Consider the following 71,383-nt stretch of genomic DNA (forward strand, 5'->3'; position numbering starts at 1 on the left):
TCAAATTAATTGCCCACATTCCAGGGAACAAGGGAACTATTAGACTCACTGATAATCGGTTTCTAATAGGACTATATTTCTAATTGGGTTAACCATTTCCAACCAAACAAGTGCTTCTGGACAGGTACTGTAATTTGAATCTCTTGCTGGTACTGGAGAATACACAACTCCGGGCTGTGTGCTAAGGGAAATGGGGCAAATACCTCTCATCTCAATGTTAATGGGTAGGCGATGATGTATGCAAAATTCTCTGCACGTAAGGCACTCAATAAAAAGTAGCAATTATTAAACATTTCCTATTATTAGGCACATATTAACCACTGGTGACGTGTTCTTTATACAATGCACTGGGCCCTAGTTGTAAAATCACTCCTTGTAAACACAGGGCCCCGTCGAGATTAAGAGATCAATGGTTTTATGGGGGAATCCAGGAGACTTAAGCAATTGGAATTCGCACCGGCTGAACCAGTGGAATTTGACGAGGCAGTCCAAAGTTCACACGCATCACGGATCAGAAGGGACTGATTTTCAAGTCCCTTTATTGGATCACTCCTTGTCTCCCGTTCGCCCGACATCTTCATTTCAGGATCCCGAAGCTCCAGGCGCTCAAAGCCCGCTGTGGCACGCACCTGGCTCCGCCCTTCCCCTCGAACGCCCTCGTACGCACTCACCCGGGCCACAAGATTAAGCGAGCATCCCACACAATCACTCAGGGTTCCTATAGCAGAGACAAGAGCAAAGGCTGCTGGGAAGTTGACCTTTCACCCCTCCTCTTACTTCAGTTCACCTATTTTGACTCTGGCAAATGAAGCGACGAAGACAGTGGGGGGGCGGGACTTGGCGATGGCCATCCCGTGCCGATTGGATTGAGGCGGTGCTGGGGGCGGGCCGTGTAAGGGGCGATGTCCGTACCCGCGGGAGCTGCGGGGGCTGCGCTTGCGCATTGGGTGCGCTACGCGTGCGCGGTGGGCGGAGCGCGCCTCTACCTTCTTTACCAGCCCAGGCTTTCCTAGCTCTGCACAGCGCCGTGTGCTGCTCCTGTTTCATTGCCCTGTCGCGCAGTGTCGCTGCCGCTGCGGAGTGGGCGTTCAGTTTTCGGGTCGTCATGGCTGGCTACGAATACGTGAGCCCAGAGCAGCTGTCGGGCTTTGACAAGTACAAGGTAGAGAAGGCGAGCAGGCGGTCGCCCATCTCCCCCGCGCCCCGGCCGCGCCCTGGCCGGCGAGGGGCCGGCGCGGTCCGTGTCACCTTGCGCCTGCCGCGTGGCGCGCGGGCGGGCGTTGTTGAAGGGGATTCTGGGGGCGGGAGGTCGCGGTCAGGAAGCATGGGAGCATCCTAGGCCGGCCGCCCGGTCTTGGCACCCCGCGGGAGACTGCCTTTTCCTTAGAGAGTGGGGTGAAGAAATTCCTTTCTCTCCTTTTCCTTATTACTTGTCACTGCGGCGGGTTTTCAGCCTTTCCCAGAGAGGGTGTTGTTCTCTTCTTTTGGTCGGCGTTTGAATGAGCTTCCCACATGCCTCTCAGTGCTTACAACTTCAGAGATCTGGATGGTCTTTTAGCGGATGCTAAGGGAGGGAAGTGACTTCTTCAGGCCTTAATGCAGATGCACTCCACCCTACCCCTGGAAAAGGGCTTTCACTGAGGCTCGTAGCGCTGGCGCTGCAGGTTAAGACGTTGTGCACTAGAAGAAACTGTATAGTGCAAAGAGCGCGCGGGCTTTGGAGTACATAGAAACGCGATGCCAAAGTCAAGTTTCTTCTTTTGGCTTTGGACGAGTCGTTGAAACCCTACTCAGCCTCTCTTTTAGACTCTTTTCCTAAGTGTGAGTTTCTCTTGTGCTTAGTATATTGGAAAGGGTTAAAAAGAGTCTGGCACGGTATGAACCCCCAAGAAATGCTGGTGGTTTTCATCCAGATTTAGTAGTCCCACCAGGGAACTACTGGCCATCCAGGTGTCTTAATGTGAAATAATGAGGTTTGGTGTCTCATCTTTGGTAAGCCTTTCTTGAGGGCAATCTGTTCCTTTATGAAATTAGTGTGTGTGCCGAGTAGAATGTCCAAATGATGAGGCTGGTCCTGTGGGTAGTAGTCATCCAGGAAACATTTGTGCAATGAATTAATATTGGGAAAAAATCTTCATTTTGTTTAACTGAAATAGAAAAAACCCCAGGGGCTTTAGAAGGCCCTAGGATAGTCTTCTCTGAAGCAGTGTCGGACCATACTATTCTGAATTAAGGTGGTGACTTGTCTTAAAACTGTAACGGGGAAGGAAGAAATTGCAGAGCTTTCTTAGTGACTTGGGTCAGAAGGCTGTTAACCCAGATACCTCCTGTGTGTGTTTGCATCACCCTCTTGGTTATCCATGCTGCACTGCAAAGATTGGCAGCCAAAATATTTTCTTTGAACTCGAGTCTTGACTTTTAGAGCAAGTTTTTATAAAGTGGCAGCTTTAATCAGTGAGCCTAGTTTTCCTCACCGTCATCTCTAGGTTTATAGTTCCGGCTAGATAAGAGTCTTATTTTATCGGACATGTGGTTTTCTGTGGCTGTCCCTTCCTTATCTGACTCAGCTCCTGTGTTTGACAACAGGTTTCCTATCATTCTGGAAAACAAAGGTCAGTTTAGCAATCGTCCCAGCGGTCACTAAAATGTTGATGTTATTCTAGTTACAGTGAGGCTTTTTTGGAGGAGGAATGCAAAATCAATCACAAATGTATAACCTTACATTCTAGTAGAAGGCTTCCTGCTGGATGCCATACCACATTCATATTAAAAGAATGAAACAGAGGCATCCAAAGGGAAAGAAAAATCTGTGTGGTCAGTTTTGCTGGCACGTGAAATTGCACACAGAGATCCTTTCTTTCGCATTGCTTTCTCATTGTGTGGTCTTCAGAGAGTACAAGCTTTATAACGAATTAAGACACCGCCCCCAAGCATGCAATCAAAATCCTTAAAGAGGTTCTAATCGGGTGTGACCTTTTATAATAGAGCAAAAAGATACAGAGAAAAGAAATGACACTCCTATAGCAGCTGGTGGAAAAAAATTACTTTTGAACCAGTTTAATTTTTCTATCTTCCCTAGAGGTACATTTGAGAGCTACACATGGAAACCTGGCACTTGCATATAGTAGCTGCTGAGAGGGGTGCACACAGAGAGGTAATTAGGTTTCTGTAGTAAGAAAGAGGTGATTTCCAGTACAGAAGAAAGCCTGGGGTGGATTCAGTTTTATATACTCTCAATACATATGTCTTCTGGTGAAGTGCCTAACACAGTCCTATTCAGTAGTTAGTTTAATTATTACTGGTGTGTTAGGACAGGAGCTCTAGGTGGGCAGCTCTGATAGCTGTCTCGTTCAACATGACCAGTGACTCCACAGTATCCTGAGCTGAAGAGATGCCCGGAAAATACTGAAGGAATGAAGATGGAAAGGAATAGAAGGCATTTTAATTAAGTCTGGTAATAGAAGCTCTGTGCAGGGGTGCTGGAAGGCTTATTTTGAATTTTCACTTTGAATATGATGAGCTAATTTAGAAGTACAGTTGTTCTGCGCCATTGCTTAATAAGGAGCTCAGACAGTTATGTTGAAGTATTCCACCTTTGTAAGGTTCATCGTCCCTCGCTGTTTTCCATTTTCCTCTTGTTCCTAATGGACCAATACTTACTGCTGAAAGACTCCATGCTTTAATGGTTTAAACTGTTGTTGTGGTTTGGTTAGTCAAACGGAGGGTACAGTTTTAATTTACAGTGTTGCAGCTAGTGTCACATTGTATCCTTTTGCTTTAGAGGGGAAAGAGTTAAGTACTTTGTTTAGTTTCAAGAGTAGAATTTCAGGAACTGGTTTCTGCTGTTGGGTAGTTAATGAATGTGGCTGATGACAACAACCTGATACAGGGAGTGTAGCTATTGTGGACTTACTACTGTTCCAGTTGAGCTTTAAAGAGTGATTGTATTTGCATCTTGATAGCAATGCCAGAGGACCAGAATCCAAACTGGCCTTCGGTCTCACTGGGTCAAACTGTGTAATTTTATTTATTTAGCAAGCATTTATGGAAGATCTGCTTATCAGGCACAGCACTGGGGTTGCAAAATTAAGCTAAGGTGAAATTCCTGACTTCAAAGAGCTTAGTTTGGTGGCAGATAGGGATGGGTAAACAAACCTTTATAATTAGCGAGTACAGATTGAAGTTCTAGGTGCTGTGGAAAGGCAAGGAGGCAAAACACACTGATGGGGTGAGATCGGATGCTATACCTGAGGAAGACTTCCAAGGTGATGGAGGTAAAGGCAAGGCCAGGCCGGAAAGATGAAGACTGAGTAGAGAGGATGAAGAAGGGAAAGGCAGCCTGTCATGAGATACAGAGACAGGCCTGAGGGTTTCTGGGAACCATAAAATAAGGTGTTTGAGTATAATGGTGGCAGGGCAGATGAGACTGAAGAGGGAGGCAGGCTCCTAGCAGAGTGGGAGGCAGGCTCCTAGCAGAGTGGGAGTAATTTTGTTCTGTGAGTTAGTGTCTGTGGCCCACATTTATTGGCATCAGAATCATTTTGGGGTGTGTGCTGCAGGGTGGTTCCTCCCCACCAAGTGATTCTGATGCCAGTAAATCAGTCAGTCAACCAACCCAACCAACCAATCAATCTCTGCCCAGGAAATGTTGGAGACTTGAATATTATGGCAGTGGGGACAGAAAAGAGGGAATAGAGATTCTGAGTGTCTGTCTGTGTGTATCTGTGTCTGCTCCACTGTGCCTGAAGTTCATGATCTCTTGCTTCTGGATCCAGAGTGTTGAGGTGACAGGCCTGACACCACCATGTCCCCCAAGGGAGCAGAGATCCTCTTTCCTTCCCTTCCTCCTTTTTTCTCTTTGACAGTCTTAATCTGTAGTCCAGCTAAACTCCAACTTCTGATCTTCCTGCCTTGGTCTGCCTTGTTCTGGGGTTATAGACATGAGCCAGGACACCTAGCAAGGGAGAGGAGATTCTGAAAATAGAGGTCATAACTGGAAAACTCATATCCAGCAGATACATTTGAATTTTACCCTTACTTTGTTTAAAAATTAATCTTTCCCATAAAAGTCCATATTGCTGTATGCTCTTTCAGAAAATTGGGCAACACTGTCCTTGAACTTCCTCTTACAGTTTAGGGTTAGTAGTACTTAACTTCTTTTAAAAAGGTATATGGCAAGTATGATTGCACACATCTGTAATCCCAGCACCAGAGAAACAGAGACCGGTGGGTTTCTGTGACTTAGAGGCCAGCCTGATCTACATAGTGAGTTCCAGGATAATCAAGAATCTATAGTGAAACCATCTTTTTTTTTTAAAGGTGGGGGGCTGGAGAGGTGGCTCAGCAGTTAAGAGCGCTGACTGCTCTTCCGAAGGTCCCGAGTTCAAATCCCAGCAACCACATGGTGGTTCACATCCATCTGTAATGAGATCTGATACCCTCTTCTGGTGTGTCTGAAGACAGCTACAGTGTACTTACATATAATAAATAAATAAATCTTTTTAAAAATTAAAAAAAAAAAAAGGTAGTGGGTACAGAGGAGGCAGTTGCTTCTGTGACTCTGACATTTTTTGAGGTGGTGACAGGAAGATCAAGGGCAGCACGTTTCAGACCATCCTCAACACTGTGAGACTTGAGTCTCAAACAACAAGAACACAATGGAAAAACCTCTAAAAATCATACATAAATAGACACAGTAAGTGCTCTCTGGTCTGCCTTTCCCTCCTGTCCGTGTGTCTGTCTCATATGCCTTTCCCTCCTGTCTATGTGTCTGTCTCACATGTGTCTTGTTCATTCAGTCTTCTCCATCCCTCATTTAAGACTGACAGAACATGGTGACTGAGTAGCCACGGGTGGTATTGGGGGCAGGGTAGGGCATATAAAAGGCGTGGAAAAGCCCAGGGCTGACTGGGGATCTAGTAGGTAGGTGGACTAGGTAGAGGCAGTGAGCCGTCATGTGAGGCAGGATTTGTCAAGTGCCATGCTGTAATGCTTTAGAGTTCTTTTTTAAAAATTCCCCTTTTTATGTCTTGTTTGTCAGTCTGTCTCTGCGTGTTTGTGTGTGTGTCTGTGTGTAATGGGGTCTCTTGGAGACCAATCTAGTTTCAAAGTCTTAGGTAGCTGAGGATGCCCTGGAATACCTGGTCTTTCTGCCTGTCCCTCCCTAGTGCTCAGATGACAGGCCCAGTGACTTTATAGTAACTTTCTGGGTAGGCATTTCTTGTTGGATGGGGACACACGAAAGTATAGTTCCTGGTTTAGGATTAAAACAAAACTCCTTGTTCTAAAGAACTCTGAAGCTGGGCATTGTGACAAATGCCTAAAATCTCAGCACTCCAAAAGCAAAGACAAGATTAGCAAGAACTTGAGGCCAGCCTAGGCTACATGGCAAGACTTTGTCTCAAAAAAAACCAAGGGGGGGTGGGGGACCAAGGAAACAAAACAGCAACTATGGTTTGTGAGTGAGTTGTCCTCTGATAAAGGCAGTTTCTGTAATTTCAAAGACTGGGATGCTTCAGTAGAAATAGTATGAGAATATATATATATATATATATAGTTTTTTGTTTGTTTGTTTTATCGAGACAGGGTTTCTCTGTGTAGCCCTGGCTGTCCTGGAACTCACTCTGTAGACCAGGCTGGCCTCAGACTCAGAAATATTCCTGCCTCCGCCTCCCAAGTGCTGGGATTAAAGGTGTGTATCATCACTGCTCAGCAGTATGAGAAAGTATTGACTTTGATTCCGTTTATTGGGACTGCAGACTGGCTGCAGTGTAATCTTATGTGTAAATACAGCGATTCCTAGCTGTCAGCTGTTACTCAGGAAAACCCATCATCAGTGCTGACACCTTAGTTGCCTTGATGAGATTATTCCTGGTGAGTGCATTAATAAGCCTTGGAAATACTCTAGGGGTTTTTAGGTAAATGTGTACAGCTACCAAGTGTGATGAGGCATACAGGTGACTGCAGCACTCAGGAGACTGAGGCTAGGATTTAAAGCTACCGGAGCAACATAGCAAGGCCTTTTCCCTTCCTTTCTCTCTCCTTCCTCCTTTCCTTTCAAAGGTCTCTTGAATCATATCCTGAAGTTAGAAGAGAAAGAAGTCCTTCTAAAGAGACAAAAAGGAGGGTGGATGAGGAAGTTCTGTCGGGTGCAGGGGAGAGAAATTCAGTAGGAGAGGGAGAAAAGTTGCTTGTATTCAGGTGCTGTATGGAGGAAACACCCAGTCTACCACAGTAAGGGGCTGAGATTTGACAGCGGGCAGTTGGATTTGGAGTCTGTGTTCTTTGTGCTGTGCCATCTATTAAACCTAGGAATGAAGTGTACGCTGTTCTGCATTGGCACTGGTTGTTATGCACAAGATCAGTGAGACTGGAGTAACAGCCTTTAGTAAAGCACTTAATGGAGATGTATCTAATGGTTTGCAGATGAGAAGACGGACAGTGGGAACCAGCGTTGGCATAGGTGAGCTTATAGTTGAGTCTTGTAGTCCCTTATCTGCAGGAGATATATTTCAGAACAATCAGTGCATACCTGAGCCTTGAGGTAACACAGAACTTTGTATGTCATATAACTTTGCTACAGGTGCAAACAAGCCTATGATAAAGTTTAATTTGTAACTTAGGCACAGCAAGAGATTAATAACAGCAAGAGTCTAGTGTAATGAAGTTCCATTAACAGGGTCTCTCATGATCTTTGTCAGAATCCTCACTATAGTCTGCTCATGACCACATGACTTGGCTAGTGGTGAGCTGAGTGAGGTGAGCAGCATGGGCTCTGGGGAATGGGATTTGAATGGAAACACTGATTCCTGGGTCCTCCTTACTGAATGACTAATGGGTGGCAGTCTCTATGACATGGATGTGCTGGATAATGGGACAGTCACATCTCTTCCTCTCTGTACAGGGACAGGATTTCATTGATACTCTGAACAGCATTAAATTTTAAAACTTATGAATTGTTTATTTCTTGAGTTTTCCATTTAATACTTCCTATAGTTGACTGAAGACACAAAGTGAAACTGGATAAAAGGGACATTTGATTCACAGCTCTGAGAAGGAAAACATTTTTATTAAACAGTTTGGGGGTGATATTTAAGTAAAAAGTAGATACCGCCTGTTGTGTGTGGTCACTGTCAGGCAATCTGATCCCTAGCTTTTCTCATCTGTGAGTTTGCGAGCTCTTACTTCACAGGATCATTTTCAAAGTTGAACAAGTTAATATTTGCTAAGTGCTCAGTGTGTAGTGCTTAATGTTAAGTAAATGAAGAATAAAACCTTCTCATCCCACCCTGAGGTTACACCAAATAACATTTATGTTTTGTCATGCCTAGCTTTCTTACATGGGTGCTGGGAATCTAACTCAGGTCCTTGTGCATTTTAAACTGAAGTATACTTCCAGTTCCAGGACAATTATATTGAAGCATGGTAGCACATTCCTTTAATTTCAGCACTTGGTAGGCAGAGGCAGGAGGATCTCAGTAGGAGCCCAGCTTAGGGTATATGATACCAGTTTTAAAAACCCAGGGTCTCAGGGTCCCAAGCTACACACAAACCTCTTTGTGCTGGTTAGCTTTTGTCAACTTTACACAAAACTAGATTCCTCTAGGAAGAGGTAGTCTCAGTTGGGAAACTGTTTCCTCTGATTGGCCTGTAGGCAAAGATCTCTAGTGCGTTTTCTTGATTAATGATGGATGTGGAAGGGCTCCACCCATTTCCCAAGTGTTGGGACTATAGGCTTGGTTCTGCAGTCTTTCTCAAGTTTCTTCCTGCTTTTATAGACATAATACAACAGACAGGATTAAGTATTTTTTTTCTCAAATATGTCTCACCAATGTAAGAATCTTCCTGGGACCTTATGTGTTTATCACACACTTGATATCCAAATTCTTCAACAGGTAGCTCTGTTCCCTTACTGAGGTGGACCCACTTGTCAACATTGCTGTGCGTCCCTCCTGGCTGTGATTCTCCAGTCTGCTCTGACTTGTTAGCAGATATAAAATGGCTGTACTCACTGAAGTGAAATCTTTGAGTCACGTCTGTGGGTGGGGTTCTTAAAGCCTCATAGTCATAAAGAGAATGTAAGAAGCGTGTTTCTGTTTGGGTTAATAACCTTCCCTTCCCTTACAAGGCGTTTGAAGTTTAGGGTTAGTGGTTTTGGATCTTAGTTGTGGCATGAGGCTTTCTTTCTTGCATTTAGTAACCTTCTAATGGATACTTAATAATTTATTTTTAGAAACCTTATTGTACTTTGCCTTTTGCATAAAATGTAATGTTTGGAGTTATCCCTAGGAAGTGTCTGTGTTGGCCACTAAATTCCTGATAGTGGAAACCCTTGAGAAGGGTTTGCTAATGGGCAGAATCTGGCCATGTATACTGGTTACACCTTTATCTCTGGTCCCACTCCTGGGACCTTGATGCTGTAGATCTGATTGGGGCTAATAATATGTGTACAATTTGAGACCCACACTTTGAGAACTGCCCTGTGTCAAAAATACCCAATTATATTATAAGAAATGGATGTGAAAGAGAAGTTATCTTACTCTATCTAACATGCATACATTAGCTTTCAAACCTCAAATAACTGTAATTTTTCTCTTTTTTTTTCCTTTGTGGTGCTGAATGTCAAATCCAGAGACTTGTCCACACTAGCCAAGGCTCTGTGATATATCCCTAGCTCTGGTGTTTTTGTTTTTTGAAGGTTACAGACTGGCCTCTTACCAGAGCTCTTTCTACTTCTACCTCCCAAGTACTTAGAATGTACCTTCAGGTTTCCGAATATCTGTTCTCAAACTGGAAAAATAGTTCAGGAGATTCATGAAGACATAAGTTTAGATTCCCAGAACTCAATTAAGAAAACTAGGTATGGGGGCCGGAGAGATGGCTCTGTAGTTAAGAGACTGACTGCTCTTCCGAAGGTCCTCGGTTCAAATCCCAGCAACCACACATGGTGGCTCACAACTATCCATAATGAGATCTGATACCCTCTTCTGGAGTGTCTGAAGACAGCTACAGTGTACTTACATATAATAAATAAATAAATCTTTAAAAACAAAAACAAAATAAACCTAGGTGTGGCCGTACATGATTGTAACCCTGGTATTGAGGAGGCAGAGATAGATGGGTCCCTGGGACTCACTAGCCATCCATCTTAGCCTAGTCAATGAGCCAGGTTCCTATAGAGACTAAGTCAAAACAAAGGAGGATGGCTCCAGTGGCATAGCACTAGAGGTTGACCTTTGTCCTCTGGCCTTCACACTTGTGCTCTATGATACATCTTAGAAAAAAACTGTGGCATCCATCATCCTTGCTGTGTTCTGTTGGTTAGAAGCAGCCACAGTTTCTACCCTCGGGGAAGCAGAATGAACCATCAAGGAGATAGGAGGGGGTAACTCACTGGGAGTCACTTTGAGATGTATGTTCCACACTTTGGGAGAGAAAATTCTGTACCAGGAGAGCTTGCAGTTTTAGTGCACTGAATATAGGACAGTGGTTCTAAACTTCCCTAATGCTGTAACTCAATATAGTTTGTCACGTTGTACTGACTCCAACCATAAAATTAAATTTTTTCATTGCTACTTGATGACTATAATTTTGCTATTGTTATGAATTGTAGAGTAAATGTGTGGTATGCAGGATGTCTGATGTACAACCACTGTCAAAGTGTTGTTCACTCCCAAAGGGGTGGAAGCTCTAGGAGTTAATGGTTGTGTCCAGACAGTGTAGTCTGGCTTACAGGGAAGTGGCCAGTCTCACGAGAGCGTTCTAAGATGGCTTCGTCTTACTGGACTCATGATTTATAACTTAGACCCTCCCATTTGTTAGCTGTGCCAATTGGAATGCTATAGCCTCTTTATCTGTACACTTGAGTCAGATAATCCTTGCTTTAGTTTCTTTTCCTGTTGCTAGGATAAAGTACTCCTGACTAAAGCGACTGAAAGGAGAAAGAATGTATGTTCCATGGTGCAGTCCATGGCAGGGCAGGCAAGGCAGCAGGGGTTTGAAGCAGTTGCTCACCTCAGATCCATCCCCAGGGAAAGGAGAGGGATGAGTGCTCCCGAGGCTGGCTTTGCCCACTCTGTGTAGAGTCCAGGACTCCCTGTCCAGGAACAGCCCATTCTTAAGATGGCTTTCCCACCTTACCTAACATAATCCCCACATGTTTAGAGAGAGGCTCAGGTGATTCTAGAGTTCTGTCAAATGGCAAGTAACATTATTATATCTACTTTATAGTATTTGCTGACGGGCTAATGTGTTGATCTTTCAGTGACTACACAGTGTACACTTGATATATTTATTTACTTGTTCATATGTGCAGACTTTATATGTGTTTATTTATATGTGCCTACTGTATACTGGAAGAATAAAGGATCAAATTAAGAAACTTCTGTGCTTTCTACCTTTTTCTTTCTGTTCAGGCACTGAGTCCCAAATTTGTTATATGGAAAGGCAGCTCTTTGATTTTGTTGTTGTTGTTGTTTTGGTTTTTCGAGTCAGGGTTTCTCTGTGTAGCCCTGACTGTCCTGGAACTCACTTTGTAGACCAGGCTGGCCTTGAATTCAGAAATCCTCCTGCCTCTGCCTCCCAGGTGCTGGAATTAAAGGTGTGCACCACCACGCCTGGCTGATATATATATATATAATTTTTTTTTTAAAGAATAGTTTTTAACAATTGGGACCTTTTGTATTATATTCTGTGCTTAAGTGATGGAAGTAATAATTTTAATTTATACTGAAATCTCAGTATGAACTATTTGCTTTTTACCCCTTGGGCATGGTGGGGGACACCCTTAATCCCAGCTCTCAGGAGGCAGAGGCAGAGGCAGAGGCAGATGGGGAGAGAGAGAGAGAGAATGAGAATGTGAGAGAGAGAGAGAGAGAGAGAGAGAGAGAGAGAGAGAGAGAGAGAGAGAGAGAGAGAGAATGAATGAATGAATGAGAATGTGTGAGTGAGTTCCAGGACAGCCAGGGTGATGACACAGAAAAACCCTGTCTTGAAAAACCAAAGGGAAAAAAAAAAGGATCTTGGAAATGATGTTAGTTTGCTTACATCTGAAGTGGTAACAGCAGTAAGTGTAGTTCATGAACCACCACTAATTTTTATGTTAAGTCAAATTTTATGGCGTCCTGGCAGGGCTGCACTGTCTCTAAGAAATGCTAGGGGGATGTCCCTGTGCCTCAGTGTCTGGTGACTCTTTGTTCTTGTGTGGCAGGCAGCATTTCCAGGCTTGGCTTTACTCCATTTCTGTCTGTTTGCCCTGTTCTCTTCTTCTACAACGGGCAGTATGAATATTGCCGCTCCTGTAAAATAACTATAACAACTGGGGTACAGCAGCTGTACCCCAGTGCTGTAACATAGTCGATTGAGAGGGTGAGCCCGTGATGATCTTGGCAGTTTGCACTCTGGAGTGTATGACTGAAACAGCCGTCTTCGGATTAAGTCCATGCTTTGGTGTGATCTGACTATTTGCTCTGTTGCTCTTTCCTCCTGCCATAAAGTAATGGCTGATTGCTCAGCAGTCTTGCCCCATTACATTGCTACTCTAGTCTTGTTACCCAGAAGTGCGTAGCATAGAAATAGATGTGCTCTCCAGGGTTATTTTACAATTGTTTTCATTAAGAAATACCATTATATTTGTTAGAAATTAATGGTTAATTCTGGATTTTTTTTTCTTAACAGTACAGCGCTTTGGATACCAACCCACTCTCTCTGTATATCATGCATCCATTTTGGAACACTATAGTGAAGGTAAGATTGTTAATAGCATACATTTTTGTTTAAACAAGTGTTTAGTATTTTACCCCATCTTCCCGAGCCTTAGAGCTGCTGCTTGGTTTACTTTTTTGCTGTTCTAATTGTTGGACCTGGGGCGTCATGCATGCTGCCAGCTGATCCACACACAACTGTATCCTCAGCCTTCTTTTTACTGTTGAGCCTGCATCCATGTCTGTACCATGTCTGTGCGTAATGCCCTTGGAGGTCAGCAGAGGGTATCAGATGCACTAGAACTGGAGTTAGAGATGGTCATGAGCCCCACACTATGCAGTGTTGGGAGTTAGACTTGGTCCTTTGGAAGAACAAGTGCTCTTAACCATTGAGCCGACTCTCCAGCCTTTTTTTACTTTTTAAAACAGGCTCACTGAGTTGCTTTGGACTTGGATCCTCCTGCCTCATTGTCCTGAGTAACTGAGATTGCAGGCTTGTGCTTGCAGGCCAACAATGCTTTCATAAGCTATATTAGAGGTGCCAGCCTTCTCAATCCGCCCAGGTCAACTCTCTTTTTTTTTTGGTGTATCTGCCTTTTGAAATCTTAAATATATACACTGTAATGGGTCATTGTTATAAAAGGTTTTTTTGAAACCTTCCAAAATTAACTGCATGCTCTCATTACAAAGGTTTGTGTATTAAAGAATCATTTAAAGGCACCTAACAACTAGAGTCAGTGTTTGCATTTTAATACACATAATTCCTGCATATGATCTTTCAAACTGATAGCTTCTTATGACCTAAACTTGTATACTGTGATGTTTATTAAACAGAGCGTTCTTTAATTTACAACTATTTTGGAAAAAAAAACAGGTGTTTCCTACTTGGCTGGCTCCCAATCTTATAACCTTTTCTGGCTTTATGCTGCTTGTGTTCAATTTCCTACTCCTGACATACTTCGACCCTGACTTCTATGCTTCAGGTAAGAGTCTTATTATCTTAATACATAATTTAAAATGTTTTGAGTAGCAAAAGTAAGGTGTGCTTAGCTAGTTTCTGACTCTAATATGTTTATGATTCTGAAAGTTTTGGATGTTAAAATGTTATATATGATGTTGGAATTGTATATAAAACTAAGTTGTGTTTTTATAATGTTACGTATGTTTCCATTAAGTTATAGAAATACAGTAGCAACTTAACCTATTAAATTCAGATATGCTTTCTAAAAAGCTATGAGGCTTTGGCAAATAATGAGTAACTAGAAGCCAGGTATGGTGATGCATGCCTGTGATCCCAGCACTCTGTGTGTTGGAGGCAGGAGAGTTAAGATTTCAGGGCCAGCCTTAGCATATAGCAGTTCACAAGCATACAAAAAGAATGTTTACATGTAGATAGACATTTAGGATTTGAAACTATCTAAAAATTAGTACTGAGTAGGGCCCACCCTGCCTATATATGCCAGGAATGAGCCTCTCCCATTGTCAGTCATAGGAAAGAAAAGCTGCCTCTATTCTAAAGGGAGTGCAGGTTCTTCCTTCTGTTCATTTCTAGATGACTCTTGGTTTCCTTGCAAATGGTTCTTACTTGGGCCCTGCTTGCTTGTTTGTTTTATAGTGAGTGTAGTGATTAAACTCAGGACTTTACATGTTAGACATGCACTGTACCACTCAGCTAGAAACAGCCCACTCTTTACATTTTGAGGTGAGGTTTTACTAAGTTGCCCAGGTTGGCCACAAATGTAGAATCCGTCTGAGTAGCTGGAACTACAGGCCTGAGTGCTACGTCCTACATACACCTGGCCTTTCCTAAAATATTTTTGATATCTGTCTAGAAGATGGCTTATTAAAACTGAGTTGGGAGCCCATATGGGGTCCCATTCCTGAATGTAGGGGAGTCACAGAAAGTTTGTCAGCAGTAAAATGTTTGTGAGCACTCAACCCCTAAAAACAAATTCAAAGCCAGACAAGTAGTGAAGGACTCTGAGCTGCTGCAGCTGCACTCACGGGCGCTGTACCATGAGTTCACTGCAGCCTTGCCGAACCCGGACACTCAGCTCTGCGTCCAGACTGCTTCATGGTATGAAATGTAATCATTTTACTGAATGTATGAAATGTTCTGCTCTTAAATGTAATGGCTTTATAAATGAAAGGCAGAGATGTAACATTTTCTTATGTATCCGCATCACATAAGTATTAAATTAGAATGTCTTTGGATTGTATTGTGTTAGCATTTTTTATTTAAAATTGATGTTTAGGACTGGACATGGTGGTATGAGCTTTTAATCCTAATCCTTGGGAGGCAGAGGCAGGTGGACCTCTGAAACTCAAGACCAGCCAGAAGTACACAATGAGACCCTTCTTTTCTTAAAAGCTGTTAGGAACTGGGGATATAGCTGTTGATAGCGGCATGCCTGGCATGCCTAGCATGTACAAAGCCCTAGTTCGGTCCCCAGCACAGCACAGCATAAAGTGGGTGTGGTGGTGTATGACTGTAACCCCAGCTCTCACAAGGTGAAAGCAGAACGGTCAGAAGTCTACAGTCAGTTTTTGCAGTATACCGAGTCCAAGGCTACCCCAGACCCTTCATCAAGAAAATAAGAAGTAAAAAACTGCAAAGTCAAAAAGCTGGAGAGACGGCTCAGTGGCTAAGAGTATGTAGTTCCTGCTGAAGACTTGGGTTTGGTTTCAGCACCCAAGTTAGGCAGTCTCAGTGATCTGTATGCCTAGCTCCAGGGAAATCAGACCCCTCTGGTCTTAATGTGCATATATCCAGACATGCACGCATGCACACATACACACCTAAACAAAATAAATCTTTAAAAGTTGCTGTTTGAATTGCTGGCTTGAGTCTTATTTGAAAAAAAAAAAAAAAAGGAATTTTGCTTTGGGATTAGGGAAGAATTCCAACAATTTCTGAAATGGGCCTAACAGATTTCTGGTATTCTGGGTTTCCACATTTATGTGAAATAATGTTCTCAGCATTGACACTTACAAAATTAAAAATGAAATCAACTGTGAAGAATGTTGAAGATGCTCTATACCCTCTATAATATCAAATGCTTGACCATCTTCAATTTTTTTACATAAAATAAACAAGCATATCCATCTCATTAGTATGCAAATTTACTTTAGTCTTTAGTATCACTTATTTTTTATTTTATATGCATTGATATTTTGCCTGCATGTATGTCTGTGTGAGGCTGTTGGATCTCCTGAAATGAGAGCTGCCATGTGGGTGCTGCTCCTGAGCCCACCACGGACATTTGTCCAGGGTTACGTTAGTCTTTAATAAAAGCTAGAACCCTCTGTATACTAAATTTATTGTAAAATAAATTTCTTTATGATTTGTCAGTAAATCTTTGGTTTGCATACCTATTTTCTCTACACCTATATGCCCAAGTTTGCAAATGTGTTTTTGCATTTTGTACTTTAATGCTAAGAATACCCCAAACACATATTTTTATTTTTAATTATATGAGCTTTAAAAGCAACTTCAAAATAAATAAAAAAATCACACATCTAAATGAAACAGACCCAAAGTCTATACAACTCAGAGAATAGGAGTTTAGAGCAGAAGCTGTGGAGCATTGCATTCAGTTTTGCACTTTCAGTGTCAACTATATTTATGTACCCATTTGCCACCCAAGCCAGAACAACCCATGACAGAGCTAGAAAAACAATTAGATTTACAGCCTTTTTCAGAACTCATGCCTCATTGCCCACTATTTAGCCTTTCTTTTCCCTTTATGAATATTGTACTCACATGAACATTTGTTTACATGTATACACATATTACTGGTTAGATTGTATATAGGAGAGAGAACATTTCTTTTTTTTTTTTTTTTCCTTCTTGAGAATGTGTGACCTCGCTTAAATATCACACATTCTAAATCTATTCATTGGCTACAAATTTTTAAACTTCATTCATTTTCACAGCTGAGTAATATTATATATAAATTGCATATTTATAACATATACATCAAATTTTTATTATATATTAATTATTTTGTAACTAAGAATATATTTTCTCTGGTTACTCTTTTGTTTTTTTCCTGATCAAGGCCCAAAGTTTACTTTTTGATTCTGAACTTAAAAGGGGGGGGGGAAGCCCATCCCTCTCTGATTACTCTTAAGATTTAAGATGAGCTCTTGCTATGTAGCCCAGGCTGGCCTGGAACTCTGTAGTCTATCCTCTAACTCACCATCTTCTTCATCAGTCTCCCAGCAGATCATAGGTGTGTACCACCACATCTGTGAATTCGGTTTTTAAATCCCTCATATATTATTTTTTATTTTGATTCTATAAGTAAATTTTTGTTTTGTTTTGAGACAGAATCTTTCTAGCTTTGGCTGTCCTGGAACTTGATAAATAGGCCAAGCTGGCCTTGAACTTAGAGAGAACCACCTGTCCCTGCTTCTGGAGTGTTGGGAAGAAAGGGGTGTACCGGCACACCCAACCTTTTAGATAATTTTGAAGTGAAGATGAACACTCAAGTCTTGCACTATAATAATAAAAATACAATATGGATACTGTGTTAGGGTTTTACTGCTGTGAAGGGACACCATGCCAGGGCAACTCTTATAAAGGCAAACATTTAGTTGGGACTGGCTTACAGTTTCAGAGATTGAGTCATTATCACCATGGTGAGAAGCATGGCAATCATGCAGGCAGACTTGGTGCTGGAGGAGACTGTCTTCCGCAGGCAGCCAGGTGAGAGTCTGGATCTCACTGGCCAGACTTGAGGACATGTGTGAGACCTCAAAGCCCCACCTCCATGGTGCTAGCTTCCTCTAACAAGGCCACACCTGATAATAGTGCCACTTTCCGTGGGCCAAGCATATTCAGACCACCACAGATATTTACTGGTAATGAATTGCCAGGGAGTTACTTTGGTTTTGTTTTTTTCACACAGAGAAATTTATTACATATAAACTCCTAGAGTTACTTTGATTTTACTACTAAATTGTAATATTTTAGTTCTGCAGTCAGAATACATCATCAAATAACTCACCCTTTCATTAAAAGGCAGCGACACTTCTTGCCGGTAGCAGGTAGGGCGGTAAGGCTATTGTATTAGACTGTAGTAAAGTCTTGGTCACTTTCCTTTGCAGCACCTGGTCATAAGCATGTACCTGATTGGGTTTGGATTGTCGTGGGCATCCTCAACTTTGTTGCCTACACTCTAGGTAAGAAACTGGCAAACACTCACTTCATCAGTGACTGGCATATCAGCAAAACTAAACACTCGCTAAATTAACATTTTCTCCTATGCTTAATTCATTTTTAACTAGAGTCTATTAATGTCGGGTTCCAATTGATAGATTTAAATTTCTGAATCTGAAAAGTGCTGACACTGCTTGTAACTGAATCCAGGGAACTGTCTATTGTTGGAAGTAAGTTTTTCGTTAATGTTTTTTGGTGTGTGTGTTTGTTATTATTTAAGAAAATGTTAAGAATTCTTTAGTAATTTCATACAGATATATAATATGGCTAGATTGTAAACCCCCCCCTCCCCTGCACACACTCTCCAACTTTTTTGGACCCCCTTCCATGTCCTCTCCTCCACTTCGGGCCTCCTTTCTTTTCCTTTTTAACTTACTGTGTCCAGATAGCATGGGTGTGCATAGGGCCTCCGTCGGCATGGGCGGCATAAAGACAGCTGACTCTCCAGAAGCACAGCCTTCCTGAAGCATGGCCTGCTCCTTTCTCTATGTGCTGTCTATGGCTGCCTTCCTGCAGTCTGAATCCAGTTGAGAAGGGGAACAGAGCCTCACGAAGGACATGCCCCACAAAGCCTAAAGCATCTATTGGTTAGCCCTTACTGCAGGATTTCCCAGCTCTTGGAGTAAGACATTATTTTTGTTTTAAGTTGGACAAGGACTCCTAGCATAGAAAATGACTGTTGGGTGCTGAGAAGGCCGTGATAGATTGCAGTGAGGAACAGACAAGGAGGGGCTGCTCACACCCGGGAAAGAGGTCAGGGCCGTCTACATGAGGCTAGCGCTGCTCGTTCTGCCTGCAGGAATGCCGTACAGCAGGAACATCTGTGGGCCTCGTCCTGTCTCCTTCCTCCTCCCTCTCTGCTGGGCTAACCTGAAGTCCCTGAGAGTATTACTGCTCACTCCTGCACAAGTTTCTAGAACTTGGCCTGGTACACAGTAGCAGCTTAGCATTTGCTTTTCAAATGCATGTAAAATAGCAGACCTGACTTTCAAGCTGTTTCAGCATTTTCATATAAAAATGACTTGTTCTCACAGAACCAATGGTTTACTAGTGCATAAGCAGTTTGTTGCAGAGCTCTTCGTGAAACAACAAGGAGGAGTTTATAATATTCAAGGGTGAATATGCTAGTATTACAAAATATTACCTTACTTGGCACTATAGTAATTTCTGTAGGATTGAGCATGTCTTTCATAATAATGGAATATCCTATAAGTCACCATCCTAAGGGAAAAATTACATTCTGAAATATACTCAGATCCAGCCTAGGGAGCTGGAATGAAGTCACTGAAAAAAAAGTGAGCAAAAACTAATTAATGTGTATTTTGTGGATTTGATGGTTTAACCGTATAAGAGTTGCACAGAAAACAGAAAATTGGTATGCCAGTGAATAGGAGTAAGGTGTTTGTTGTTGTTTTTGTTTTTGTTTTGTTGTTTTGTTTTTGGAAATATTTCAGCTACATAGGATCAGGAAAACCTCTGAGCCCTGTCTTCCCACCACGTCTGCTGATCAGTTGACTTCCTCTTTATAAGGACACTCTGCTTCATTTCACCCAGGCTGGAATCTTGGGCAGTTGGCTTCTTTGGTCTTGCTTTCTTACATATTCTCTCATTTTTACGTGTTTGGGTTTTTTTGTTTTTGTTTTTGTTTTTTCTGAGTTTCACTTGTGGCTCAGTGTGGCCAGCAGCCTGGGCTCTTCCTGCCTCTGTCTCCTGCATGGAAGGCTGTACTACCACACCAACTTCTGGTCCTTCTTTGTCAGTGTTTTACTTGCCACCAGCATTTCATTCCTGTTATCCTCTGTCTAGGCTGACTGACTGGGGCCCCTGTCTCCAGCCTGCCATTCACATGGCTGTAGCAAACCTTCCAAAAGCGTGCCTTTTCTCTTATCTATTCATAATCTTTTAGTAGCTCCCTCCAGTCACTAAACTTTTGAGGTAGCTTGAATCTCTTTTAGAGTTTTTTTGTTGCTAACAGAGAGCCAAGTGTGGTGTTTTACTTTTTAAATGTATGAGTGTTTTACCTGCATGTATATATGTGCAATGTGTGCATGTCAAGTGTCCCGGGGGCCAGACAAAGGTGTCGTGAACTGCCATGTGGATGCTGGAAACTGAACCTGCGTTCTCTGCAGGAGCAGCTGAGTGCTAAGCCGTCTTTCCAGCCCCTCCTTCAGCCTTTTGACATTGCCTTCACATCCTGGCTGTAATGAACCTGGAGCTTACATTTTCTGAGCTTGACTCGGCTCTTTGACATCTCGAGGCTTCTGTCTGATATGCGCTGTGGTTCTCTGTCTCAGTGAACATTGCTGCTGGCTCATCTCTCCTTGAAATGGCACACTCCTGTATCTCTTACCTGCTGAAATCCAACTCAGTCCTTAAGTTCCCACTCACGTTTCATCTTGTTCTAAAGGCCAGTCCACATTATCTGAAGGGAACCCTGGCTTTTTAGACTCTTTCATAGTTTGTGATACCACCATGCTTTTAATGATTGTCTTATAATGTCCCTTTCTCACTTGTAAACACTGCAAGGGCACAAATTCAGTTAATTATAAGATTCTCGTACTATTTCTTTTTCTTTCTTTCTTTCTGCCTGTTTGCTTGGATGATTGTAATGAGCGTCTCTGAGAGCTTGAGAGTTGGTGCCCAACTTGGAGGAATTTGGGGTCAGCTAGGATGCTTCTTTCTGAGATCTAAAATGAGACCATCAGTGTAGTATGTCATGGAGTTTTAGATCCGACTTTAAGAAACTGCAGGGCTGGAGGAGATAAGGCTCAGTGGCTCAGAATGCTGTTGATCTTCCAACACCCATAGCAGGTGGCTCACAGCTGCTTGTCATCCCAGCTCCTAGGAATTCAATGCCCTCTTCTGGCCTTCATGGTCTTCTGCACATATATGGCAGACACTCTCTCTCTCTCTCTCTCTCTCTCTCTCTCTCTCTCTCTCTCTCTCTCTCTGTCTCTTTCTCTCTGTCTCTCTCAATCAGTCAATCAATGTAAAATAAATATTTTTAAAAAGACATTATATATTTTATTTCTGAAGTGTTTGAATTAGAATATCATAGAGTCCTTGCTGGTATCGACAGGACATTCCTATTACCCATTTTGCTCTTTCTGCCAGTTTCCTGAGGTTGTCTTTGTCCATGCTGTCAGATGTTGACTCTTCCTCTGGTGTGTGCTTTGTTGCAGATGGAGTGGATGGAAAGCAAGCACGGAGAACCAATTCCAGCACCCCGTTAGGGGAGCTGTTTGACCATGGCCTGGACAGTTGGTCGTGTGTTTACTTTGTTGTGACTGTGTACTCCATCTTTGGACGAGGACCGACTGGCGTCAGTGTTTTTGTTCTTTATCTCCTGCTATGGGTAGTTTTGTTTTCTTTTATCCTGTCTCACTGGGAGAAGTATAACACAGGCGTTCTTTTCCTGCCATGGGGATATGACATTAGCCAAGTGGTAAGTATATACAAGTGCCTTACATTGATTGTCCACAGGTTTTGGAGTCTGCTGTTGGGCATTTTTAACTTAGAGCTGATGTGTGGGGCTGGAGAGGCAGCTCAGTAGTCAAGAACACGGCTCTCTTGTTTTCAGAGTTGCCAGCTTCAGTTCTGAGCAGCCACCTGGCAGCTTACAACTGTCTAGAGCTTCAGTTCTAGGGGACCTGATGCCTTTTTCTGGCCTCCCTGGGCACCAGGCACTTGAGTGGTGCACAGATACACATGCAAACAAAAACACATTACAGCTGGGTTGTGGTGGCACAGGCCGTACGTCCCAGCAGCACTCTGGAGGCCAGGAGGCAGAAGCAAGCAGATCTCTTGAGTTTCAGGCCACACTGATCTATAGAGTGAGTTCTAGGACAGCCAGGCTTACACAGAGAAACCCTGTCTCAAAAAACCAAACCAAACCAAACAAACAAGAACCACAAACATTAAAAAGAAATTTTTTTAAATAAAAATTAAAAAAGGAGAATTGGTGTGTGCTTAAAAGTTTTCTTTTCCTGGAAGGAGGACTGGGATGGGGACGTCACGCAGTACTGGAGCACCTGCCTGGCATGTGCAGGGCCAGAGGCTCTTTCCCCAGCATCATTGACTCCAAACTACACGAAACTAAACATGACAAGAAACCCTCACTGTATTTAGCACTTAGCATTACCGGTTCTCAGCACATGGCCTCTAGCTTCATATATGTTGTCTGTTTTCTTAAGCCTTTTACTGGAAATGTGATTAAGTGCTTTGTCATGTATCTTTAAGTGATAAGAGCTTTAAGAGTATCATAATTACAATGCCATTATTACATTAAAATTCAGTAACTTAGTGCTATTCAACATGATTTATTTGGAGGAAGGTGAGCACATCTGATGAACTGTTGGCTTTTGTCCCCCTCGCCAGCCTCCGTGAGTAGAGAGAGCTGTCTCTTTGTCCAGCTCTGAGTTACCCTCCCAGCCCTTGGGTCTCAGCCTCTGGTGTGGTCATTTCTCCATTTGCCATGAGACTCCAATGAAGGACTCAGAGGCTGGAGTGTGTGTGCTAATGGAGGTTGGTTAGGTGAGCAAATCCAGTCATCCTATGACTTAACCAGTTTGTTGACTGCTGTTGAAAGGTTCCATATGCTAACTAGTTACCTTCAATGCCTTGTTGTAGCTATTTGATGGCAGTATTGGAGGGGAAAGTCTCTTACAGGCAGGAAGATTTGCCATATAGCAAATTTCAGCTCATTTTTAGTAATCACTTTGATGAGACTTAGTGATCATAGAACATCGCTGGCTCCCTGGATTTCAGCTGTTGATGCCTATGTTCTGTCTGTTTCCCTTCCAGACTATTTCTTTTGTCTACATAGTGACTGCGGTTGTGGGAGTTGAGGCCTGGTATGAACCTTTCCTGTTTAATTTCTTATATAGAGACCTATTCACTGCAATGATTATTGGTAAGAAGCCCCACGTGGAAGCCTGTTGTAACATCACTTTGTTCTAAAGCCAGTGTCTGACTGTAGCGAGTGCTAACACTCTTCCTTGTTCTCTAGCAAGCACCCTACGACCCTTACAGTGTCTACCAGAATGTGAGCAAAAAACCAAGGGGGCTTTTGTTGTTGCACACCAAGCCTTTTCTAATCAGAGAAGAAGGAATACCAGAATAGATCACCACACAAGTGTTGTTAGGGTGTTATCCGGTTCAGTCTAGCCTGTGTTGGAGAATCTACATTTAGTGGACATCTCATACCTACTTCAAGTTGAAAATTGTTGATTTGAAAGAATATGATAGATGAAATACGGAGACGTTATGACCTGTCTGGCTAAAAGAATAAGCCTCTCTTCCGCTGGGATTCCCTCCTTCTTATATCACTGAACGCTGAAGATTTTTGGTTGTGGTAACCATCTTTATGCCCTGTCTGTTGCTCTCTCAGAAGCCTTGTGTTAGCCTCCTGTTGCAGAGCCTCTTCCCACCATTACCTCAGCCTGGGTTATTTTTCCCCTTTTTTTGAGGCAGGATTTTATGTAATCAAGGCTGGCCTTGAATTCCTGATCCTCCTGCCCCCAACTCCCAAGTGCTGGGATTAAAGATGTATTGTCCTTATGACTAGCTTAAATATCCATTAAAGCACATGGTTTACATTTTTTAAAAAATCCCATACAGTAGATGTTTGAATATTTCTTCTGTAAACTCCATAGGACAAGCTGCCTGGTTGAGAGATTCACTAATGGTAGGAGAAGAAAGGTAAAATTTCCAAGGTTTAAAAAATCAACAACATAAAACAAAACTACTCCATACAAATAAACATTTGGTGGCTAAAACAGAGTGATTCCTAAGTGTGTGGCCCAGAACTATAGGAGGGTCTGCAGCACCTACAGTAGCCATCCGTTCCTAAGCCCTGCCTCGTCCACCCGTTAACAAGGTGCACCAGCAGGAGTAGTGAGGACTCTGTTTAGATGAAGCAACAGATCAACAGCCTGCAAATAGGCCTTTTATTCTACTTAGATCTTTAGTACTTGTTCTGGGACCCCTAAAAGATTAACCTGGAATCGTTTGCTTTTTCCTTTGCAGACTACTGGGGCTTTCCTGTACTGGTCAGCTGTCCTCCTTAATGGTAGACCTTAATGGTCTTTGTTTAACCCTTCATTTGGCAGACAGATAGGGGACTAAAGTTAGTCTCGTGATAAAAATAACACATAATTCAAAATGATGGTTCCAAATGGAATCTGATAATAAAGGTGCTGCTGTGTGTTGTGAGATAATTTTCAGAGATATACATTTATATTTTATTTCAACATACAAGCATTGGCTTTTCTTTTAATTTTTTTTCTTCCTAGTTATACAAAGTATTCATGATTACAAAGGGAAATTTATAAAGCAGTATATTCAAAGAAGTATAGTTTTTATTCTGATTCTTTTCCCTCAGCCATTTTTTGCTTATTATTTATTTGTGCGTGTGTCCATGCGTGCGTGTGTTTAGGTCAGTGGACAACTCTTCATGTGGGATCAGAGGATGGGGCTCTGAGCTTGGCTGATGGTAAAGTATCTTTATTCACTAAGCCATCTCTCCAACCCTATTCTTAGCTTATAATTTATGGCCTAGATTTTCATTATTTCCTGATTGTAAGTAAACACATGCTTCATTTTCTCATTTTCTTTGTAGTTGCCCCCCCCAACACACACATTTAATGGTGTGTCCATGATAGTATATAAGGGTTCCCCCCCCACACACACACACATTTAATGGTGTGTCCATGATAGTATATAAGGGTTCCCCACACACACACACACACACACACACACACACACATTTGATGGAGTATCCACAATAGTATATAAGGGTTTTCCATGTCTCTTCTTCCAGCTTCCCAATACTTCACTGTGTGGATGTGCCATAGTGGTTCAGCCAGTGTTTGGATTGTCTCCGTGCTTTCGCTGTTGCACACGGTGTTGTAGTGTAGTCTCTCTGTGTGTCTTTTTATATTTTTTCTCAGCTCACATGGAAGAGATTCCTAGAAATTGAGTAGTTAGTGAAGGACAGATTATGCTTGCGGTGTTGTTGTGTTGAACACTTCCATACTGTTGTTGATTTTGCATGCCTGTGAGCGATTATAAAAATGCTTATAGTCTTACCATCATAGTTTATTGTCACATTAGTTACCTGATGGGTAAGAAATGATAGACTTGTAAAGTTTCAGTCTGCCTTGCTCATGAATGAACTCACCCAGGCTTAGCAGCCGTTGTGTTTGTTTTTCTGTGTGGCTTACATACTCCAACCCGTTTTCCCCAATAGAATTATTGCTCACCTCCTTTATTCTTAGAGGCCTTGTGTGTTTGGTGCATTAATCCTCTGCTTTGACTAGTTGTCTCACTTGTCTTTTAAACTTCTAGATACTTTTTAACTTGGTGGAACTTTTTGTTATTTGTTTGTTTGTTTGTTTTTATTGGTGTTTTGTTTACGTATGTCTGTGTACCATGAAGGACAAAAGAGGTCACTGGATCCCTGGATCCAGAGTTACAGATAGTTGTGAGCCACCATGTGCGTGCTGGGAACTGAGCCTGGGTTTCCTGCAAGGGTAGATAGTTTTCTCTTAACTTGAGTCATCTCTCAGCCCCATGTTGATGGCTTATTTAGTGTCTTTAAATTCTATGCATGTGAATATTTTGCTTGCACATATATCTATATACCACAAAGGCCAAAAGATGATGTCAGGTCCCCTGGAACTGGAGTTAAAGAGGGTTATTAGCCACCATATGGGTGTGCTGGGAACTGAACGCGTGTTCAGTGCTCCCAAGAACCGAGCCATCGCTCCAGTCCTACATCTTGGTGACTTTTCTTACTTCACATGTCCCTATATGATCAGTTAGAAATGTGAGAAATAAGGTTTTTTGGGTTTGTTTGTTTTGTAGCCACATTATACTTAGGTTGTATTTCATTTCAGTTAATGCTTTAAAAAAAAATAAGTTCTTTGATTTTTTTTTTTTTTTCAGTAGCTATTTTACTCTCTGTACTTTAAAGTCTGGCCTTAAGTTATAGCACTGTGAAAAGCAGGTCTGCTTATATGGGTTCCATCACTGCTGTATCCGTGACAGAGTTATATAGCTAAGCCTTTAAACAGTTAAGTGTTCTTTCCAGAACATAGGCTGCCTCCCACTTGGAGAAGAAATGAACACAGTCTTATCCTTTGGTGACTTAAGAGAACACAGTGTCTGCATGCTTCCTGTGCTTAGTCTCTCCCACCCAGAGAATGTCTCACTGTGACTGATAGCAAATCGGTCTCGCCTTATTCCAGGGACTTGGAGCTACAGGTATCTGAGTGAAATAGCTTAGCATCGGCTCTGCAGTGAGCCCAGCTTACCAGTCAGTGTGGACTGACTGGGCTCTAAGAGCTCTGAGAAGTACAACCGACCCTCCTTTCCTCCCTGCCCTCTCACATAGGCTCATTTAGAAAACTTGATTTTAATTGGGTTTGGAAGTAGAATGATTAATGTAAAATTATTTATGTATTTATTTTTTGAGGCAGTTTACTTTTTAGCCCAGCCTGATCTGGAACTTTCTGTGTAGTGCAGGCTGGACAAAAAACTCATATTCTCCTCTGCCTCAGCCAGGAGTTTAGGAGTTCTGTGTACACTCATGCTTAACACATTTCTTTTGACATAAGATACTGGCAAGGCCATCTTTTAGTGTGTTTTTAGCCAACATTTTAGAAGTAGGTTTTTGTTTATTCATCCATTCATTTATTATTTGGAATTATTTCACAAGGATGTTTTCTAACTCTGACTCCTTATAAGATCACAAGTCTATGTAGGATACCAAAACCTGCAAGGCTTAGAGACTGAAAGAGAAGACGAGGACTTACACCCCTGGGGCTGTAAAGCATACTGGAGGGCCAGAGTGGGGGGTCAGGTGGAGGGGCACTTGCTCGTGTGTGCCGGGTGTTCCCTCCCCCAGGACTGCAAAACAAGAAGATAAAGACACTAGGGAAGTCATCCCACCCATTCCCATTGAGCTGGGCTCTGCAGCCTGGAGCTGCTGATTTGTTGAGGGGGATGTAGCTGCTCACCTTCCAGAAGCTGTGGTTGGCCTTAGAGGAAGATCCCTAGCTGAGGGTAGTAGAGCACCCTAGAATTCTAGTACAGGGGCCGATGAGCAGGTTATGAATATGAATTGATTTGCAGACAGACTGGAATGTCCTACTAGTGATACACAGGAGGAGGCACAGTCACTCAGGAGTGAACCAAGTCACCTTCAAGGTCAGAAGTGACACAGAACTTACCAGTGGGAATCTTGGTGGGTTTCAAGAGTATAGTTTCTGGGGACAGGATGAGCGGATGAATGTTAAGAACTGAAAGCACTAGAACGTAGCAAATGATGGAGTGTGACAGGGTAAGTTGGGCCACAGTGCCCCAGCAACAGAGGTAGGGTTCCTTAGAATGGCCACGCGTCACTATAGGTCTGTGGGAAAATAAACGTGGCATGGATAGGGAGGGGAGGAGAGAAACTGGAGAGTCTAGGAAGATTAAAAACAAACAGGAAGCAACAGATCCTGAGTGGTCTGCCCTTCCTGCTTTGGAGTTCACGTAGATCCCCAGTTACTCAGCCGGGTGCTGTTGCAGCCTCTTCCCGTCATGATCCATGCAGTTGGTACTACTATTTTACTATTGCTCTGCTGCAAAAATGAGGAAAATGAAGCACAGAGAGGTTGGGTTGCCCAAGGTTATGGCTTTTTGACTGGTTGATGATGAACCAAGATCAACTCCAAGCAGGTTCTGGTCTGTGCAGATTCACCCAGCCTTGGTTCGCTCTTCCCTTACAAATGCTATTTTCAAAAGTAGTTTTACTATAGAGATAAGCCTGAATCTAAAGGCCACTGGCTCTAAAACACCTGGGCATTTTGCATGGATGTGCTAACTTAAAATAGGTACTCTTGAATAATTCATAACAATTCAAATATTCTTCCTTTTAGGGTGTGCATTATGTGTGACTCTTCCAATGAGTTTATTAAACTTTTTTAGGTAAGTATTTTTTTATTTTTTGAGTTGTAGAGAAACAAAGGAAAGAAAAGAAAATCCTTAGCAGTTGTATAGTTAGCAGAATTTAAAGAACTGTTTACTTTTTGCAATATGGACATTTTGAAGTGGTTTAAAAACTTATATTTCAGACCTAGAACGATAATTGATATAATTGAGGTTACCTCTGTTGGCTAATGTCAATTTAATTATACTATAAAATGGTTAGTTCCTTTGTTAAGGTTAGCAGTCTTCAAGTTTGTCCCTTCTTTGAGTGAATCAATAGGTACTTTCATGTTAACACTGATTTGCTCAGATTCTTTTAATGAAGGGTTTAGTTTATGAGATCATAACCCTTCTGTGTAGGTTAGCCCCAAACTTTATGATGACCTACCGTCTCACATAAGAGGCTGTGTAGACGGATGGTCCTGCCTTTATGGGAATGGTCTCTGCACTAGGGTAGAGGTGGAGTTCCAGTTCTGACTTTTGCACACCCCATCTTTGCTGGCTACCCTCACTTGCTTTGTTTTGTCAAAATATATTTTGTTCTTTGACGTCTCAGTCGTGTGAACTCAGGATTGATCAGGTTCTGAACTTCAGTTTTAATCCTGGCCCTGGTAGCAATTATAAATTTAGAGCATTGCATTCTAACTTAACCTTCCTTTAAAGTGGAGTTAATGATACTGGCTCTCTGTGCAGTAGATAGGACTGTAAATATACAGTAAGAATGCATGCCGAACTAGTCTGGAGATGATAAGTGTTAGGCATATGTAGACCAAGCCAGCTTAGTCGGTCAACAGGTTCTTCAGGGAGAGAGCAAGGATGAAAAAGAAAAAGGCGACTAGACAACACTGTAGCACGACCCCAGTCAGTTCTAAGGCTGACGCAGGTTTATTTTTTCCCAGTCTGCTTTTATACCATTTTAAGTACTTTCAAGTAATATAGTCAATTCTAGATTAAGGAACAAACAAGGCAATAAACAAAGCCCTGTGGTCACTGTTTCTCAGGGCTTATCAGGATGACCAAGATATCTGAGCCTACTTCCCTGTCCTAGCCCAAAGTCAGATTCCCACCTGAGCGTACTAATGTGTCCTGGCCCAATGGCAAATTCCTGCCAAGTTTCTAGAAGTGACCCCAAAAGTTCTCCACAGTGTCTTTTTTTTTTTTTTTTTTTTTTTTTTGGTTTTTCGAGACAAGGTTTCTCTGTGTAGCCCTGGCTGTCCTGGAGCTCACTCTGTAGACCAGGCTGGCCTCGAACTCAGAAATCCGCCTGCCTCTGCCTCCCAAGTGCTGGGATTAAAGGCGTGCGCCACCACACCCGGCTCTCCACAGTGTCTTATGTGTAATGTTCTGTATTGACTTTTCAGAAGCTATAAAAGCAACACTCTGAAGCACAAGTCCGTCTATGAAGCCATGGTCCCCTTCTTCTCTCCGTGTTTGCTCTTCACTTTGTGTACAGTGTGGATCCTCTGGTCACCTTCAGATATTTTAGAAATACACCCTAGAATATTCTACTTCATGGTTGGAACAGCTTTTGCCAATATCACAGTAAGACTTTCTTTTTAAAAAAATTATATAAGCCAGATATGATAGCTTCCCCTATAATCCAGGGCTAGCTTAGGCTACATGAGACCCTCTCTCAGAAAACCAAGATAGCAAAACAAAACAGAATCCAAGCGACTTTGAAAGGTGTTTGTTGCTGGTTGGAGGTTGAAGATTGGAGGTTGTGTTTCTTCCTCACTCCCATGAAAAAAACTTGGTTATGTTGAGGCAAAACAGCTTAGAAGGCTGTTTGAAATTGTTCTTCACATAGCATAGAATTTTAAAATTGGAAGAGGCTCCTTTTTATCTGAGCTGTTTTTTATTTGTGCTGCGAAGAAACGGCTCCTATAGCTTCTGTATTAGTACTTTTCTATCTCCTGGCAAAGTACCTACAGAAGCAGCTTAAGGAAGAGTTCATTTTTGGCTTCTGCTTTAAGAAAGGAGACAGTTGACCACAGCAGGTCACATGGTTGGTCACATGGCATCTCCGGAGAGGAAGCAGCAAGGGGACTACTTGGCTCACTTCTCTCTCTTACTCAGTCCAGGACTCCAGCGCATGGTAGTGCACCCCTCATACAGAGTGGGTCTTTTAACCTTGTGGAAGCTCCTCCCCACACATGCCAGAGTGTGTGTCCAAGATGATTCTAAGTGTGGTCGGGTTGAGAGTGGAGACTAACCAGCAAACATCCTTACTGCACTGTCTTAGTCTCTTCTGGTCTGGTCCCAAGAGCTGTGCTGTAAGGATGGGGCCAGGGGCCAGTTAGGCCCCTGAGCAGTTGAAAGCTATTGAAAATTGATACATTCTTGAAAACTCTTTTAAGGAGGTGGCTAGCTTTAAACGTGCTTTGCTAATTAATACCCCCCCTTTTCTTCCCCTCTTCTTGCTTCTCCCAAGTGTCAACTAATTGTTTGCCAAATGAGCAGCACACGGTGCCCGACTTTGAACTGGTTACTGCTTCCTCTCCTCTTGGTTGTGGCAGCGGTGATCGTAGGTGCAGCCACCTCCCGCCTTGAGAGCACTCTCCTTTACATACTCACGGCTGCCTTCACTCTGGCTCACATCCACTATGGCATACAAGTGGTAAGTGATGGAGAGCAGAGCGAGCTGCTCTGGGGAATACAGAAGGCTGCAGGCCATGGTGGGGAGCTGCAGGAGGGTTGCTTAGTGCAGCTCTGGAAACATGGAGGGCGTGCCGGAGTTGCAGGTCACTGTGCTTACGTTACAGCAGCTGCGGATGGTTTAACTGAATGATCACAGGGAGTTCATTCGAACCCGAAATCATTGTAGAAGTGCTTTTCTGCTGCTTTTTTTTTTTTTTTTTTTTTTGAGAAAACACTGTTCTGTTCTTTTCTTTTTGTGGGTCCAGAAAATCCCATTAGTTTCTGTTTCTCTGCTTCTTTGATCCTAGGACATTTTTATAGCTTAAAGTTAATTTGGGGAAAACAAGTAACATTGGTTTATAGTACTGAGAAATCGACCCCTGAAACCACGTAAAGGTGGGGAGAACTAACTTCACAGACTGGTCCTCTGAGCTCCACACCCCCACATGTGTGACATAGCACACATGTACCATACATATACACAACAACAATACATAAAAATTAAGTTCTGGAGCCAGTGACATGGCTACTTGTTCCCAGTCGTGACTACCTGTCTTAGTCAGGGTTTCTATTCCTGCACAAACATCATGACCAAGAAGCAAGTTGGGGAGGAAAGGGTTTATTCCACTTACAATTCCATACTGCTGCTTATCACCAAGGAAGTCAGGACTGGAACTCAAGCAGGTCAGAAAGCAGGAGCTGATGCAGAGGCCATGGAGGGATGTTCTTTACTGGCTTGCTTCTCCTGGCTTGCTCAGCCTGCTTTCTTATAGAACCAAGACTCCCAGCCCATAGATGGCACCACCCACAAGGGGCCTTTCCCCCTTGATCACTAATTGAGAAAATGCCTTACAGCTGGATCTCACGGAGGCATCTCCCCATCTGAAGCTCCTTTCTCTGTAATAACTCCAGCTGTGTCAAGTTGACACAAAACTAGCCAGTACACTACCCAAGTTGAATCTCAGCACTCGGTGGAGTTCCTGCACTTTGTCCTCTGACCTCCACATCCGTGCCATGGCAGACGTGTGCCCTTCCCCCAAATACATGAATGGGGCGCAGGGCAGATGGCCAGTGGTTAGAGGTTCCCAGCACCCACATGAAGAAGGTCACCTCACCTGTAACTCCAGTCCCAGGGGGTCACGGGCCCTGAACACATGTGAACAGACATATCTGCAGGTAATGTCCATAGACATAAATAGTTAAAAAAAAAAAAAAAATTTTAAGAAATCTGGAAAATAGACATGCTAACAGAAAGAGCATCTTTTTTTGTCCGTCTTTGTGCCATTTGCTACTTCTAACTAGAAACCACACAAAATCTTGACTTGAACTACTAACATATAAGTGAAAAGTACCAAAGAATTGTCTCCAGCCAGGGATATAGTAGCCAGTGTGACCCTCAGATCCACAGGTTCCCTCCAGCTAGGAAGCATTGCCCAGCAGAGTTTAAGGAGGCTACATGGGGACTCTACGTTGCCAAGGTGGTCAGTAGTTTTCTCTTCTGGCTGGTGAAGGCCAAGCAGTCCTGTAGTTTTCAGTAGTTTCCAGTGTGTACTTTGTCTGCTCCGGAAGGCTCACAGAAGGACTAGAATTTGGTCCTGCAGAACTGTTCTAGTTTGTGGTAGTTTTTACTGTGTCAGTAAGTTATTGTCTGCAGAGGTGAGTTCGGTCCATGTTTGTCACTGTGTTCTGGTTTTCCTGTAGGTGAAGCAGCTGAGCCGACATTTTCAGATTTATCCTTTTTCATTGAGGAAACCAAACTCAGATTGACTAGGAATGGAAGAACAGAATATCGGCCTGTAATCTTGACAAAATACTGTAAATAGATGCGTGTAAATACTTCATCCATCACCAGTGAACTGAACGGATCTGCTCGGCAGACATGGGATCTCAGTGCGTGCTATGTGGACAGCAAGAATGAAACATGGGCTCAGCTTGTGGAATTGTGGACTTTCTAACTCCCAGCTTACTCTGTTTTATTTTATTTCTTATAGAGCCATGAGACGTTTGATTAAGCACAGTGTACATTAAACCAGCTAAATGTTCCTAGCTTCATGAGTCCATGGCGTTTTGACTCACAGAGTTAAAGATGATTTACTTTCATGTTTAAGGTCCCCAGGTTGATTCAGGAACACTAATGACATTCAGATAGTCACAGCATGTCTTAATATTTGATACGTTATGGTCAGTCTTTAGCTGTGGGAATGATAGACAGCCCAAATGTAATGCAGAAAAGCATCAAAAAAGTCTCTTCAGCCAGAGATGCCAGTGACTCCAGAACAGGGTACAGTTGCCAAATCCTGGTTGCTCTCCAGTTAACTGCCTTCCCCACCTGCTGTGGAGGCTGTCCAGTATCCCGGCTCTTACTATATCTGATAAATGGTTTCATTTTCTTTTAGAGTGAAGTGTTCTGCCGTTACTTAGTAGGGAATGGGTTGTAATTACGGCCGGCCGTTGTGGCATAGCTCATTGTCTAATTGTGGCTGTTCCCCTCTCAGCAGTGCATTGCTAGGATTGGGTGCCTGTGAGCTGTGATTTTAAGAATACATGTGACAGTCCCAAGCTTGTGGTACTTACTTGTGAGGATATAAAGTAGCTTGTGAGAGGAAATTTAAGCTGGAGTTAGGAGTCTCAGAGCTCCACATTGCCACAGTTAGCACCTGGCACTGTCTGCTTTCCTTCTCCCTGGGGGTGAGCTATTGTGGTTTTTATTCTCACACAGGATAACGAGATTGTCTCTCCCCTAACTTGCCCACCTCCCTATTTGGAGAAAACTTTTGATATATACGCCTTACTGAGTGTTTACTTCCCTTAACAGGACTCAAAATAATTTTTGAGGTTTACTGACAACATAAAATAATTCTTTTCGCTATATTGTGGTTATTTTATAAATCACTCCTTTTTATGAATGTGGAAATTTTTTTTCCCTTTGGACTTTGTCTTTATTTAGTTTTGTGGTGGTGAAATTTACTTGCTGATTTTATTTTCCACTGAGTGAGGTTTGTGCTTAAATGAAGAGTGTGTCTTAAACCCTTTTTTTTGGACAGGTTGCACTTGGATAAAATAGGCACCACTGTGTTGATATGTAATTAAATTCATAACTATTATTTATCTATGAATGTAACCTTTCTGAAATATTGTAGCTCATTCCTTTGTTGAATATCTGTCTGCTGCTTTGTAAAAACAAAAAACAAAAACAAAACCATTGGTATGTCAGGTAAACATTTTAAAATTCTAATCATTGTCGTCCAGGCTGTCGAAGATAAGCCCAGGGGCTTACGTGTATCTGGAGACATTCTCTGAGACAAAAAAATGAAAGCAAAAATTGGTGAGAAGTTGATGTGAAAATGGGTAGTGATTCTGTGCTTGTTAATAAATTGCCATCATGGAGGCTGGAAGGTGAGCCGGCTGTGTGAGGATAACTGTTCGTCCACCTTGTGCTCTGTGTGAGTTTGTTAGAAGGTCCTACTGTTTTCTTGACCTTGTACACAGTAATATTCATTTGTATAAAGGAAAATAACTGATAAATATTTATAAAATAATGAATTTGGACCACAGGCTTTCTTCACCTTGTACAGTAGACTGAAAAATCATGTCCTATAATTTTAGGGCTCTTTTTTTTTTTTTTTTTTTTTTTCTGTGTTTCAAAATGTATGTCCTCTTTATTGCATCAAGTAGATTTAAAAGAAACTGCTTTGTGCCTTTTGTTTGTTTGTTTTTAAACATGCCTCTGTGATAGTAAAGAATTGTGTTTCTAGTTCTGTTGTCACTGTTGAATGGCAGAGGACGCTGCGGGCAGGGGGAAGCGGAAGGGAGCACACACAGTCTCAGAATCTTGTGAACTCCCACAGAACTCAGAATCCCTCCCAGCCTGTTCATGCCCTCCGTCATGTTGGTGCATCTCGAGATGCCCATATGTTGTAGCAGTACAGCGGCGGATGCGGGGCTTGATTGTCAGGGCCTCTGTGTATCTCTGCCACACCCCTTCCTGTAACTTTCCCAAGTATAAATGGTACTGCAAGCTTATGCACAGTGTTTCCCAGGTGACGCGGAGTTGCTCTTTGGGGAGCAGCATCGCGGTGGGAGCGGACACGCATGCCTTCTTCTGTACTTGGCCCAGGCTGGGTGCTTGTACTGTTGTGCTGTGGACTCACCCACGTCACAGGCACGTCTGAAGTTTCTTTTCAGGCTGTGGAAAAGCCCTTTCAAGCTTGTCAGGAAATAATCTCCCTGTATTTGGGAGGGTGTAGGGTGCAAAAAACATTAACAGTGCTTGGATGGAGGCTGCCACCTGGTTTTTCAATGGTATTGATGACCTTACTGCAGTTCACTGTTTAAAATTGCCATCATCATTGTCTTGGCTTTCAAAAACACTAATAGAGTTTATAGGTTTTAGAGTGGTAGAGTGACTTTGAAGTAAAAATATGACCCTTCTTTCTTGGCATTTCAATTATTATGATTGAAATACTTCTAATTCCAATTTTGAAAAAATGTTGAGCATGTTTAGGGTGTTATAGTAGCACTGCTAATACGTCACTTGCCCACTCCTGAGGCATTGGGAGAGAGGTGTACATCTGGGCTTAGCATGTGCTAAATACAGTAAGGGAGTATGTTGCAGTCAGAGCAGGTATGAAAGGCACCTTGCTTCCTGAAGCCGACTTCAGCTCCATGATCTGTGGAGAATAAACCGGTCATTTGGAAGTTTTTAAGTCTAGGACGACTTCCTACCTTTAAAACGTAACTTGAAACCTACTTGTAACTCTTCCTTGTCAGCGAGCAAGCACTTAGGACAGGAACAGCTTTCTGCGTCCTGGCTGGCTCGCAGCCAGATTCACGTGGTGGGCGCCTTAAATCTCTTGGCTGGTGAAGGACTGGAAGCAACACTGAGAAGGTTAGGCCTGAGGTCTGCAGCTTTGACTCTGGGTCTCCAAATTAGCCAGAAACAGATGCAGAGATGGAGTTGGCTGTGGGGATGCTTGTGTTTGGGATGCTCTCATCATGACTTCTGGATTTGATCAAGCCCTCTTTAGGAACTCTGTGACGACAGACCAGAATCTTCTTTGTCCAATGAAATGTGATTTTAATGCAAAGTATGTTGAACACTCACTGGGTGAGTGATCTTACTATAGTTCGCTGCCCTATGCCAGCCTTCCAGGAAGAATGTTAAGCTAGCCACATTGAAGTACTGTGCATTTTGACAGCCTAACAGTCAAGTGGTGTTAATTAATCACTGCAAAACTTGATGTGAGGCTCTAGGAATTTTTAAAAGCCAGCGTAAGTTTCTGCTTTTCCTTTATTAATTATGTAAACTAGTGGCTTGTACATATGAAATGTTTTGTTTTTGTTTCTAAATCATCTACAAATGACTGACATCACAGCAGGCTGTGACCTCGGGGTGTGTGGTGACTCATGGTGGTCTACCTTTTCCAGAGAGAGAGAGAGAGAGAGAGAGAGAGATGTGTCTGTGATGAGCGTGGGAATTGGACTTGCTGGCTGATTTATTTCCACTGTTTTACAAACTAAATGTAACTTACTCTCTAACCTGCATGTTAGTAGTGCGCTTTGCTGAGAGACTACGCCAGCTGGTTACCGTCTGTCTGTATGATTTTTAAGCAAAAATATATTCTTTTTATAGCTATCTGTTGAGCTCACGTTTAGGGTAGCAGAAGGAATTTTGACATTTGCAGCCTTTCACGGGCAGCCTGAGCAAGGTTTGTTCATTCAGCGCGGAAGGCTGGGTTCCCCGGATGGAAAGAAAGCGCTACACAAGCATTTTAGAGTATTCAACAGGGCTTGTCTGTCGGTAGGAAGATACCTGTGGGTGGAACAGAAAGGAGACTCTGGGCTTTTAGATTATTGTGATTTCCCTTTCAGAAAGTCATTCTTAGAGAGCTGGATGGAGCCAGAGCCCAGCTGCTTTAATGGCAGTTGGACCATGGCCATTGAGAGTCTAAAACAGGACCAGAAGCCACTGCCCTTTCAGCAGCACTAAAACAGAAATCAGAGATGATAGTGAGGCCAAGGGATGGCCAGTGCTATGGGTCTTTTGTATCACGTTGGCTAAGATCTTTTAAGCAGTTTCTCTGGGTAACAGACTAAGAGTTGGATTGGGTTTTTTTTTTTTCTTTGTAAACAGAAGTAATCCTCTCTGAATTCTCGACTGTGATATCCCTGGTAAGCACGCAGGTTGTAGGGCTGGCCTGTGAGAAGATTGCTGTTTCTCAGCAGCAGGGAGCATCAGAGCTGCCTGCCATCTCGACTGTCGTGTTATCAGCTGGATATCCTCATCAGAGCAGCCATTCTAGAGACAAAGACTCAGTTGTGTATATGATTAGCTCATTCAGAATGTCCCAAGAAAGCAGAATTCAGCATTGAACTCATAATTTCAGTTAAAAAACAAAAAACAAAATCTCCCCCCTTTTGGGCAGAGTGGAAGACAATAATGGCCAAGGTACTCAGGAACCCACGTTTTCTCTCCCTTCCTGCCTAACGGTGGTAACTGAAGAAAAATGAAGTACTGCTTTTGTGAGTGAGACTTCATGTTCTATGCTGAGAACAGGCGACAGGGGCTGTGTGGCTAGGGGTTTAATTTGGTGCCTTTATGGGTAGACTTCTGAAGCAAGAGTATAATTTCTTCCCAGATACTTAAAAACCACCACTAGAACAGATGGGGTATGTTTGCCACAAAGAATGAAAAAGAGGACATAAAATCTCTCCCCTTCCGGGTACTTTTCGTTGTAGTTGGCCTGCACGGGGCTTCGTGTTAATGTAGCATGTGTTTACTCTGCTTCCATGTGCTCTGCATGTGTACATGTCTACTGTGCACACCTGTTCTCTATGTATATGTGATATGGGATCTAATGGGCTTTACTCTCGATTATCAGCCGGGTGGCAGCCCTCATTAGTCTGTTGCTTTGTGTGGATTTGGTATGCCCATGGCCCACATGGAAAGCCACTTCCCCACCTTTCCCCTCCAGGGCATCTCAGCCCCGAGAAAGCCCTCGCAATAGATGACGTTTCGCTTCCCTTTCACCAGGGAACTTTGAGCCAAAAAGACTGGTTTCAAGAATGCTGGCTGTCACTTTGGGGTTGAGGTTTCTGGGTCGGCCCGGCCCTCTTTTGGCTGGGAGGCAGCTTTGGGAGCAGTGTGCTATGGACTCCATCTGGGAGATACTTGATCTTGCTGGAGCAGAGCATTGCTCTTGCTTCACTTTACTGGAGTGTTGCAAGGCTTGTGTTTCGATGTAGAGTAGAAATCTCTGGGTAGTTTGAATGTGGGTTTTGCATTATCTGTGTTACTGTTCCCCGTCGTTAGTCTATATTCTTGTCACCGGATTCTAGAAACCTTGGTCTTTCAACTGGATTTATGTTTGTGTCTGCTGCTATGGACTCCAAAAGTTAAAGCAGTAGGTTCTAGTTTTCAATTGTTTGATTCTTTATTGATAAATATTTATTGTAATAAAAAATAAATAATTTTTAAATCTTTTTAATTGTTTTCAAGTTGTCTTTTTTTATCCTTGGTAGATGCAAAGGGAAAGGCACTGGAACAGGAAGCAGAAACGCAGTAGTACAGGTTATAAAGCGTGGTAGTACGGGTTTGGTTTGGTTTGGTTTTGGTTTTTTTTTTTTTTTTTTTTTTTTTTGGTTTTTCGAGACAGGGTTTCTCTGTATAGCCCTGGCTGTCCTGGAACTCACTCTGTAGACCAGGCTGGCCTCGAACTCAGAAATCCACCTGCGTCTGCCTCCTGTGTGCTGGGATTAAAGGAGTGTGCCACCACACCCGGCTTTGTTTTTGTTTTTAAGATAAGAGTGTTACTTAGCTCCATTGGCTCCAAGATGACATTTGATTTCTGATTTCCGTGTTCCTCCTGCGGCTACTGGCGTTCCATCAGGCCTGGTTTAGGATGGGCAGAGATCCAGCTGAACAGCATTGCTAGCCCTATAAAGGGGGTTATTGCTTGTTGGATATAGAAGGACCAGCTTGCTTTCAGAGAGCAGCCTGGGTATGACTTTTCCGGGACCAGACAGGTGACGGCAACACTTGATCACTTGATTTCCTCAGGGAAAGTGGAAATAGTAACCACGAACTTGTTTTTTTCTAATCATTTTACAGTCTTTATTAACTTTTTAAAGACAGGTCTCGTGTAGCCCAGGCTGGCCTCAAATACTCTGTAGCTGAAGGTGGCTGGACTTTAGACCCTCTGGCCTTACGTCCTGGGCGCCAAGATCATAGGCATAGCCAGTTAACCTCTGTGCTGGGACTTGAACCTAGGATTTCATGCATGCTAGGCAAGCTCGCTACCAGCTGGTCTACATCCCCACCCTAGAGTTCAAGCTTTAAAAACAAACCTTTCAACTGTTGTCCAAGCTCTGATTTGGCTCCTGGCTCCTCCAGCTCCTCAGTTCCTTTCCTCACACTTAATTTTTAAAGATCTGTTTATTGGCAGCAGGGGTGTGCCTCTGTCCACAGGTTGGTAGCAGGACAGTGTGTGGGCTTTATTTATTTGCTGCCAAGGGAGTCCCATGGGTGGAACTCAAGTGGCCAGGCTTGGTGGCAAGCAAGCACCTTGACCCCCTGAGCCATCTTCTAGCCCTTTCCTTCATACTTTAAAGGTGATACTAAAGAAGTTTTGGGTTTTCTTTTTCTTTTTTAAAAAACATATTAAAATTGTATAAAGATTCCCTTCTGGAAATCTAATTGGTAAAAAAATTTAAAAATAGCACAAATTGCATATCTGCTGCATATGACAGGGAGGCCTTGGTCCAGCCTCAGTGGGAGAGGAAGCACCTAGCTTTGCAGAGACTAGAAGTGCCAAAGTGTGGGAGGGGGGTTACCAAGAGGGTCCACCACTCGCTCAGAGGAGAAGGGGAGGGGTGAGCAGAAGTGAATAAGTAAAAACTTTAAAAGAGTTTTTAAAAGTTACACAAATTGGGATATGCAAATAAACCAAGAAGTTTCTAAGGGTGTGATGGTTTTTCTGACATCCCCAGACTCCGGGTAAGGTAATTTAGTATGTGCATATAGATGTGGAATCGTGGCTTGTAAAATATGACCAATGTATACTTCCCGAACCTGCAGATAAGCTAAGCAGCTGGGTGTGGTGTTGCATACCTACAATCCTAGAGCTGGGGGACATAGGCAGGAGAACTGCCTGGAGTTCAGGACCCACCTTTACCTACAGTGTGAGTGAATGCCAGGCTAGCCAGACCAGCCAGCCCAGCCAGACCCTGTAAGACCTGCTTATATCAACAGACAAAACTATGCTGTGTGTGTGGTTTGGTCTGCAGCTGGGGATTTAAGGGTTCTGATGCTTGTTTTAATTAGGTGGCCACTGCACAGCCAGCTGCCCACCCAGGTTAAGGCACTGGGCCCACGTGCCATGGTCCTTACAGGTAAGTCCCTGCGCCACGATAGGGTTTCAGCATATCCACTGATGTGTTGTCCTTGAAATGTTGGTGGAACTCTACGCAGGGACAGTGTCCTTCACAGAGATTATGTCCAGAGCCCAAGTATCTAAGAGCCCAAGTATTTAGCCATATTCTTGCCAGTGATGGGGATGGCACAGATGCCAACATCATGGTTCCTACTGTTTGACATAGAGCCCGTGACAACTGGAGAGCAAAAACTTTCTCCTGGCTGCTATGGATGACCATATGGGCATCTAGGTCTTTCTTGAATTAATCTTTGAACAGCTGTCAATCTGTTGTAGCAAGTTACCCCCATGGTGAGCCACTAGTCTCAGTTAAAGGGCTTCCGGGTTATCCATTCATCCCCTTTGCGGATAACTAACAGACAAGCTGCCCTAACCATGGATGCACTGCCCCGTGTGATGGTCACAGATTCTCATTAAGCTTTATACGTTTCCTAAGTATTTTTATCTTGTGAATTTATTGTTCAAAGTACTCCTCAGATCAGGCCTGCCTTTGGAACCTACAGCTTGAGGAGCAGATACAGTATGCTGGTCAGTCAGCAGGGTGAAGGGCATCTTTATTCCTTTTCTAAAGCCCCTGGGGGGTGGTGGTGGTACAGGTCCTTCTGTCTCCTGCAAAATTACACCTACTTTAGCTTCCTCGGTGCAGAAGTTACAGGCATACATGACCCCCCCCCCCACAGCTTTTATTTTGTATTAAACAAAGGTGATTTATGTCCATTGTAAGGTGTGTGTGTGTGAGGGTGCATGTGTATGTGTATTCACGCATGCATGCAGTGTTGCCCTGCTAATTAAGGCAGAGTCCACCATTGTCTGGATAGCTTTCTGGGGCTCAGTGCAATAAGATGGAGGACTCCGTTCATTGGCAGGGCTTTCCCTTTGACCTTGTTTGGGGAGTTCAAGCCCCCTGCCCACCCCCCTCTTTTCTATCTGCAGAATGCCATGTAGCCTTAGATTACAGGTTCACCTTCCTTTCTCTGATATGAGCCTGTTCAGCTAGCACCTAAGATTCCTGAAATGCTTCCCCATGTTAACGAGGCATTTCGGTGCTTTAAGCCTTCAGCCAATGACTTTTGCCCATCCTGAATGTTTCTAACCACCCCTGCCATCTACCAAAACTATATAAGGCTTGAATCATCCCAAGTAAAATTGATTGGCTTCCCTGCAGCTGGTCCTGCTGTCTTCATTTACCACAAGTACTCACAGGACTTCCAAACACCACCCTTTGTCCTTGCGGACCAATAACAGCCAACGAAATGGGGGGTCGGGGGCACGTGGCATGGCAGGGAGGGTCACAACACAGAAGCCAGAAGGGAAGATCATGTGCATCTGGGGTTACATGTAGTTGTGAGCCACTCTGTGAATACTGGGAACTGAACTCAGGTCCTCTGGAAAAGCTCTTCATAGCTGAGCCATCAATCCTGCTGCATTGTGTTGTTTTTTGATTGTTGATTTGAGATTCCGGGGGGTGAACCAGAGCCTCACACATACTAGGCAAGTGCATGCAATATCATTAAAATGTACCTCTAACTTCCTTTTTAAAACAGATGTTCCAGATATGGAGAAAAAAGGAATGAGATCTAAAAGTTGTCAGTGGCCAAATGCAGAAAATAGGAGTTAGTCAGGGTTCTCTAGAGCCACAGGACTCAGGGAGTGAATCAATCTCTCTCTCTCTCTCTCTCTCTCTCTCTCTCTCTCTCTCTCTCTCTCTCTCTCTCTCTCTCTCCACACACACATGTAGATAGATAGATAGATAGATAGATAGATAGATAGATAGATAGATAGATAGATATGCACACATACACACTATGAAATGAATCATGAATCTATTTTCTCTTTATATACTGTGTATAGAGATTAGATATTTCTCTCTCTCTCTCTCTCTATATATATATATATATATATATAAACACACATATATATCTATATATCTAATATATATATATATATAAACACACATATAGAATTTATTGGAATAATTTACAGGGTGCAGTCCAACTAATCCAACAATGGCTAGCTGTGAATGGAAAGTCCAAGAATCTAGTAGTCGCTCAGTCCCACAAGGCTGGGTGTCTCAGCTGGACTGTAGAAGCTGGAATCCTGGATGTAGGCTCCAATGCCAGTGAAGAACAAGCAAGGCAAGGGCAAGCAGGCAAAGGGCCAAAGCTTGCTTCTTCCATGTCCTTATGTAAGCCTCCAGCAGAAAGTGTGACCCAGATTAGAGGTGTGCCTCAAGATCTGGGTCAAAAGCTTGAGTCTTCCAGCCTCAAGATCTGGGTCACAGGTGTGCCCTCCATTTCTTACTCCCAAAAGTTTATTTAATCCACCCCTTGTCAACATGACACAAATCATATCTCATGTCCAAACAAAAACAACCAGATCATAATATCACCTAACATAGTTAACTATTCCTCATTTAACCACACATACATTGTAAATTTAGAGTAGATGGCAATGTCCCTTGGAGACATCCTTTTAGTGTCTCAAACTTAAATATGATAATCATTGACATTCTCTTAACCGATGTTAAAGAAATTGAAAAAAATCTGTTCAAATACATTTTTTTGACAAAATCCAAACAGAAGAATCTTTGATTCTGCAACTGGTCATGTGGCCTCAGATGGTATTTCTAACTTCCTTTCTGTATTCCCTTTACCCTCTACAAGCACCTCAGAGGGCCTTGGCTCTTTTCTTGGAGAAGTGGCCCATCTCTTCATTCCTGATGAGTCTGTGCCCTTTGTCATCCTGCCTGGATTAGGCTGTGGTAGTTTCTCATGGACTTTAATCACAGGACAGTGTAGTACCAAGAGACACCTTAAAGGATCTCCTGTACTTCAGACACCATCCTTCTAACCTCAGCTGTGGAAAGGCAATCCAATTTCCCAGTGGCAATTTGGATCTATCACCCCTCCAAACACTGTTATTCCTTTCTTAGCCTGTTGGTTTAAGATCATTAAAAGCCCAGAGTGACCAGGGGGAAGTTCAATGGAATGCTTGTTGTGACTCCTGGCAGGAACACTCTTCCCTCTGAAACCAAAACTTCTAGGTCATCAGAACATAAGGTTGTGGGGAAAGGAAGCAAAAACTGTCCTAGTGTGTCACTAAGGGGGATAGTGGAACTATTCCCTTTTCTGCCCTTGATTCCTGAAACTGTGGGTCCTGGCTATGGGAGAAGCCACACCATATTATTAGACACTGATTCAAATCATATACTGCCTTCTGAAGAACCCCGTCTCAGACCTCCAGGCTGCTGCCACCTAATTGGAGTTACAACTGTGTCTTCAAAAAGCCATTCCACCTTTCTATCAGACCAGATGCTTCAGGATGGTGAGGAACATGGTAAGACCAGTGGATTCCATGACTGTGAGCCCACTGTTGCATTTATTTGGCTGTGAAATGAGTTCCTTGGTCAGAAGCAATACTGTGTGGAATACCATGATGATGGATAAGGCATTCTGTGAGTCCACAGATGGTGGTTCTGGCAGAAGCAGTATATACAGGACAGGCAAATCCATAACTAGAATAAAGATCTACTCCAGTAAGGACAACATATCCTTTCCACAGGGAAAATGGTCCAATGTAGTCAACCTGCCACCAGGTTGCTGGCTGGTCACCCTGGGGAATGTTGCTATTGGTCTCTTCTGTTGGCAGATGTGGCCTTCAGCAGTAGTTGTAGCCAGGTCAGCCTTGGTGAGTGGAAGTCCATGTTGCTGAGCTCATGCCTTACTTCCATCTCTGCCACTATGGCCCCTTTGTCCATGTGCCCATCGGGCAGTGACAGGAACGGCTAGGGAGAGGCTGACTCTCCACAGAACAGAACATCCTATCTAATTGACTACTGAACTTCTCGACTGAAGTCACCTTTTGATGAGTGTTTACATGGGGCACAAATATCGTTGCCTGTTTGGAGAGATCAGTCCACATACTTCTTCCCCAGATGTCCTTCTCGCTGATTTTTCCAGTTGTGATCTTTCCAAGTCCCTGACCATCCAGCCAATCCATTGGCTACAGCCCATGAGTCAATGAACAATCTTACATCTGGCCATTTCTTCCAAACAAACTGTAGTCCATGTGCACTGTCTTAAGTTCTGCCCACTATGAAGATCCCCCTTTAACAGTATCTTTCAGGGTTGTCCCGGAAAGGGCTATAATGCTGTAGCTGTCCAGTTCTGGGTGGTACCTGCATAATGTACCCAACCATCAGTAAACTTGGTCCTAGTCTTTTCTTTCTCAATCATTGGAAATGCTCCATGAGGCTATAGGCGCATGCTTGGCAGCAGATGGCATTGTAACAGGAGTAGAAACCATAGGCATTTGGGCAACTTCTTCATGTAACTTGCTTGTGCCTTCAGGACCTGCTTGGGCCTGAGTATATACAACTTCCATTTGATAATAGAATGCTGCTGTGCACATCCGACTTTGTGACTTGGGGGGTCTAATAACACACAGCTCGTGATAGGCAGTTTAGATCACATGGTGGCTCATTGTCAAATATTCAATTTCCACTAAGCCCGAATAGCAGGCCAAGAGCTGTTCTTCAAAGGGAGATGGTTGTAGAGCCTTGCTTCAAAATCCCAAAGGTCTCCTCTGTGATTCATCTATAGTGGCCTGCCAAAGGCTCCAAACAGCATCTCTATCTGCTACTGACACCTCAAGGTACCATCAGGTCTGTAGGATCATATGGTCCAAGTGATAGAGCAGCCTGGACAGCAGCCTTGACCTGTTGAAGAGCCTTCTCCTGTCCAGGCCCCACACAAAGGTTTCTGAATCAGTTGGTAAATGGACCTGAGTACCACACCCAAGTGAGGAATATGCCGGTTCCAGAATCCAAATAGGCAGGCAACAACGTTTCTTGGGATTTCCCAGGACCAGTATTCAGTAGCCCCGCAAAGTCTGGTCATTTCCTTTCCCCCAGTGTACAGTTACCCTTATAAAAGGCTGTAGGTCCCTCTCAGGAAGAACTGAAGAAAGGCTAACAGCAAAACTTTTAGGGGTCTTCTCAAGGTCCTTCCTTAGAGGAACCTGGCTACCCCTTCATTCAAGGGGTTCTGGGTCTGCAAACTGACTCAAGTCTGGAAATAGATTCACTGGTCGAGACTGCCTTTTGCCAGAATCCGATATAGCTTTTCTTTCATTTGTTTGAGATTTTTTTTTTTCTGATACAGATGAAACAAATGCAGTAGGCTCATTATCTTCTTCATGCCTGGAAACACCGTGATTAGCCAGTACCAAAGGTCTGTATGAGTCATGCCGTTATAAAATTTGTCTTGCCTGTGCTGACCATGATGAGTTACGTCATTATGAACATGGTTTTGTCTACGCTGCCCATATAACTGCAGTCATCTTGCTTCTGGTGATTCAGTGCTGCTACTGACCCCTGCTACCTCAGTGCCCAGTTAATCCCATTGCCTTTCATCCATTCAGTTGAGCAGCAGCATCTCCAACCCTAAGGTCTGGCATAAGCAGAGACCACAAAGCCCGTCAGATGTGCTGGTGGCCCTCTCACCAGTTTGCATCTTATAGGATTTATGAAGGGTGTGTCTTCTGGGCCTTCCTATTGTAGAGGATTAGGTTTTACACAGCAAACTGATTCTTTTTTTTTCTTTTTGTTTTTCTATTTCTTTTTTTTTTTTTTTTTTTTTTTTTGGTTTTTCGAGACAGGGTTTCTCTCTGTAGCCTTGGCTGTCCTGGAACTCACTTTGTAGACCAGGCTGGCCTCGAACTCAGAAATCCGCCTGCCTCTGCCTCCTGAGTGCTGGAATTAAAGGCGTGGGCCACCACCCCCAACAGCAAACTCATTCTTGCATTGCAACTTCCCTAAGCCATAAAACCCCTTCATCAACAAGGAATGTCTAGCGTGTCTGAGTCCCTAAGTTCAGTCTCCAGTGCTACAAAAATAAACTGTCGAGTGGTTTGCATTAGGGATAGTGTCTTGAAATGTAGCCCAGCTTGGCCTAGAACTTTACAGTCTTCGTATCTCAGCCTCCCAGAGGGCTGATTGTGAATCACTATGTCTGCATGTCTGTGTAGAAAGGTGGGTATTATTATTATTATTATTATTATTTTGGTATAGGGCTTTACATTTCTTATTTTAATTTAGTTTAGAAACGGAGTCTCATTCTGTAGCCCAGGATGACCTGGAACATAATCCTGAGTTCTGGGATTACAGGAGTGGTGTTTTTGTTTTGTTTTGTTTTGTTTTGTGTGTCCTGTCCTAGGTGCTCCAACGAACCGACTGGTGTAGGTAAACCCTTTACCACTGAGCCATACCACAAGCCCACAGGCATGGTTTTAATTCTTAAAGAGAACATTAAAAAAAAAACAAAACACTTTTTACACCTATGATTTTGTGTGCCCCTGTGCCACTGTGGCGTGTGAAGGTCAGAGGACAATTTATCAGTACTGGTACTTTTTCCATAGCGTGGGCCTAAAGGATTGAACTCAGTTGGTCGCTCTCCTTGGCCATAAACATTGACTGCTGAGCCTTCTCTCTGGCCCGGGACATTATTTTTGTTGACAAGGGGACACACGGTGCCTAAGGCATGATGTGTCCCACCCCCACACCCCCGCAGACTGCTGCTTTGAGAGAGCGGTGGTGTCCTGTGTTCCTTCCCCCCAACCATTCTCCTGCACCCACCTCTTTTTTGGTCATGGCTACAGATGATGAGTGTACTTGGGTTCACACTTCCAAAACTGCAATGGGCTGAGGTGGTCTCCCACTCAGCTTAAGGAAAGGACGCGGGGCTGGAGAGATGGCTCAGCAGTAAGAACACCAACTACTCTTCCAAAGGTCCTGAGTTCAAATCCTAGCAACCACATGGTGGCTCACAACCACCTGTAATCAGATCTGATGTCCTCTTCTGGTGTGTCTGAAGACAGCTACAGTGTACTTGTATACATTAAATAAATAAATCTTAAAAAAAAAAAAAAAAGGAAAGGACGCCACTGTCTCTAGCTATAAAATACAATGCTTTTCAGGTACTCAGTTATTTTGGAGCAAAGTGCCTTTTAGGAATATTCATTTGGTAAGGTGGATGATGAATTGGGCTTTTGAGTCAGAAAGAGATGCGGTGCGGTTTGTTCCATCTGCCTTCGTGGGGTCAAGTCAACCCCTCCAAACCAACTTCAGGCAAGGGGAATAAAGTCCACATTTGGGATACAGATATACAACTCTTAGTGCCTGGCAGAGAAGCTGGGCTGGAGCGCCCGCGCGACAGCCAGCCAGAGATGGGTCAGGTGACTGCTTTCCCTTGGCAACGGCTTGTTCCTAGCAACCGGGCTGCTGGTCCAGGCGGAGCTGCCAGTGGGTGGGAGACGCCGCCATGAATCCGTCAGGAACCATTGGGGTCCTAGAGCAGAATGGGGAAGACCACTTAACCACCCCGATTCTCGGACCCTCGGTGCATTCGGATAACCCGCAAGAGCGGATCCAGGCCCGGCGCCTGCGCATCGCTGCTCGTCAGGAAGCCCGAAGGCGGTGAGCTGGGTGGCGGGGTGGTGCGATGGGGTGCCCAGAGTGCCCTGCAGGGAGCTGGGGCCGCGCTGGGTGGGAGCCCCGTGGTAAGGTGTGTGTGTGTACACGCTCGCGCGTGTGTGCCCTGGGTGTAAACAGGAAAACTTTTCTTCTAGAACATTCAAGCAGTGAGTTTTGGGACAGCTAGGGCTACATAATTAGACCTTGTCCCAATATTTGAAAATAAAAATAAAAAAGTTCTAGGTCAGATTTATTCCAGAGGCTAGAGTTTGTTGACCAGATGTAATGGACCGCGATCTGTGAAAGAGTCGGTTATCTCCATTCTACTGAGAATACCTTATAACAAAGACCAGGACAATTATCACAGCCAGTGAGCATATGTGATTGTGTGTTCTACACACAGACGAACATCTTGATCCATTTTAAAATTAAAAAATAAAATAAAATGCCTTTAATCTCAGTACTGGAGTGGCAGAGGCAGGCAGATCTCTTTGAGATCAAGGCTAGCCTAGTCTACATAGGAAGGTCTTGACACCTCAAAATAAAAATAAAATAAGAGTAAAAGCTTTCATTTCACTTAGTGGCCACACTCACTGGGCCCAAGGCCATGTCGACGGATCTACTGTAGCAAAGGCGGGGCGGCTGCTTGCTTGTGCTTGCAGACATTGATGATCATCATCTAGAATCCATCCAGGTACTACAAGTACCAGACCTGTGAGTTAAGAGGGGATGTGATAGGGGCCACCACACTTGCATCCCCACCATGTTCCCTAGGCTTTGGTGTCTTTATTAGCTTAGGTAAAGTTTAAGGGACTTCCACTGGTCACCAGACTTCATGTGACAGTTGTTCAACTTCTAAGTCGTTCACTCCATTTTTACTGTTGGTGGTCTACAGATCCAGCCGAAGTACAAGATGGAGGTCTGTGTGCCTCCATCCTAGTTGGGCAAGGCTGTGATCATGGTTAGCATCTCTTGTTGTCATGGTAACTCAGATCTGTTTTTAATTGTCCTAACACTGTCTGGGTATCCCCTTTCCTGACAGTTCCCTGATGACCTTCAGTCCCCTTGGGGAAAGGCTAGGAGCCTCATTACATTATGTATTTGCATTGTGTTCCCTGTTCTTCCTCCTGGGATCCCTGCCACCTCTTTGGTTAGGAGGTTCTGGGATGAGAACTGGGGTTGGTTCAGGAACTGGGCAAGGCAGAAGCATCCTTAGTAAGCTTGTCTATTGATGCTGTTTGGCTAACAGATGAACTTTACTCTTATCTGCCCTTCTACTTGTCTCCAAGTGACGCCACATTTATCCATCTCCAAAGCTGTCCGAGGATCATGGTCTTGGTTGTTGCTGTGGCCTTTAACAAGGAGACTGGGGGGCTGGAGAGATGGCTCCAGTGGTTAAGAGCTCTGACTGCTCTTCTGGAGGTCCTGAGTTCAAATCACAGCAACCACTTGGTGGCTCACAGCCATCCATAATGAGATCTGACGCGCTCTTTTGGTGTGTCTGAAGACAGCTACAGTGTGCTTACATATAATAATAAATAAACCTTTAAAAAAAAAAACAAAAAAGCAGGCCAGGCAGTGGTGGCACACACCTTTAATCCCAGCACTTGGAAGCAGAAGCAGGCGAATTTCTGAGTTCGAGGCCAGCCTGGTCTACAAAGTGAGTTCCAGGACAGCCAGGGCTACACAGAGAAACCCTATCTCGAAAACCCAAAACAAACAAACAAACAAAACCAAAAAAGCAAAACAAACAAACAAACAAGCAAAAAAAACCAACAACAAACCAAAGAGACTGGGAATTCAGTGATGTGCAGGAAGTTTATATTCTAATGAGGGAAAGAGGACAAGTGTCCCTATAACTATGATCTATGACAAGGACAGCAAGGGGAGAGGAGACTCGTGGGAGTAGGCCCTAAAGCCAGGCAGCTAGAAAGAAAGAGTAGCTTGGAGCTTGAGAAAAAGCTAGCTTTGTAAGGAGGCACTGCTGGGTTACTTTAAGACATTGTCAGGCGTGGTGGCACACAACACACTTAGGAGGTAGAGGCAGGAGGATCTCTGAGTTCAAGGCCAGCTTAGTCTACAAAGAGAGTTCCAGGATGCCCAGGGCTACAAAGAGAAATCCTGTCTTGTAGGGGTTGGGGTGGGGGGATATTTGTTGGGTGTGATAACAGCATGTGATAATGTCTAAACAAAGTTAAGGCCACTTTCCTGATGGGCAGAGCGTCACTTTCACCTTCAAATTATTCAGCTCACTGTTTGGGGAATGGTGTGAAGGGGCTGGAGGTGTGACTGAGGAGACCCAAGCAGGAAGGAGACACTACTCTGCTTCTGGTGAGGCAGGGGATTGGCCTGGACTCTGTGCCAATAATCTAGAGAGAAGCAGATGGACGCAAATTCAAATTTTGAAGTTGAATCTGATGGATGCTTCTGATTGGCTGTTTGAACAGAAGACAGTGTGACCTCTATATGTGTGCCATGGTTTGAGTACACACACACACACACACACACACAGGACAAATGAATAGATAAATATTATTTTTTTAAAAAAAGATAGGTGTGGTGGCATATTCCTATCACCCTAGCTCTTGGGAGGCAGAGGAAGGCAGGCATCTCTGATTTTGAGGCCAGCTGGCCAAAATAGGGAGTTCCAGGCCAGCCAGGGCAGCATAATGAAGTCCTGTCTCAAAAACGAGTCAAGACAAAACATGAAAGAGGCCTGGAAAAATGGCTTAGCAGTTACAATCAGTGACTGTTCTTTTAGAGGAACTAGGTTTGATTTTTAATACCCCATACCAGTTTACAACTGTCTCTAACTCCAGTTCCAGGGGGTCCAGTGCCCTCTTCTAGCTTCTGTGGGCACTAGGCAGGCACATGGTTCACAGGCTTACATGCAGGCAAAACACTTGTTCACATAAAATATAATAATAATAATAATAATAATAATAATAATTTGTTCAGCACAATGGAGGAAATGGGCCTACTCCAGGTAAAGGGGAGGTGTGTGTCTCAGTGATCTTTCATGTGCCAATTCCCAGCACAAGAGGAAGGAGGAGAGTGGAGGGGAGAGTAGAGAAAGGGAGAAAAAAGAAGAAAAAGGAGGAAGGAAGGAAGAGAGGGAGGAAAGTGTAGAGGAATTTTAATCCAGCAATACGGCCGCTCTGGCAAGGGATCACATCCAAAGACTGCTGGGATGCAGACATGCCACACATCTTTAATCCCCCTGGCTGGAATACAGACACACCCTTAGTACACATCTTTAAGGTAAAATTAGTTTTGTAGAAGGAACCATGTTTGAAAGTGACATCTAAATGAGGGGCAGACAAAGTGGTGAGTCAGAGAAAGATCTGACAGAATGAGTCAAAGATGGGATACGCCCAAGTCTCAAAGGAACAGCACAGGAAAGAGAAACTATTTAAAAGCAGTAAAGGGAGAGAGAGTCAGGCAGCTGGGAGTCAGTACAGCAAGGGCAGTGCAGTGGAGTTGATGGGAGTCAGTACAGGGAGGGCAGTGCAGTGGAGTTGATGGGAGTCAGTACAGGGAGGGCAGTGCAGTGGAGTTGATGGGAGTCAGTACAGGGAGGGCAGTGCAGTGGAGCTGAGTTTGTTGTGAGTTCATGCAGTTCCGTGAAGGTCAGCAAAGGCAGCTGAAGCCAGTGAATAAGAAATCAGACGATTAGAATGAGTTGCCAGAGTTAGTTTGAGGCCAAGCAAGCAATTCAGTGAGAAACTGAGAGAAGCCAGATTGAATAAGTTAGCTTGGAGAGGAGTTTGAGCAGAACAGCTGAGCTGAACCAGCCAGCCAGAGTTCAGAAAGAGCTAGAAAGGATGGGCTTATTCAGCAGCAAGCTTCCAAGATGACAATAACATCAGGCAAATAAAAGTTACCTTCACAGGGAAGACGGGAGGGAGAGTCCATGTCAAAGTACATCACTGTAAAAGTTCAGAGTACCAAGAACAAAAAGAAATGCCTACAAACTTTCTGAATGAAGAAAATGAGCCAGGTGTCGTGCACATCCCAGTACCACCAATACTTAGGAAGCTGAAGCAGATGGGTCAAGAGTTCCAGACCACCCTAAGCTACATAAGGAGACCCTGTCACAGGAAACCCTGAATAATAAAACAGAGTGCTGCCCTGTCCAGCTTCGGTGTGGGTGCTGGAGACTGGAGGTTCAAACACAAGTCCTCACGTTTCTGTTTTCCCAGCCCCTAGTGGGTGGTTTTTTATTTTGTTTTTGATTTATTTTATCTTATCTTATGTGTATGGTGACTTTGCCTGAATGAATGCAAATGCACTACATACATGCCCGAGGAGATCAGAAGAGGGCATCAAATCCCTAGAACTAGAGTTATGAATTAATTGGGAGGCACGTAGGTACTGAGACCCGAGCCCAGGTCGTCTGCAAGAACAAGTGTTCTCAGCTACTGAGCCATCTCTCCAGCCCTGCAGTGTGTGCTTTAAACTCACAGCTCATGTTAGTCTGGACACACCTCATTTCAAGGACCTATTAGACATGTGTGGTCCAAGGCCGCCATATTGGCTAGCACAGTGCCCAAGGTTGAGGGGGGACAAAAAAGGATGCATTAAAGCAGCAAACGGATTGAAATTGAAACTCGGTGAGATCTTGACTGAAGCCACTTGCCTTTTTGAACCGCCATCTCTGTTCCACGGACTAGCTGGGAGTATTTGGATAGGCTTGGTTATTAATTAACCAGCTGACAGCCAAGGCAGGAAGTTTGAGGTGGGGGTGAGAATACAGCTACCTTAGCCTGGCAGTGCCTTAGTAGAAGGGGACAGAGGAGTGAAGGGTAAGTTCAGATCAGAAATAGAGTGAGAAGACACTGCTGAGGGGGTTGGGTAAGGCTGGGAGTCCAGTCCAAAGGGGCTGTCTGCGCTCTGCTCTGCGGCAGACTCTGGGCACAGTGGGTGGGGCTGAGGCCAGTGAAGGGTCCCCTTATTTCCTGACGAATGCTGGAACCCTGGCAGCTCCTCTCCCAAAGCTGCTTAGGGGCCTGGATGACCACTTAGACCTTGGGAGTGAGGCGGGCCTCTCAGAGGTTAGCAGTGTGGGGGTGGCAAGCTCATTTCCTGCTGCTTCCTTAGAGAATTCCAGAACTTTCTCCTCTCTTCTCCTCCTTCCCTTTCTCCCTCCTGTCACCATTTTGCCTAGGAGGTAGGTGGCCTGGCACTCTCTGTGTAACCCACACTGCCTTTGAACTTCTGTTTCTCTGTCTTACTTTCTCATCAAAATACGAATTATTGTTACTGCAGCTTTAGGGCACAGACCTGTCTCTGGGAACCCCAACATGCTAGACTCTGGCCACCAGGCCCAGTATGCCAATTAAAAAGGGAGCCATTAATGGTAAGAGACCGAGAAAAGAGGTTTAGCCAGTATGACCACACTGGGAAGTCCAGTGACCCCAAGTTTATTATCAGCTTTGGTTCTGAAGGCTGTAAATCCCAGGCGAGGCAGCCACATGTTTTACTGTTGGAAATAAAACCAGCGACAGCAAATGCTCGCTCAGGCAAAAGTTGCTGTCCGTTAGCTTCTGTCATTGTTGACGCAGGGTCACACACTGTAGCCCAGGCTGGACTGGAACGCACAGCCATCCTCCTGATTCAGCCTCTCAAGGGCTGGGATAACAAAGCTTATCTTGGCTGAGGCAGGAGTTCTAGTCAGAAGAAAAGTCCTGGAGAGGCCCAACCCTGACAGCTTGCTGCCAGTGGTAGGAGTGCTTACTAATCCGACATGTTAGTGGTGAGGATCGCTTTAAGAAAACCTTCTTTGCCTGGTTTAAGGGCATTTCCCCATGGGACACAGGACTCAACAGCCAGTTTGTCCTTGGAGACCCTCCTGGTGTTATCTGTTACTGTTGGGTGCTTCTCTGATGATAAGTGGCTAAAGGGGTGGAGCTTCCTTCCACACACTGCTAATAAAGAAGCCAAGAGGCTGGGGAGTCAACAGCTCCAGTGCACGAAGGGTATGGAGTCCTATGCCTCCCGTCCCCAGCAAGGTCCTGTTGCCACGGAGTTGGAAGAAGTCCCTATGTCTTGAGTGAAGCCCTCTGCTTCTTAGGAGATAACCCCTGCTCTGAGGTGAAGCCTGCCATTGATGGTGTTCCTCCTCACTGCTCCCTGGCTGGGCTTTAGTTCCTTGTTTTAAGGATACTTATCCATGAGTCTTCCTCCCAAAAGCCAAGGTCACAGTAGGTTTGGGTGACTTTTGAAGGTCTGGAACAGGACACTGTAAACATAGACAATAATTTGCAGGACTCAGGACTCTCTCTTAAGTGCCCAGTCATCTCTGCAGGCCCTAAGTGCCCGATTAATGCCATTTGTAAATGCTATGTAGTAACAAAGTAAAACGAACAAATAAAGACCCCCTCGGATGCTGAACCCCTTTTCTTAGGCCACTCCCCTCGTGTGTTTGTTACATTGCCAGCAGCAGCAGGCAGTGCTCAGGCACGCAGGCACAGCCCCACTGTGGCTCAGAGGCAGCTTAGAACAGACCGGGGGACTCAGGTAAAACCAGAGGCAGGAGAGAATGACTAGTATGAGTTGGAATTGAAATTTCCAAAGCTCTTAGGGCTGGTGAGATGGCTCACTGGGTAAAGGTACTTTTTATCATGTCTGACCTTCTGAGCCCGGTCCCTGGGACCCAGGAGTTAGGAGGAGACGCCTGACTCCTCCAAGCTGTGACTTCACATGTGCACTGTAACATGGAGGAACAAATAATAATTTCATTATTTTATGAGTGTTTTGGCTTCTTATACGTATGTACACATGGATACCGGGCTCTCTGGGGCTCATTGAATCCTCTGGAACTGGGTTGGATGAGGTGGTTATGAGCTGCCACGTGGGAACTGGGACTCCAGCCCAGGTCTCCTGGAAGAGCAACAGTGTTCTTGACTGATGAGCTACCGCTCCAGCTCTGCGATGTACTTTTCGAAAAGACGTGTTGTTATTCTAAATGATTTTTAGGGGTTGGAGATGACTCAAGGGTTAAGAGCTTGTATTGCCCTTGAAGTTGGACCAGAATAGAATTCTCAGCACCTATGGATGGCTTACGACCAGCTACAAGTGTACTGTCAGGAGATTTGACACTTCTTCCGTCCGAGAACACCCTGAGTTAATATGCACCCCCCCACACACACACAGATGCACATACACTAAGAACAATAGATTTTAAAAAGGGTTTTAGTATACATTTTAATCACCAAGGTTAAGGGGAAGAGAGGTCCTTGGGAAGAAGGTAAGATTCCTGTGAGAGCTGAGTGTGGGCGTCTCAGGAGAGTTTCCCTTAAGAAGAGCAGTGGCATAATTGCCATTTTGGTGGCTCTCAGATTAAGTCTAAGGCTGCTAGGGCCCCTCCCCCTTCTCTCTCCTTTTGACAAGTGAGACTATATAGAGTAGCTCCACCCTTGGGTGGGCTGTGACCTGAAGTGAAACTCGGGGCCACTAGGGTTGCACAAGGTTTCAGGATGGGTCCTTGTACTGTAAGTGGGGGTTTCAGGTTCCGTTCCCAGGAAAGTGTAGGTTTGTACCTGGTAACGGAGAAAGGCCCTACACAAGAGCTGTCCATTATCGGGGACCACTCCTCACTCTCAGCAGGCTAGAGGCTTCAGCTAGACTCCTGGGCGAAGTGTTCCTTCCTTTTCTCTTTCAAGGCTCTAAAGTCTCCTGTCTTTCTGCCTGTCTCAATTCACCCTTCCAGAATTTGCTGTTTTGTTGTGTTTTTTGAGATACAGTCTCAACAGCTCAGGCTGGCCCCAAATTTACTATATAGTTCAGGTTGGCCTTAAACTCCTGATCCTTCTGCCTCTACTTTCCAAACACTGGGCTTACAGGCCTGAGCCTCCATGCTCGGCTCTCTGTATTGCTTGAGGTTACATCTGTCCTTTTCTGGGCTACTAAGCAGCACATTCCATTGCTGTTGTATGTTACTTAAGTAAGTTGCTGGGGTTGGAGAGATGGCTCAGTGGCTAAGAATGCATGCATAGTGCTCTTGCAAAGGATCACAGTTTGGCTCCCAGCATCCATTGGGTGTGTCTGTCTAATGATTGCCTGTAACTACAGCTCCAGGGGATTCATGCCCTCTTCAGGACTCCATTGGCACCTACACGTACACCTGCTCTTATATAGGCACATACTCCTTCCCCCAATACACACACACCACATACACACACACACACCACACCACACACACCACACAACACATACACACACAGACCACACACACAACATACACACACACAAACCACACACACACACAAAACACAACACATACACACACACCACACACACACACACACCACACACACAAACCACACACCACACACACCACACACACACACACCACACACACACAAACCACACACCACACACACACACACACACCACATACACACACAAACCACACACACACACCACATACACACACAAACCACACACACACACACACACACACACACACCACACACACACACACACACACACACACACACACCACACACACACACACACACCACACACACACACACACACACACACACACACACACACACACACATTTAAAATAAAAATTAATCTTAAAAAAAAAATCAGTTGCTGAGGCCCTGAGTTCAAATCCCAGCAACCACATGGTGGCTCACAACCATCTGTAATGGACTCCGATGCCCTCTTCTGGTGTGTCTGAAGACAGTTATAGTGTACTCACATACATAAAGAAATAAATCTTTTTAAAAAATCAGTTGCTAATAAGCCCAAGCATATTTCCTGTTCCCACTGGTGTAAGAGCTGCAGGCATTTGTGTACCTGTATTTGTGCACTCACAAGAGCTTTGGAGAACTCATGAAGATGAGTGCTGATAGAAAACACACTTCACATTTTGATCAGTTTTACCAAACCGTCTTTTGTTCAGATTGCCACACATTGTGTAGATAGTGCCTGCTAATTCTTACAGTTAAAATCTTTCCTAATCTGATGGAAAGTAGTGGTGTGTGCTGGGAAGTTTTATGTCATCTTGACACAAGCTAAAGCCGTCTGAGAGGAGGGAACAACCTCAGTTAAAGAAATGCCCCCTTAAGATGGGCTGCAGGACATTTTCTTAATTAGTGATTGATGGGGAAGGACCCAGCCCATTATGGGTGGTTCCATCCCTGGGCTCGTGGTTCTGGGTTCTATAAGAAAGTGGGCTGAGGTAACACAATCACAAAGGAACTCACACAATATGTACTCACTGATAAGTGGATATTAGCCCCAAAACTTAGGATACCCAAGATATAAGATACAATTTGTTAAACGCATGAAACTCAAGAAGAACGAAGACCAAAGTGTGGACACTGTGCCCCTTCTTGGAATTGGGAACAAAACACCCAGGGAAGAAGTTACAGAGATAAAGTTTGGAGCTGTGAAGAAAGGATGGACCATCTAAAGACTGCCATATCCAGGGATCCATCCCATAATCAGCTTCCAAACGCTGACACCATTGCATACACTAGCAAGATTTTGCTGAAAGGACCCAGATATAGCTGTCTCTTGGGAGACAATGCCGGGGCCTAGCAAACACAGAAGTGGATGCTCACAGTCAGCTATTGGATGGATCACAGGGCCCCCAATGGAGGAGCTAGAGAAAGTACCCAAGGAGCTAAAGCGAACTGCAACCCCATAGGTGGAACATTATTATGAACTAACCAGTACCCCAGAGCTCTTGTCTCTAGCTGCATTTGTATCAAAAGATGGCCATCACTGGAAAGAGAGGCCCATTGGACTTGCCAACTTTATATGCCCCAGTACAGGGGAATGCCAGGGCCAAGGGGTGGGGATGGGTGGGTGGAGGACTGGGGGTGGGGGAGTGTATTGGGGACTTTTTGGATAGCATTGGAAATGTAATTGAGGAAAATACCTAATAAAAAAAATAAAAATAAAAAAAAGAAAGTGGGCTGAGCAGGCCAGAGAGCAGCTCCCCGCCCCCCCCCCCCCCCCGGCCTCTGCATCAGCCCCGGCCTCCAGGTTCCTGCCCTGTTTTAGTCCCGGTGCTGACTTGCTTTGATGATGAAGACTTAGGTTTTTGTTTGTTTGTTTTTGTTAGTTTTTTGTTTTTCGAGACAGGGTTTCTCTGTGTAGCCTTGACTGTCCTGGCACTCACTTTGTAGACCAGGCTGGCCTAGAACTCAGAAATTTCCCTGCCTCTGGCCCCTCCACCCGCAAGTGCTGGGATTAAAGGCATGCACCACCACTGCCCAGTCGATGAAGACTTAGAAGCTTAAACAGATTAAACCCTTTTCTCCCCCTAGTTTGCTTTTGGCCTTAGTGTTTCCTCACAGCACACAAGACACAATGTACCTGGATTACCTGGGGTCTATGCTGAGGGGTCCTGAAGGTCCCTGCCCAGCCACCCATTGGAAAGATCAGTTGACAGTGACAGTAAAGGCTGGACATCTGCTCTGACCTCGAGGGTTTTGAGTGTGAGTAGCTGGCAGGTCTTAGACTATTGCTTTCTAGTTGATTATTATTGTAGAACCAGCCAGTGAGGCAAGGCCTGCCAACGATAAGGAAGTGCATGCTGCCCTGGGCTGGTTTTAGTGTCTGTCAAAGCCCATTTACCAAGCATACCTGTTCCTTTCTGGAACCCAATATGAAGCCTGAGGGCAGGAGTCAGAGAAAAGTAAGGCTAGAATTGTGGCAGATGGCATCAGCTGGTGTCCAAATGCCACACAGAGGAGATGCCAGCTACAAGGCATCCTCTCCATTGCTTATCCCGCTCCTGCAACAAACAAAGGTAACTTGAGAGAGAATTTACTTCAGCTCATAGTCCACAGCCGGGGAGTCAAGGACAGAAGTCAGGAAATGGTGTTTTCTACAGCGGGGATGGGACGTCCCATCCCGGAAGATCCTCAAGATAACCCACATGTACAGTCCAGGTACCTGTCCCAGGTGATTCTAGATTCTGTCAAACTGATGGCTCCAACCATCATGGGGACTTGATAGCATTCGGTCCTTTTCACCTGACTAGATTTATTCAAAGATGGGCTTTGTATTCTAAGGTTTTCTGTTCTCCTTTATTTGCTTGTAGTGTGGGATTTTTGTTGTTGTTGTTGTCGTTGTTTGTTTTGAGATTGGATTTCTCTATATAGCCCTGGGTACTGGCTTTGTAAACCAGGCTGGCCCCAGAACTCACAGAGATCCACCTACCTGTGCCTCCCTGAGTGCTGGGATTAACGGCGTGTGTTTAAACACAAAGCACAAACACTCGTGACTGCACTGTCCTGCTTTGATGTCTTCCTGCCACAGGGAAGCCCTGGGAGAGTATCTGGACGGGAAGAAGGAGAGTGAAGAGGAGCAGAGCAAGAGCTACAAACAGAAAGAAGAGAGCCGCCTGGTACGAGCTGAGCCGGCGGTCTCGCAGAGTCTCTGTAGCCTGGTCTTCATAGGCAGGAAGTATACCTTCTGTGTTGCTGACTCTAGATGGGGCTAAGCTGGAGTCTGTCTCGTTTTGGGGTTCCCTAGGAGTGAGCTTTCAAACTGTAGGTTCCTGTCAGGAAAGATGGCACGTAAGTACGGGCACCCACAAGACGGGGGCAGGAGTGCTCTGCTGGAAGACTGGCCTAGGATATGGTATGAGCAGGCCTCAGAAACAAACAAGTGAGAAATTGGGGCAGGTTGGGTGGGTGGGGATGACTCGGGTTAAAGTGCTTGTGTCAAAAGCACAAGGACTAGATTTCAGATCTCCAAACACATGTAAATGAGGAGTGAGCAGGGTGGCGGAGAGTCCAAAGCAAGCTGGCTTGGAACTGACTGTGTAAGGCTGGTGGGTGGCACACGCCTTTTTTAATCCTACTACTTGGGAGGCAGAGGCAAGCAGATCTCTGTGAATTCCAGAACAGCCTGGTCTACAAAGGGAGTTCAGGACAGCCAAGACTACACAGAAAAAAAATCCTGTCTGAAAAAACAAAACAAAGCAAAACAAAATATCATGTAGACCAGGCTGGCCTTAGAACCAGTGATCCACCTGCTTCTGCCTCCTGAGTTCTGGTATTAAAGACATAGCCACCATGCTCCTGTCTGTGTGTGTGTGTGTTTACATTTAATGTCTCTACTTATGTGCCCTGGGATGTATGTGCTGTGCTGCCTGTGGCAGTCCAAGGACTTGTGGGATGGGAGTTGATTCCTACAGTGCGGGTCCCGGGGTTGAACTCACGGCTTGGCAGCAAGCTTACGCAGTGAGCCGTCTCAGCAGCCCAGAATAGTCTAGCGTCACAGCGTGCCACCTCTCTGTTTTCCAGAAACTGACTAAACTCCTGCTCTGCGGGACTGAGTTGGTGACAAATATTCAGGTGGCTGCAGACGTCAGAGAGATCCACAGGAGGGTTGAAGAGGAGGAGGCAAAGCGGCAGAGGTAAGGGATGAGCTGCGTTTGTGCACCACAGTCGCCACGTGACTGCCCTTCCGCTCTCCAAGTCCTCGGAGCGAAAATTTGTCCAACCTGGTCTCATGGAATAATCCCCTTCCTGCTCCGTATGAACCCATCGTCCTACTTTCCCCGCTTCTTCCCTCCTCCCTCCCTTCCTCAAGTGTCCCAAGCTGTGTGGGTGTGAATGGAGGGCCGGTCGGTCCCTTGCCTCTGACAACACAGGACACTGAACAGTGGTCTGTTTTAAAAATGAGATCAAGGAATGTAGGAAGTCACAGGAGGAGGCTTTCGGTTGGAGAAAACTCAGCAGGAATTTTGGGTTGCACTGGGAAGGCCAAGTAAGGTTTAGGCTGTCGAGTAGGCATCTTAGGCAGAGGCGTGCAATCTCAGAACATGTCTGGGAGTGGCAGGTGCGGCTCAGATGGTGCCTTCAGCCCTGGGAATGATTCTTGCAGGTGAAGCCTGTTGAGTAGGAGTTGCTGGCAGAGCGTAGGGGTGGAGGTGGGGGTGTGTGCATGCACCTGAAGTCAATGCTTGCCTCGGTCAGCAAACTTTCCTGTGGCTCTAAAGCTGCTGCAGGATTGATGGAAACCTGGGCTTGGAGCGCCACCCAGTGTTTAACCTGCAGAGGCCACGCCAGCCTCAGATAAGGCAAAGATAAAACTGCATTTAGTGACAAAGTGATGCTTTGTGAGGGAAACACTAGCTTTTCTTCCTCTTATCTGGGCTTCTCTGGTCCTGGTAAACACACTGGGAAACAGTGTGACTTGTTTTCTGCTGTCTGGCATATAGGACAGTCACCTGAAGTCAGGCTGTAAGGTGCGGTTACTATGGCTGAGATTTAGAGGCGTTGTTTAAAGGCCACATGATAGTGAAGATTTGGAGGTGAAGGCAGAAGCCCCCCATCCCCCCCCCAAATCAACTAAGAAGCTCAACATTTAAATCAATTAAGTGACCAAACCCACAGATAGCTCAGAGTTAGGCACATAGAGGCATAGCTTATAAAAGAAACACTGTAATAGGTCCTGTGTGCTCTCAGCTGGACAGTGAGGTACAGGATCATATTCATGGTGTGGTCCCTGCACTAAAGAAGTTTAATCCCAGCACTTGGGTGACAGAGACAGGAGGATCTCTGTGAGTTTGAGGCCAGCCTGGTCTACAGAGTGAGTTCCAGGACAGCCAGGGCTGCATAGTGAAACCCTATCTCGAAAGAACAAAACAAAACAAAGGGAAGTTGTGGTCTTGTTTAGTGACGGTATAGTCAGCAGCGTTGCTCCCGTCTCCACTCTGATGCCTTCCTCTCTGTCACATCATCAGTGCACCCCACACAGGGCCTCTCTGGAATTTCTAAAAGGCATTCCTGACTTCCTTCTCAGACATCCCATTAGTCTATCTGGGGAGGAACAATCAGACACCAGAGGCTGCGCTGTTGATAAAAAAACATACTTAAGAATTTAAGAGCCGGGTGTGGTAGCTTATGCCTGTATTCATCTCAGCACTTGGAAAGCCGAGGTAGGAGAGGAACCTCAATTTTGAAGCCACTCAGGGGTGCCCATGGAGGTCCAGGCCAGCTGGAGACTCTCAACAAAAAGAATGTAGGTACCACTTGTGATGTGGCTGCCAGGTACTGAGACACACTCCCCCACTCCCCCCCCCCCCCACTGTTCATCATTTTATTAACCCTAGCAACAGGTGTAAAAAGGTCACCAAGGTAGATGCTTCACACTCTCCATTGTATCAAAGAGGAAAGTGAAGCTTGTAGGGGTCAAATGCCTTGTCTTGAGTCCGCCCACAGTAAGGTCAGGATTTGAATATAAGCAGTTTGTAATAACTATGGTGTGTCACCATCCCACCCAGCCCAGCTGGCTTGATGTGGGCCTGTGGATGTGTTTTAACACCAACGTGTTTTTTTTTAAGTCGAGGTTGGAGTTTATGAAGAAGTTGCTCTGTGTGAGTCACTTGTCTTGATGCTTTGACCAAACACCCAGTTTAGGGAGGAAGGGCTTAATTTGGCTCGCAGTTTGGGATTACAGTCCATGGTGGCACAGAAGCCATGTCAGCAGGAGCTGGAGGCAGCTGCTCACACCGCATCTGATGCCAAAAGGGGGGAGTGGGGGAGGAAGGGAAGAGAGGGGGGAGGAGGAGGAGGAGGAGGGGGAGGAGGAGGAGGGGGAGGAGGAGGAGGGGGAGGAGGAGGAGGGGGAGGAGGAGGAGGGGGAGGAGGAGGAGGGGGAGAACTCTGGTGCTTACTTTGGTTTCTCCTTTTCGTTCAGCCTCAGGCTTCATTTAGGTTTTCCTTAATCTTGACACGCCCTCCCTCCCTCCCTCCCTCCCAGCCTGCTCAAAGGCTTGTTCTGTTGTGGTCCCAAACCCTATCAAGCTGATGACTGAAGTTAACCATCGCAGATTTCAGTGTAGATGTGAGCAGGGCATTAAGGACTGGAGGGGGCAGGGATGTGGAAGGATGGCAGTCTGCGCTTTATTGTGTCTGTCAAGTTGTCAAGGGACGGACTTGCTGTTGGTCTTCCTTGGCAGGTGTTTCACTTGGGGTGAACCCACATGATAGAAGCAGAGAACTGACTTCAAGTTGTCCTCTACACACATGTGCCTGCACATGTATGTGTGTGTACACATACTTACACAGACACAATAAATAAATAAATAAATAAATAACAGGCAATCCAAAGTTAAGCTAAAAATAGTTTCCCCAGAGTTCTTGGGAGAAGCTACCTCTGGAAGGCAGGGCCCAGAGCACCCAGCCTGTTTCTACCTGCAGACTGGAGAAGCTGGAGAATGAAGTTAAGACCAGCCAGGATAAATTTGATGAAATCACGGCGAAGTGGGAGGAGGGCAGACGGAAACGGATTCCCCAGGAACTGTGGGAGATGCTCAACAGCCAGCAGGTGCACTGTGCTGAGCTCATAGAAGACAAGAACAAGCTGGCCAACGAGCTGCAGCAGGCAAGGGGCCAGCTTCCATCCAGGCTGAGCGGGAGGGGTGTGGCTTGGTGGTCCTTGGCTTTTCCTACTTTACTTCATCACCTAGCATGGGACATAATTCAAGCCAGGAGTGGAGATAGACACCTGTAATCCCAGCACTTGGGAGGCCGATGCAGAAGGCTAGCAAGCTCACAGATAGGTGGGCTATAGCAATGAGGTGGAGTTGAACAAAAATGGAGAAATCAACTTGACCTTTTTTTTTTTTTTTTTTTTTTAATGCTGAATTGAATGCACTGCAGCTCTCTCAGGCAGATGGTTCCCAGGTTTGCTGACTCATCCTGAGAGTCCCCCTTTACTCTGTCATCTGCCTCTCTAAACTCTCAGAAGGGTTTGAGTCTGGCACAGTCCCACTTGTCTGTTTTTGATTTTGTTCCCACTTCAAGTCTACTATCCCCAGGCGATTCCTGTTTTCTTTCAGGCACTTGCTATTTTAGGCTTTGCTTTTAAGTTTTTATTCCATCTGAGTTAATTTTTTATGACATAAGGAGAGAGCACTATTTCATATTTTACGTGTGGACTGTCCAGCTAGTTCAACAATGCTGCTTCTTCTTCTTCTTTTCCTTCTCCTCCTCTTCCTCCTCCTTCCCTTCTTATTTTTTAAAATTTTCAGTTTCTGAGCACAGACTCATAAAGTCCAAGTTGGCCTTGAGCTGTACTTGTAATTGAGAATGGTCTTAAATTTCTAATCCTCCTGCCTCTGCCTCCTAAGTACTGAGATCACAGGTGTGTGTCACTCTACTGGGTTTATGTGGTGCTGCAGATCAAGCCTAGGGCCACCTGCATGTGAAGCAAGCACTTTACCAACTGAGCTGCGACCCTGATTCCGATAACATCGAAAGAACTTTCACCATGGTGTAGATTTGTTGGAGACTATTGGGCTGAGACGAGGCATGCAACTCAGTGGTAGAGTGCTTGCCTAGCTAGCACCCAAGGCTCTACCATGCACGACCTACCTCTATCTCTCAAGTGCTGGGATTTAAAGGTGTACACCACCACACTTGGGTTTTTCTTTTTAACTAAGTCTTGATATATAAGGCCAGGCTGGCCATGAGCTCACCGGGAACCCTACAGAGGCCTCAGACTCACTTAGTAACCAAGGCTGACACTCATTCACAAGCCCCTCATCTCTAGATCCATGCCGTTATGCCTGGCTTAGTACCCACTGTTTATAGCTTCGGACGAGAGGCGGTCTGTTGTGTGTGCTTGGTGGTTCTTGTTTCGGTCTCTGTTTTTGACTGACTCTGCCTGTTCTCTTCTCAAGGAGTTAAAAATAAAGGATGACCAGTATGTGAAGGACTTGAAGAAACAGTCGGAAGACATCACCCTGCTTCTGGAGAGGATGGAGGAGCAAGTGAAGAATGTGATGAAGAACTTCCGCCAGGAGCTGATTCACATCGAGGTGAGGGTTCTCAGGGACACCGGTCCTGACAGTCGAGGTGGGACCCGATGGCTCCATCCTCTGATTTCTGTCTCTGATTTTAGGGTTTGTTTGCTCATTCATTCATTCATTCATTCATTTATTCAACAGTAGCTCAGTGTCTACTGTATGCAGGGCACTGTTCCAGGGGCAGCCGAGATGGCCATGAACAAAATAGAGCCTGCATTCTCGTGGGAGACAACTAGAAGGAAACATGTAAACTCCTAGGTATCAAGTTTGGCTGGTGCTAATAAGTTTTTTGAAAGTGCAGTCAGTTCCCCGTCGCTGGGACAAAACAGCTTAAGGGGAAGGGCCTCGCTGTGGCTCATGGGTTCAGAGTAGTCAGCCCATCATGATGGAGAGAGCACGGGGCTGAGCAGTTCACACTGTGAAGGCAGGAAGCAGAGAGGAGTGTGCCTAGCTGAAAGGTAACAACACAAGGTAACTCCCCCTTATCCCACCAGACCCCCAGTCTGTTCTAGTCAGGCTCCTAATCTAATGTGTACCGCCCACACTCAGGACGGCTCTTTTCCTTAGTTAGTCTCAGGCTGTCCAGGAGGGCTGCCTAAAGCAGCCTCTCTGGAGCCTCTCGGTTCAACCAGGTTGCCAGTGTTAGTGAACCCCAGGGGATAAGTGAGAGGCATTAGCGTTCCAGAACCATAGTCAAATGCAGTGGTTTGTCGCTGGTACATGGCCAGTGATGTGAGGGACAGGATGTGACCGCTAGCAATCAAAGATCAGTGCCTAAATGTGAATGACACGTTCAAGATTAAGATTGGATTCTGGGTCTTCCAAAAATTCCACGAGAGGTAATGGGCCCTCTCCTGACGTGCCCTCGCCTCTGCAACAGGAGGCCTTCCCAATCTGCATGTTGTCTTTGTTTTGTGGAGGCCCAGCCATGGCAATGCTAGTCAAGGTTGAGATATATGCCAAGGCTTGCCCTGCGGCTGTCAGCTAGGACTTTTTTTCTGTCGCTAGTACCAGGTCTCTGATAGGCTAAGCCGGTGGATCTCAACCTGTGGATATCGACCCTTTCACAGGGGTCGCATATCAGATATTTACATCATGGTTCACAACAGGAGCAACACTGCAGCTATGAAGTAGCAAGTAAGTAATTTTATAGTTGGGGGTCACCACAACACGAGGAACTGTGTTAAAAGGTCACAGTGTTAGGAAGCTTGAGAGCCATGGCACTAAGCTAGGGGACTCTGGGAAAGCTTCCTCTCAGAGTTTATGAGAAGTATCCATTTGTTTGCCTCCATGCAACCCTTTCAGCAGCCATTCGGCCACATGAAACTTGGGGAGTTCATGTTTGTTTGAGACTTCACTCCTCTGTGTGACAAGGCACTTGTGTTGTTACCTGAAAGTACTTGGTACTGGTGGGACCCTCTCCCCACAATGGCTGCAGACACGAGGGCTGTTTCTTGTCTTGGTTTAGAAAGCCTTTGAGTCAGAACGACAAGAACTGCTATCCAGCAATAAGAAGAAATGGGAGCGAGCCCTGCAGGCTCACAATGCCAAGGAGGTAAGGGGTGGGTGAGCAGGTGGGTCCATCCAGGGTGACCGGTGGGCCTGTGGGCAGTGATGGAGACCGCTGAGCCTTGAGCCTCAAGTGCCCCAGGAGGACTTGGTGGCTCGCGCTCCTTTCTGAGCTTCATCGTTATCCATGTGGTTGTGAAGGCTGCACGTGACTGAAGGGTGGATAACAATTTTGCAGCTTGCTGAGGTTTCTACCGTTTTGTCACTGCCCCCTCGGTATCCACCAAAGTTATAGTATTTGTGGTTCAAGAAAGTGTTTTGATTTTTCCTTCTTTCTCTGAGAGAGGGTCTCACGTAGCTCAGGATGGCCTCAAAATTTCTATATGTTCAGGATGACCTTGATCCCTTTGACCTTCTACCTGCATCCCCCAGTGCAGAGCATTACGTCCAGTTGATGAAGTACAAGTGCCCAACTCAGGGTTTCCTTTGTGCTACGTGAGCACTCTTCCAGCTACCTCATCAGCTCAGCAAACTTTTAAAAAACATACTTTACTTAATTATTATTATTATTATTGAGATGGTCTCACTGTGTAGTCCTGTGTTGCCTGAAACTCCCAGGAATTGGGTGGTCTTGAACTTGTGAACTTGCTTTTGCCTTTGTTGAGGTTGCAAGTGTGTAAAATCCATTTTTTTTTTTTTTTTTTTTTTTTTTTTTTGGTTTTTCGAGACAGGGTTTCTCTGTGTATCCCTGGCTATCCTGGAACTCACTGTGTAGACTAGGCTGGCCTCAAACTCAGAAATCTGCCTGCCTCTGCCTCCCAAGTGCTGGGATTAAAGGCATGCGCCACCACTGCCCAGCTGTACAATCCAATTTTAAGACATATGTAGGAGCTGGAGAGATGGCTCAGCGGTTAAGAGCACTGAATGCTCTTCTAAAGGTCCTGAGTTCAAATCCCAGCAACCACATGGTGGCTCACAACCATCTGTAATGGGGTTCGATGCCCTTTTCATACACATATACATTAAATAAATAAATAAATAAATAAATGAAAGTGAGTTGTAGTACACACCTAAGTAAAAACAGTAAATTTAAAAAAAGACATATTTAAAAGACATATTTGTGTGAATATTGTATTACTTTATTTCATATGTACAAAGAACAAAGAAATGACATAAGATACATTATCATCATCATCATTGTTCTGCAGTGTAAAGGCTAGGTTATAAAGTGTGTTTAATTTATTTTAAGATCTGGGTTGTGTGTGTGTTTTAATGTGTAGATGTGTGAGCAATGTGAATGGCGTAGGATCCCACAAAAACAGAAGAGGGCATTAGATCTCCTGGAGTTACAGTCATGTGGATGCTGGCAACCAAACCTGGGTTAAGCATTACTCTCTCTTAACAGCTGAGCCATCATGCCAGCCCCAGTTTAACTTCTTGACAGAGCGCCTCTCTGTAGTTTCTGCAATAAGAACCTAGCTAAGGCTCCCAGAACTCAACCCTTTGGATGCCATCCCTGTCCAGGTGACTGTCAGGTTGTGCACTGTGGCCTGCTTGTTGGGCTCTCTGGGGGACTGAGTCGGGGCAGGAGGAGGCTCGCTAATCCTGTTGTCTGGCATCCTTAGCTGGAGTACCTCACCAACCGCATGAAGAAGGTGGAGGACTACGAGAAGCAGCTCAACAAGCAGCGGGTCTGGGACTGCGAGGAGTACAACACAATCAAGATCAAGCTAGAGCAGGATGTGCAGGTGAGGGCTGCTCCCCTCCCCAGGGATCAGGTGACAGATGTCTCTGTGTGACTCAACTTAGCTACTACCCCCAGTGTCTCAGAGGCAGCCATTCCCTGCAAAGTATTTATCTACTTTCTTTTATTTATTTTTATTTTTTTGTGGGAAGGGGTAGGGTCTAATGTAGCCTAGGTTGGTCTTGAACTCTTTGTGTAGCCAAGGATGACCCTGAACACCTGAACTTTCTGTTTCTAGCTTCTAAGTGCTGGGAGTTGCAGCTGGTTGTGAGCCACCACAGGAGTGTTAAGAACAGGATACACACAGGCTCTCTGCAGGAAGAGACGGTGCTCTAACCACTGAACCATCTCTCTCCAACCCATTAGTTTAACTCTTTTTAAAAATTACTTATTTGTAAACCTTGAACAGACTTTTGTTTTGTTTTGCTTTCTTTTGTTTTGTTTTGTTTTTTGGAGGGCAGGGTTACTCTTTGTAGCCCTGGCTGTCCTGGAGCTCGCTCTGTAGACCAGGCTGGCCTTGAATTCACAGAAATCCACTTGCTTCTGCTTCCCAAGTGCTGGGACTAAAGGCGTGTGCCACCATGCCTGGCTTAGTTTAACTCATGCTCTACTGACCTATCTATCTATTATCTATCTATCTATCTATCTATCTATCTATCTATCTATCTATTATCTACCTCACTAGTCTATCATCTATTGTTTTGGAGGTTGAATTTAGGGCCTCATGCACATTATGTGAATGCTGTACCACTGAGTTTTATCCCCAGCCTCCCTTTTACTTTTTGAGATAGTCTCAAGTTAGCCCAGGCTGGCTTCGTGGCACACCTGCCTTAGCCCCTGGAGTAGCTGAGGTTGTAGCCCGTGCTCACTTAAAGCTGTAAGTCCAGTTCTCACTGAGAGCTGCTGTCTTTAATACTAGGATGCTAACCACACAACACTGAACATGTGCCAGGACAGTGGCTGGGGAATGGAGTCAAGGATGTGATATTCCAGGGCAAATGCCTATATCCCAGACAATACAGGGTGGAAGAAAAAGGATTAGCAGTTCTAGGTCATCTTTGGCTACATAGGGAGCTTAAGGCCAGCCTAGGCTCCATGAGACCCTTCTCAGAAAACAAGCAAATAAGCAACAATAATCTATGCTTAATATATACCAGTCAAGGATGGCTGTGTTGAGACTAAAACCTGAGCTGACTGACAGTAGGACACTGGTGTTAAAAGTTTGTGAAACATAGAGAGGAAACCAACAATCTGCTGCATAATCATGTCACTGTGCCCTGTAGACGTGGATTGTGGGAGACACAGTCTTCTGTGAGTTGTGTAGGATTCTGGACTACACTGTCAACAACCCCCATATGCCGCTGCCTCTGGGATCCCAGTGGGAACTGTCTTGCATCTGAGATCTGGTGAAGCCCAAAGGGCTGGGGTGGTGTACACTCGGGACACTGGCTGTGCCCAAGGCATCGGTCACTGCCACTGGCATGACAGGCTGCTGATAGATGGTTGTTTGGGGGCTTTGCTTATAGAATCAGCATATTATTAAATTCTTCCAGATTGCAAAAGAAAAACCTGACCCAAGTCCTTCGGCTCCGAGGTTTCTGCACTGTGTTCAGTGAAGTGAGACACTGGAAGTGGTTCACGATGCTAACTGTGGTGCCCAGGGCTGTAGAGACAGCTCTGGGTTAAGAGCGCTTGCTGCTCTGTGGAAAGCTGGGCTTGGTTCCCAGCATCCCACATGGTGGCCACAGTTTCCTGGAACCCAGGCTGTGGCCTTCACCTGTACGTGGTACACATACATACATGCACTCACTCACACATACACATTAAAAAGGTGGTACTGGAAATGTTCCTCTGTGTGTGTGTGTGTGTCTGTATGTGTGCACACACATGTGCCAGTGCATCATGGTGTAGACATAGATACCAGAGGATATGTAGGACCAGAAATGACTTCCAGAAGTTATTTCTCTCTTTCTTTCCATCATCCCTTAAACATATCTTAAAGGATGGCCATATGTACAAGGTCCTGGATTTTTTATTTTATTTTATTTTTTTTAAAGATTTATTTATTTATATGTAAGTACACTGTAGCTGTCTTCAGACACTCCAGAAGAGGGAGTCAGATCTCGTTACGGACGGTTGTGAGTCACCATGTGGTTGCTGGGATTTGAACTCCAGACCTTTGGAAGAGCAGTTGGGTGCTCTTACCCACTGAGCCATCTCACCAGCCCCCCTGGATTTTTTAAAAAGGAAGGTGCCTTAGTTAGGATTTTACTGCTGCGAACAGATACCATGACCAGGGCAACTCTTATAAGGACAACATTTAATTGGGGCTAGCTTACAAGGTTCAGAGGTTCAGTCCATTATCATCAAGGTAGGAGCATGGCAGCATCCAGGCAGGCATGGTGCAGGAGGAGCTGAGAGTTCAATATCTTGTTCGGAAGGCAAACAGGAGAAGACTGGCTTCCAGGCAGCTGGGATGAGGTTCTTAAAGCCCACCCCTACAGTAACACACTTTCTCTAGCAAGGCCACACCTACTCCAACAAGAGCACACCTCCTAATAGTGCCACTCCCTAGGCCACCATATTCAAACCATCACAGAAGGCAAAATATATTTTTAAATGTACGGTGGGAAATATAGTTTTTGATAAGTCTTCCTTTAAGAATGATATTTGCATGTGATAATTTGAATGCAAGGATCACATGCTCATTGTAGTATGGCTATAAATACATGCTGCGGCTTGAGAGGCTTGGAGAGTGCTGACCTGTTGATTGGGTCTCACTGCAGAGTTGTGGGAAGCACAGGGACTGTCTGGACACCACCACTCAGACACTCTGCACTCTCTGTCCCAGAGAGGACCAGAAGAGCCACTGTTGTCACCTCTAGTTCCAAGTGGCTCCAGAGGCCTTCCACTCTGTGTGGTCATGCCTTTCTTCATGTTACCACATCCAACATGGAACTTTTCTCCTGGACTTCTGTGCTGAGCTATCATCTCACTGGTCCTTGGCCAGCCCCTGAGCACATGTGGCTTGGGTTCTGATCCAGACTCCTGGGCTATGCCCCAAAAGGTCGTGTTTGGAATGTGACTGGTGTCCATCAAAGAAAAAAGAATTGTTCTCAGGAAGCACACTGAACCAAACCAGGTCGTCACACCTGCGCTAATCCTTCCCTGAGCATCTTCCACGGGTCCTTTGGGCTCTTGTTCATATTAGAAATCTTAACATCAAATGTTAGATGTGGTCGGAAGAGGAGATATAGGCCCTGGCAGCTCCCTGCCTGTCACACCTGTGTCTTCTCTGAGGCTGTTCTGAAAGGAGTTCAGTGCTGACAGGGCGTGGTGACAGGGGTGGGTGGGGACAGGACTCCCCACCTGTGCAGCACAAACCACACACTGCTCTTGGCAAAGCCAGTTTTCTGAGAACCTTGGACCTAATCATTTCACTTCTAAGAAATAAGATGTGCTGGGTGGTGGTGGTGCATGCCTTTAATCTCAGCACTCAGGAGGCAGAGGCAGAGGGGCAGAAGAAAGGCAGAGAGAGAGGCAGAGGTGCAGAGGTGTGCAGAGAGGGGCAGAGAGGGGTAGAGAGGGGCAGAGAGGGGCAGAAAGGGGCAGAGAGGCAGAGGCAGGTGGAACTCTGTGAGTTCGAGGCCAGCCTGGTCTACAGAGCAAGTTCCAGGACAGCCAGAGGTACACAGAGAAACTTTGTCTTGAAAAAGAAAATTAAAGAAAAGAAGAGAAGAGGAGAGGAGAGGGGAGGGAAAGGGAGGGGAGGGGAGGGGAAGGGGAGGGGAGAGGGGGAGGAGGAGAGGGAGAGGGGAGAGGAGGCGAGGCGAGGCGAGGCAGGGTGTTGGGAGGTTGTTTGGCAAGGGAGTGCTTCCCTAGCAGGCAATAGGCCCATG

General features: G+C 44.8%; 2 protein-coding genes across 3 annotated transcripts in view; both read left to right on the forward strand.

Moving 5' to 3' along the window:
- Positions 1-954: 954 nt before the first annotated feature.
- On the forward strand, positions 955-38,016 carry Selenoi (selenoprotein I). 2 transcript variants are annotated; one of them, XM_021162473.3, is made up of 10 exons: positions 955-1,162; positions 12,676-12,744; positions 13,576-13,684; positions 17,814-17,888; positions 21,108-21,370; positions 22,729-22,837; positions 27,849-27,897; positions 29,259-29,439; positions 30,329-30,514; positions 32,236-38,016. In XM_021162473.3, exons 1-10 carry the CDS (start codon positions 1,106-1,108, stop codon positions 32,332-32,334), a joined length of 1,197 nt encoding a protein of 398 aa, XP_021018132.1. In that variant the 5' UTR covers positions 955-1,105; the 3' UTR covers positions 32,335-38,016. The 2 variants fall into 2 exon arrangements, with proteins under 2 accessions (XP_021018132.1, XP_085692687.1); XM_085836561.1 differs by lacking the exon at positions 955-1,162 and adding an exon at positions 4,145-4,274.
- A 9,220-nt stretch (positions 38,017-47,236) lies between these two features.
- Positions 47,237-71,383, forward strand: part of Drc1 (dynein regulatory complex subunit 1) — a 36,297-nt gene continuing 12,150 nt past the window's right edge. Inside the window, exons 1-7 of the mRNA XM_021163874.2 lie at positions 47,237-47,439; positions 58,726-58,813; positions 59,718-59,830; positions 62,622-62,805; positions 64,106-64,243; positions 65,700-65,786; positions 67,366-67,488. Coding sequence (XP_021019533.1) covers positions 47,285-47,439; positions 58,726-58,813; positions 59,718-59,830; positions 62,622-62,805; positions 64,106-64,243; positions 65,700-65,786; positions 67,366-67,488 — 888 coding nt within the window. The 5' untranslated portion in view covers positions 47,237-47,284. The remainder of the gene's footprint in view (positions 47,440-58,725; positions 58,814-59,717; positions 59,831-62,621; positions 62,806-64,105; positions 64,244-65,699; positions 65,787-67,365; positions 67,489-71,383) is intronic.

Source organism: Mus caroli, unplaced genomic scaffold (genome assembly GCF_978045245.1).
Source record: "Mus caroli unplaced genomic scaffold, Mus_caroli_1 scaffold_4, whole genome shotgun sequence".
In the NCBI taxonomy this organism is placed as follows: domain Eukaryota; kingdom Metazoa; phylum Chordata; class Mammalia; order Rodentia; family Muridae; genus Mus; species Mus caroli.